Raw genomic sequence first — 72,089 nt, forward strand, 5'->3', positions numbered from 1 at the left:
ATAAAGCGGAAGACCAGTATCCGCATTAAGCTGCTCTGCAGTTTAATTTGTTGCTGGCTATCTTGCTCTTGCTTGTTGCTGGATCTCAACATTTTGAACTGAGAGAGAGAGAATTAGCTGTCGTACAAAGCTAAGACTCTGTAACACCATATTTGTATACATACTCCCTCAGACATTTGGGCTCATGGATTTTAAATGTCTGAGGGAGTGCTACTCGTCTGACAAGACCTTGCAATCATCATATATATATTATCTATATATTTTTACATATATAGTATACATATTGTACATATATATATTATTTATATATATATATATTATTCATATATATTATTTATATATATTTTATTTATAGATATTATTTATATATATTTTATTTATATATATTATATATATATTATTTATATATTTAGTTATATATGTTATGTAGCGGATGTCTGGGACCATCCGATACATAACGGTTAAAATAAACCCCCTTTAAGAAACTCGAAAGGAGGGCATCGAATATCGATTGTTCACCAGTACAAAGTGACAAAAATAATTATGGCGTAAACAGAAAAATACGACGACGATTTTTTTGTTTACAAAGTGAAGTGATTGTGGGGGAGATTGCATATTTTGCTGGAATGGGACATTCCTTTGCGAGAACAAAGAAAGATTGGAATGTCCTGGAAAAAAAAACAATTATTGTCAAGGCTGAAAACGTGTTGTGAAGGCACGTGCAATAAACAAAACAATAGTCGCTACAAAAAAATGGGTTACTGGAGATCTGGGTCAAATGCAAGCAATGCATTTGTAAACAAAACTAAAACTTGCCTGGGAATTGAAGAATCAATTAATGAATCAGTGGCAGTGGAGATCGTAATAGTGGAAACTACTGGAACAAAAAATCATGTCAATATAACGACGTGATTTTTGGAGTCAAGAAGAGAAGAAGCAGGTCTGAGGACCGCCGAAGTACGTGCGATTGTCGAAGTGAAATCACGTTCTCCCCCCTCCTATCTCTAAATGAAAGGAAAGCCAAGCCGCAGAGATGAACTATTTGATAACACTTTATGTACGGCTTTAGTTGAAAATACATTTTTATACGAAAAGCAATCGTGACTTACGTCTTTGATTTATGTTCTGAGTTACGCCTGATCGTTATGTGCATGTCAAAACTTTGTTTCAGATACCGACGTTGTTGTGACAAGCTGGACAATTGATCAGTCAGCGCGAGTGAAAAATGCCCGATCAAAGGGAAATAACCATGCTGTCTTAGCAGTTGTCATGACAACCGTTTAGCTCGAGTCGTAAACAAGTTAAACTAGCGGACGATCAATGAAATTAACGGCTACTGCGTTTTTGTTACAACCGGGGAAACCTACTAACTACTACCGTTCCCAACATGGGGTCCTGCGTAACGTAACATATATACATGTTGATTATTTATATATATACTATTTATGTATATATATAATATTTATATATACATATATTATTATATCTATATATATATTATTTATATATATTATTTATATATAGTTTATATATTTTATTTATATATATTATTTATATATATTATTTATATATAGTTTATATATTTTATTTATATATATTATTTATATATAGTTTATATATTTTATTTATATATATTATTTTAAGTAAAATCAAATATTAAATATCTTAATGTACTCAAACCTTCTTTAATTAACTTTTATATGAATTATTCATTTTCGTTTACCTTGAGAACAAGATCATCATTTTACTATATTTTGAAGAATAGAATAAGTTTCTTTGCCACTACAAATATGAAGAGATTTTAAAAATTAAGGTGATCGAAAAAGTTAATTTCGGACTTGTAAATGAATAAGTAGTCCAAATGTAGTAGAACAATTAATAACTTAAAAATAAATTTACATTCTATTCATTCATGAAAAAGGAGATAAATTAATATTTTGTAGAGTGTCTTAATACTTTATTTCGGTTAAAACATTCTCGAGTTTAAATTTAATTCTATATATGTCTAACGAGCAAAAGAAAGCGTTCAACATTTTTAAGACGATTAATTTCCAGGTGAAATGTTATAAACCTTCCATTTAAAAAGAAACGGTATTACTATTCCTAAGAAGAGACTGAAATTTTCTCCAACGATCTGATATAATATTGAAAAACTGGTTGCATTATTCGTTACAGACTTGCCTATTCATATTTCCATTTTTTATAATAAGATATATAATTTGTAATATTTACATTATTTGGAGTACTATTCTTACATTAAGTATGAAATCGTTTTTTAAGATATTGCCCATAAGCTTCATACGCATCTCCTAAAAACCTGGAATGTGTTCAGAATTTTAATCTGGAACTTTTAATTAACCTAAAAAAGTAGATCTTCCTCGTTTTGACACATGAGCAGGTAGAATATTTTTTTTATATATAATTCGTAATCTCACGATGCTAATAATACAATTACGAATTAGTAAACTAAAAACACCTGTTTTACAATTTCATACCGATTCCTTATTTCGGCACAGGGATTCTCGAGTTCGAAAAGATACCCTTTAAGATGATCGAAAGTTACATCGGCCGAAACGTTGTAACAATATCTCTTAAGATGAGAACAGTAGCACACATTTTCAGATGCAAAGTTTATCTCTGAGTAGCGTTTTCGATTGTCGACGACATCGAGAAACTTTCTCCCAGAAATTGGCTTTTATGATCACTTCAGTGACTCCAGGAAGTCTGAGAATGGCCAAGACTATGATACATATTTGTCATTGGTAACAAATAGCAACCACTTTCCAGTGGGTTTCTGCTCCATCATGCAACTAGATTTTAAATTTAGCAAGCTGATACTGAACGAAACGACGCAGTCCAAGTATGTATGTTTTGTGGTCATTTTGTGGTCATTTTGAGGTCATTTTGTGTTTTGTCATTTTTTTCTCAATGGAAGTTTTTTTATTTCTCATGTACAGTTTTTTCTTCCACTATCGCAACCGATATTTTCCAACCGACCTATATACGTCTGATACGTCTAATTGTGGAATATGGAATCCAAGCTCAATCTCCTTGTTTAATTTGGGATATCCAGCATCAGAAACTGTTTAAGGGGATCGCGGCGCAAATGGTCCGCGGACACAAAATAATATGCGAGGAATAGCGACTGCATACCCTCAACCTGTGTTCGCTGAATTTTAGCAGGCTGCATAGTTGAATCGCACACGACGTTAACATCATGCACTGCAAATTCACTGTACATCCTGATCTCTTCTTCACACGTGTTTTTGGAAACTGAACTCAAACGATTTCAATCGCCAACGGTTTCGTTTTGAGTTCGAGCGGTGTAACAGAGGTTACCAAGAATTCGTTCAAACCATGACTGGATGCATCGTGACCACTGATATTTTGGTGATTGCTTGGTAAATAAGAGCAATGGGTGCCATTTGACGAATGTTTGATATAAAACATCACAGAGAATGAATATATATATATATATATATATATATATATATATATATATATATATATTCTCCTGGGTCCTCAACGTGGGTAAGAATCCTGGCCTCTACACACTCCAGTGAAAGGTATATCATAGTCGATGTTTGTCGTATTATGCCAGCGATCATTTTTTTTTAAATTCTGAGAGAAGTATATCTTGCAAATATCGTAGAAGAACATGATTTTATTAGCAACGTTAACAATATATACATTGGGACGCTGACAACGTACACGGTAAAACAATACGTTTTATCGTCGCGTTGATTATTTATTTGTAACGCAAATTAAAAACAAAATATTTTCCGGGTTATTCATTTCTGTTAGTAGTGTAGAAGAGAATATACGGATGTTTTTTATAGAAAGGTGTATTAAAAAATGGAGACTAAATTTAAAAAAAAAGAAAGGCTATCGGCAAATGCTCTTATGGTTGCCAATGGGTTAAAGTAGATGTATTTGTAAGAAAATTGCGTCCAAAAAACTTAAACATGATACGGAAACGAATGATGTAAAACAATTCAGAAAGTATTAACACTTGTTTATTTGGAAGATTAAAACGCGTAAGAAAGCAAATGAGACGCTGAAAACGTACACTGTAAAATAATACGTATTATTTTGGCGTATATTATTTGTTATGTATGCATGAGCAATCGGAAGTTGTAAACCGGATGCTGGGTTACAACTCCCGTTACAAGGTCAGTTGAGTTGTATTGTATATATATATATATATATATATATATATATATATATATATATAATATATATATGGGACAACCCTATATATCTATCTATCGATCTATCTGTCTATCTATTTATCTATCATTCTATTTATCTATCTGTCTATATATATACATATATATGTATTCATTGGACAAACGTAAATATATATATATATATATATATATATATACATGGGACAAACATATATACATATATGTGTGTGTGTGTGTGTGTCTGTGTGTATTGGACAAATGTATATATATATTTATATATATATATGTCTCTATATCTGTATATGCTAAACATATATATGTTTATTTTAAGAAGTTAACTATCCAGAAGAATATTTAAAAAAACATACGAAACATTGATAGAGGTCTAACTTGGTAAGTTCTATTCTTATCTGTGTCATTCCCTAACTATTTCTCTTTCCCCCCTCTCTCTCTCTCTCTCTCTCTCTCTCTCTCTGTGTATATATATATATATATATATATATATATATATATATATATAATCTTATATAGCTATAATATAAAGCTGAATGTCTGTGCGTGTGTCTGGTCACGAATAGGCTCCTATCTGGTTGACTATTATAGAAAACTGATCACATATAATGAGAGAGGATGTATTGAGACACAGGAATGGGTATGTTTGATCTGGGATAATGATGATTCGGTTAAAATGTGAGGTATGCGTACGCGCCTGGTCCACAAAGTATGGAAATAAAAAAAATAAAAAATAAAAAAAACAGGTTACAAGTGTTTCTGATATAGATGTACATAATAATTATTTTATAAGTAGGTTTTAACTTAAATAGGGATGCTATGATAAAATTGTGGGGTCTGCGTTCCCGCCTGGCCTCCATAGAATGGAAATAGGCACACACTTTTATAAAGACTTTTCATATCTATTTGCGTACGTATACTTTAATAATTATGTTTCAGTTTGAAGAAATATAGTATAGTAAAATTATGGGATGTTCGTTCGCGCCTGACCTCCATAGAATGGAAATATGTCACAAAGTTTAACAAGTTTTTTTTTTTTTAATATAGATCCACAGAAGATTTTGATAAGTGTTTCAGTGTGAACAGGTATGGTATAATAAATTATGGTTCTTATCTATTTTATTTTTACTTTCATCATATTTTGCTTTTGTTTTGAGACCCCCCAAATTGGAAGCTATTTCTTTACACTCCTTCCTTTTCAAAACCTATCATACTTTCATAAATCAGAGTCCATTTTCTGTAGGCTGTTTTTGAACCCAGTCAACGACGGGTACTTTTCTAGTTATATATATATATATATATATATATATATATATATATAATTATATATATATAATTATATATATACTTATATATATAATTACATATATAATTATTTATATATAATTATTTATGTAAAATAATATATATATATATATAATTGTATATACCCCCCCACACACACACATATATATATATATATATGTATTCGTTTTCTTTTTAATCAAGAAAGCATGTTTAAATATCTTTCAATATCTGCACAAATCGCAAATTTACTTCCAGTATGTTTCTTAAATGTAACAATTGTAAAACATTGATTTTTGTATTGTTCTACGCAAGCATATTTCATGTTCGACTTACATATATAGGAATGGGAGCAGTCAGTTACATAAGAACACATCTCTTTGTTTGGAAAGGAGGCAAATGTAGGAACACAAATTTCAATTAAGAAACTAATTGCTACAAATGTATTTTATCTTGATTTTGATAATTATACGTATCGACAAATAATTCATCACCTTTAAAAATAATTCGTTGCGCAACAAATTTTTCCAGTGGGTGATATTATTCACGAAAATTATGAATACATTTAAAAACGAGGATATGTGTTAATTGTAGATAGTTCGCATGGCGTCGGTTTATATACATCTTAAAAGAATCTCAACTCTTGCGTAATACGCTATCTGCACAAGAGGCAAATAGATCCTATGATATAGTGTTGAAAAATCTCTGGAAATACTACTCAGAAAAAGGCTCTTCTACCTTTACAGTGCAAAACCGAGTTTATTAAAAACAAGATTCGCCCGTTATTTTCTAATAAAAGTTTATACTCATATGAATTCGTTTTTTGTTTGTGTGTACTGTTATTATATATATATATATATATATATATATATATATATATATATAGTGTAATGTTATTCATATTAAACACCCTCTTTTCTATTAGTATTTATTTGCTTTCCCGCCAAAGCACACTTTGACACGAGGTCGTTTTTAATGTGGGGATGAACCAGCTCCACGAAAAAAAGGAAAAAGGGGCACTCTGGTTAGGTCCAAAAATAATAATAGTCCCAGTCTGGAGGTTTTCTCCTCCGTTGACTAGGACAACTTACCTTAAGTGCAGCATCAATAGAATAGATACTACAATTTGATCCCGGCACGGAGGCCAAGAACAACAAAAACCGCAAGCCGCTGTTCTATTTATTTAAAAAGAAAATGCAATTTTTTTTTATATATGGGTTGTGGAATTGTATTCCCTAGCAAAAGATCTAGCTAATTTGCCTATTCTTTTAAACGTTCATTTTAATTAATTCCTTATTAGTTTCTTCGTTTTTCTAATGAGATAATCATCTTTAGTTAACTATTACGTGTAATAATATTCATACAGATATTCTACATAATTTATACTTGCATTACATTTGCGTAAAAGTTTACAGTAAACAAAAATTGGTTCCATATATATTCATGTATATATATATATATTTTGTTTAAAAAATGTTGCCTACCAAACTCCTCCTAGATTTTTTTGTCTACAGACATGAAACTTCATATAAACGGTATTTGAATCCACGCTAAACTTTATATTTGGGCTTTAACCCGGAAAAATCGTTGCAAAATCGTGAAAATTTTTAAAAAAAATGAAATTTGCCAGGTTAAGATCGAACGCCGGCATTACGAATACAGAACGTAGTAGATATTGGTTTATGTTTTAATTTTCAGCCTTGCAGCAAAAATGTATTCATAGGCCAGTCATTGCCAGCAGAAGCAAAATAAATCGTGACCTGAACGTTTTGGTTTCGATTCTCGGTAGTGGCGCATGCCTTTTTTATACTTTTTATTTCATTCACCCTGTGTGAACATAAATGTATTTAAAAAAAACCCAACTAATTCATCCTTTTTGACCACAGTATCGCGGGGTTTGTCTTTCATATTACAATAGCATGGTAATTTTAAGTATACTCTTTAAAAATGTAATTCTAAAATGTTGTTAATAATTGCAACATTGATATTTATAGTATTACTTACAGTTCTTTATATTCAAATGATTTACTTCTTTAAGTCGACTTAATTCGCAAGAACAAAAATCTCTATACGCACACGAAAGTACATGCATATATATATATATATATATATATATATATGTATATATATATGTATATAAGTTTGACACGACTAGGAAACCTACATCTAAAATGTGATGTGTTTTGACCCAAAATTGACGGAGCAGTTTCCTAGAGTCTGCAAAGATCAACCTTTTCAAGGTTGATCTCTTGCCAGCGAAACTTTCGCCTTAAAAGTAAGGAAAATGCTTGCTGCATATCTGAATACGCTTTACGTAAAATCTCAAATGTTTATACCATAAATTTGCTGAATAATTTGCTAGAGACCGTTAGGTCAAGGCTTATTTAACTTTACTAGAAAACTATTTTGGCCAAAAACCGATAAAATTTTGCCATATGTCTGAATAAACTTTAAGTAAAACTTCCAATGTTTAAATAAAAAATTGGGTTAAAAGTCCATTTTTTTAATTTTACCCGAATTTTGACGCCTTAACCTTTACTATTTTGTGTTCTAATCTATGTAAAGATTTGAGAAATGTCCGTGTAACCTACAACTAAAATTTGAAGGGTTTAGACTTAAAATTAGTGGACTAGTTTTGCAGAGTTTTCAGAGATCAACTCGTTGAAATTTAACCCCTGACAGACTAATTATTAAAAAACTAATTACAACGATATTACTAAATCTTAATATTCCTTATGTAAAATCTCGCGTCTCTAAATTGAGAATTGCCTGAGTAATTTGGTAAGCAAATGTACAAAGACAGTCAGAAACAGACAATTTTAGATTTTGAGGTATATAGATATATTGCCTATATATACTTTCATATATGTACATATAATGCAGGTATATGTACATACATTACACATAGATACGTATATATACACACACATATATATACGTATATATATATATGTAATATATATACATATATATATGTATATATACATACATACATATATATATATACATACAAACACACACACATATATACACACATACACTCACACACACACCTATATATATGTATATATATATATATATATATATAAATACGTGTGATGCAAACCTGTATTTATATTTCATTTGAAAAAAACAAGTTCATAAAATATTGTTTCTACCATCTACAGATAGTTTCATAAATGAGACAATATCGCCGATATTTGCACAAATCTTTATTAGTGTATAAAAACCACCGCCAAACTGACACTATAAAATTACACCCACCATTAATTTAACTTTATATATATATATATATATATATATATATATATATATATATATATATATAGTAATTTATAAAATATATATGGCGATTAAGCTACACTGAATATTCTGCGTTTCATCCAACTATAGGATTCGTCAGTCTTATGCGCGAATTCTGTCGTTGCTTCTTGTTTTTATATATGTTGAGGATTTCTAGTTGACCAATCAACTTTCTAGTCTCCACCGCGCCCCTTCCTATCAGCCAATGGGCATGCATTTTATCAAACAAAGGATCTGTTTTAGAACTAGGTTAGTGGTTTTAGGTGGCCGTTCTCCTTTTTTTTCTTTTTTTATACATATAAATATACCTATGTGTACACAATAACGCATATATATATTCATATATATACATATAGATATATATATATACATACATGTGTGTGATCGTGTATGTATATTCATGTTTATTTTATTTATTTATTTGTCTATTTTCTATTGTTATTGTTAGTTTTAAAGCTATTTTGTATCGCTATCCTAGAGTAAGTTTTATTTTGTGAACACAGTTGTTTACTATTTCCCGCCTACAGTTTAATAGATTTTGAGGTTCTTTAAAGTACAGGATAGAAAATTTTTCATGGAGGCATAATTTACATGGGTCGTCTAAATGTCTGCATGTGGTAGCTTGTCTCATTATTTTCCATTCGACTACCGGCGAATGTCCGCTTTCTTTGAGTTCCCAGTATTTATGCGCTAGTGTTGTTTTTATACGGTGTTTTTTTATTTTTGAATGTGCTTTTGTGGTCATAGTATCGGGGTTTTGAAATCTAAGGAAGTCATGCCTATGTAATATTTCTTGTTATTCGGGTGTTCTTTCGCAAATATTGTTGCTTGATAAACTACGCTTTTTGTTAGACATTTATTTTGGACTGGGCAAAGTGTGCGGTGTCTACAATTGCATTTATCTTGTTCGTTATTAGTATTTTTATTTATGGTATGGTTGTTCTTGTCCGGGGTTGGTTTGTTATTATTATTATTATTATTATTATATTATTATTATATAGAATGACCCTAACCATATAGATTATAGTATAGATAATCCAAATAATATAGACTATCAATCCTCATCTCAAAAATCTACTACTACATTTACAAGATGTTACTTAAAATGTAATGAGAAGAAATGACGAGATGTATCAACATTGAAATTTTGAAATTAATCCATAAACGAATTCAATAAAAATATTCTCATACTTCATAGATTATCCTCTACGTTCCAAAAACATTTTGATTAGCAGATGTCAGACTTTTCGAACTGAATAAACTATTATTGCTCCTGCTGATGAGCAAAAAATGTGAATGGACCCTATGATATAGCAAGTTTCAATTGAGGCGAATGGATCCTATGATAGTTTCAAAAGAGGCGAATGGATCCTATGATAGTTTCAAAAGAGGCACATGGATCCTATGATAGTTTCAAAAGAGGCACATGGATCCTATGATAGTTTCAAAAGAGGCACATGGATCCTATGATAGTTTCAAAAGTGGCGAATGGATCCTATGATAGTTTCAAAAGAGGCACATGGATCGTCTGATAGTTTCAAAAGAGGCGAATGGATCCTATTATAGTTTCAAAAGAGGCACATGGATCCTATGATAGTTTCAAAAGGCGAATGCTAGGATATAACAAGTTTCAAAATTATTTACCACGCAGTTCGTTTATAGATACGTAATTCATTGCGAACGTGATTTTATTTATTTATTTCAGGAAAAATGTAGGTAAACTATATATATATATATATATATATATATATATATATATATATATATATATATATATATATATAAAGAGAGAGAGACGCATGCGCTTATTTGAAAATTCAGAGTTTTTAGACTGGCAATAAATTTGGTCTATATTAAGTACACACTAATTAAAGTACCCTGAATTTCACTTTATTCTTTAAATGCCCCAAAAAACTTCAGATTAAATGCTTTGACATTTCCTGGAATAAAAAATATGGATTTTAGTTCAAATTTAAATTTCTCTCCAAGCTGCATAATTGATTAACATAATATGTTGCTAGCTTTGTAAAAGGTCATCATTGTGGTCGAAAATTGTACTCTTCAGGCATTAATTTACTCCTGCAGGGAAAAGTATTTTTCTAATTATACAGGTAATTAAAGTGATTGTTCTGTATATTTCAACAGAATACCACTTCAGCATAGATGAACATTATTGTACACTGTAATAAATACGGGGTCGATATCAGTATATACGTGGACTTGTAACGAATGTTATATTTTTAAGGAATTTCAATTTACATATCTCACATGTTTTTACAGAAATCTCAATTTACATATCTCAACAATTTTTTACAAACATATCTGAACAATTTTTTACAAACATATCTCAACATGTTTTACAAACATATCTCAACATTTTTTTAGAAACATATCTCAACATTTTTTACAAACATATCTCAACATTTTTTACAAACATATCTCAACATTTTTTACAAACATATCTACACCATGTTTTTACAAACATATCTCAACATTTTTTACAAACATATCTCAACATTTTTTACAAACATATCTCAACATTTTTTACAAACATATCTCAACATTTTTTACAAACATATCTCAAAATTTGTTTACAAACATATCTCAACAATCTTTTACAAACATATCTCAACATTTTTTAAATTAAGAAAAAAATATCAAAAAGATGCTAGGACATAAATATGCATTAAACTTGCCGCACGGACTATGCGGTGTCTGCGATACATTGGAGTTATTTTAGGCTTTATTATTATGCGTTTTTGTGGTTTAAAACTTGTGCAGAAAACACAGTAAAATTAAAGACGTGAAATCAATTATCTGTATTATTTTTTCAATCAAAAGCATACGTCATCAGCCATGCTTATTTATATTAGTAGATGATTATTTTACAAGTGTCTAATTTTACCAGACATTTATATTGGATTAATAATCTGTAAAATTAATTGGGGCTTATTATTTTTACTTACATAGTAAAGGTAATTTGTTTGTGTCTGAATGTGATTGGTGATATTGTTCAATATAGACCCAAAATCATTGGGCGGAATTTAAAAAAAAATCACAAATATACATCATATGTCTGAAAGCTTCCTTAAATGGATATTCTATCGAGGGGGTACATGGTCTTATAGTTCGTATTTTTTTAAAGGATACTGATGCTTGTTTGTGAACATGGTATAGCTCAGCATTCGGTTGGTTTGGGCAGGAATATGATATCAATAGGCAGATTATGCCGAGCAATAGCTCGGGTGTAGCTGCTGCCTTACGTAAGATGCCGATCAGCTAATCACAACGCTGTGTGCTGAATTAAAATGAGGCAGCGATGTACGTGCGCCTAACAAACGCCATTCAGGTAAATATTGGAAGAAGAAACATTCACATCGAGGACAGTATCAACATAATAAATCTTTAAAACTTTCTCTTCCAATTAAAAAAACAAAACAAATAAGAAATTGTTTTTTACAAAAATACTTAACGATACAGTGAAAAAAATGTTTATAGTTTTTCCTGACAAAAAAAACCCCTTTCAACATATAAATAATTGCAAAATTTATTTGCAACAAAAATACGTACTTGAACATTTTTTAAACATTTCTATAAAAATTATTTGATTAATTTTGCTTCTTCGAACAGTTTCTGGATGGTAGGTGTTTTTTTTTTTTTACATATATTCATTTTGCTATTTTTTTTTACGCAGTGTTGTTATAGTTTTATCTGTGATGCTCGGCATAATCCCATTGTTTGCGTCCTATTCCGACCAAAGCCAAGCAAACGTGCCGCTATTTAGAGGCTTTCACTAATTATTTTTCCTCCTCATATATATATATATCTATATATATATATATATATATATATATATATATATAAACACACGCATACACATACATATATATATACGTATATATACATACAGATATATGTACATACACTATATATATATATATATATATATATATATATATATATATATATATATATATTAGCAATATCCTGGCTTTACTAGGAACTTATATACTATTCATAACTTGCCCTACGGATGAATACACTCTATATAAGATTTCAAATATGAGACTAAATTTGTCTGAGTAAGTCCCTACAGGTAATTTTTAAAAACTTTGACACCAATTCTGACCCCGTCCCATTTCTTATTTTGATCCCAAATCAAAAATAGAAAGTTTTACCCATGTCCAAGTTACCTGCAAAGGTCAACTCTTTCAACTTTGCATTTTGCAGCTATATTTTCACCCTAAAACTTAGTAAAATGCTTGCACCTGTATGAATACCCGTTATATATTATTTCAAATGTTTAGACCTAAATTTGGTTTAGTATTTTGCTAGACACCACAAAGGTCTGATTTTTTTTAACTTTGGCCTCTTGGCAGCTCTAATTTCCGATCAAAACTGATTAAAAGGCTTGCCCTCTATTTGAATAACCTTTATGTAAAATTTCAAATGTTCCGACAAAAAATCGGTTGAGTAATATGTTTAAGACAACAGAGATCAGTGTTTGTTAAATTTTACCAAAATTTTGACCCCTAAAATGTATTTTTCTGCTCAAATCGAATCATAATTTTGATCCATGTCCAAATATCCTACATTTGAATTTTCAAGATCTTAGACGCAAAATTGGCAGAAGAGTTTGGTAGAGATTTCCAAGGTTAAATCGTTAAAGCTTGACCCCTGGACAACAAATTATTGGCCGAAGACAGTTTTACAAGATTTTACCAAATCTCAATACAGTTTATCTCAAATCTCGAGGCTGTAGACCGAAAATTGACAGAGTTATTTCATAGGGAAATGTACACAGACACAAACACAGACATTTCACTTATATATATATATATATATATATATATATATATATATATATATATATATATATATATATATATATATATATATATATATTTGAATATAAAACATATATAAATAAATAAATAAATATTTGTGTGTTGGGTTCCTTTTCAGAGACATTTTGTTGGATATGGTTTTCACTCAATTCAGATTTCACGTTAAATATTAAAATATTTTACGATAACACGTTTTTAAACATTTCAAATGTGTTTTATATTAGTTTCCATGTGGAATTATAAAAAACAATAATTGACGAATCAATATCTTCGGAAAATTATGTTTCATATTTTTCTTACATTTAAAACGGTTTTAGGGCGCTTCAGAATGTGCGCGATTTGTAATAAAAAGATTACGATTTCAAATACGAAATGTTTTAAATTATTAAAAACATTTAGAATTAAATAAGGAATTGATAAAATATTCTTATTGATTTAATTCCTGCCAGACATGATGAACAGATGGGACTAGAAAAATAAAACTGCCGCCTTTAGTGTTTCGTTTTACATGTTGACAAAGTTCATATGATTACAGGGGGCATTCATTTAGTTATTATTACCCCTAGGGATTGTGTTCCGATGAACCTATTGCATTTGCACTCAATCTAGGTAAATACTGTTGATTTCTCTGACTAAAAACAAAACGACACCTGTTTCACTATAAACGTTAAAACATACTGGAATATTCTATATTCTAATAGTATATTTTTTTCAAATGCTCGACTTCTGAATTCTCTTGTAGTTACCTGTTTCTATAACCGATGAAAATGCGTCAGTTGCCCCCCGATGCACAAATATAAACATATTTTTCCTTTTAAACAGGTTCCACACTATCAACCAACTCCAACCTCCGTCCCATCGCCGCGGTTTTGCACATCTGTGTCAGTTTCTCAAGTATTCTAATGCAATATACGGTGATTAACTCATAGCAGGTTCTCTCCTTCAAATACTTTTGACTAAATCGATAAACAGCAAAAAAACCTGCATTCTTGAAGTGTATATTTAACGGACACTTCTCTAACGAATGCTTTCCCAAGGACTGCTGAACTTGAAAATTCTAGTATTCTAAGCGGAAATGTTCCATTTTTATACAGAGACATTATGTTAAAAAACATAGAACTTGTTGCAGCAGTCCAGATCGATCGGTTGCTGATTGACTGCACAACTTCAAATTCCGCAGAAGAAAGGACAACTGCAGATAAACGGTTGTAAATGCAACATTGTATTTATTTTGCCATAAACCGCAAGGAAAATGCAGAAGTACCGGGGAAAGTTTATCGATAAAGACTCTAGAAGCTGACGTCTTAGAACAGAAAACATAGAACCTGGATAGCAGGAAGGGCTAGATGGACAAAAAAAAAAAGGCAAGAAACTGGATGGTTTGAGATGTGGAAACTGGACCTTGGTCACCATGACATGGAAATCTTTGAGATGATAGAGGTTTCAAGTAAGTCCAGATATGGCTGAAGACTTGATCGATAGGAACAGTTGTTGCAGGAATGGAAATGAGGAAGCTGGATCGTAGACAGAATGAAATGAGTCCACACGGGGATTGATGTGGATGTAAAATACAAGTTGTTAAAACCTAATTATTTTTAATCCGTCTTATTAATCTGAAAATTTATATGATTATGTTCTTTTCCTGCACACTTGAACTAACTATTAGCTTTATATATTAGGTGGGTTAAATAAAGAATCAAGATTATAGCTTAAAAGAGTTTAGCCGTTTCCTTCTTTCAATTGTATATCTTATTTTAGAAACAGAGAATCCGCCTTTGCTCAGAATTATTATTTTTCAAAGAAAAACGCTCAAAGTAAGACAGGGACCATTTTATGTTAAGAGATAGAGTATAACGTACCACTTTGATGTATCAATATACTACTTCAAGGTAAAACATCAAAGCACTACATGAAGGTAAAAAAATAGCTAATAAATATGGATAGATTTTACTACAATAGACAGGAATTCATCCCCTAAACTGAAAACCGCACCTCATGGAATGTGAGGAAGAAAATATAAAAATGCGAACATTACTAGACGGCTGAAAGTAAACGTTAGGTCAACGTAAGGATCTCTATATTTTTAACATGACAAAATAAATAAACATTTAATTTTCTCGTTTGATGATCTGTTTTTGTATCAGTTCATACTTTAACGTTCACCTCTTTGCTATTGTCAGCTGAAGGCTCATCGGTAAAAAAAATAGCCGCTGCCACAAAATTTTATTGACCTTTCTGAAATCGCAAGCGCCCTTAATCAATGCAATGAGAACACCGTCGCTGTCTCGTGAATAGATGCTTTCGATATCAGGATTAGTTGATGTTGATCTTGGCTGACAAAAAGTTAAAAATATTATAAAAGTAAATCAGAATAAACATTTGTACTAGATAAACAATTAAAACAGAATAAAGGCCGCTACCATGAAAAGAAGCCATTCAGAATATGTAGAACAAAAACAGTAACATCATAACTATACTTATTGATGGTTGCAATATACGCAGACACAACATCGAGAATAAACTGTATTTTAACAAACTTGGAATAGAAACCAGTTACGCTTTAAGATGTACAACGATGAACAAAACGAGAAAATTAACGGACATATTTCATTCTTATTGTATCTTTATAAATGCAGCCAATGAGACAGATGCGTCATTTATGCGAAGATATGTTTGAACAACCGCAAATGTTCTCTGCAAATGTCTTAAATTTGAGCTAAGACAAGTAAGAAAAACACAGTCGATGACATAGAAATATTTTCCTGTATTTATATCATAATGATGGATATTATTACATATACACAGAAATATATGTATACGCATATATATATATATATATGTATAAAAATAGATATGTATATGTATATATAAATAAATATATATGTATATATAAATATATATATGAAAATATATATGCATAAAAAATATTTATATATATATATATATATATATATATATATATGAAATAAGAATTACAGTTAAGTTCACCAAAATAGTCCAAAATGGCAAAACTAAAGTATATTATACATATTGAAGAGTTAATATTTATAAAGTAATCTCATCAGAGGAGAAGGAAAATATTTTCTCGAAACTCCGCGGGTTAAGGACTATCCATTTACTTTGTGCTTCCTTTTTTAAAATTAAATACGTTTTTAACTCTTTTTCAAAGTGTTTTAACATGTTTTTTAACTACTGTTTCTTATATATATATATATATATATATATATATATATATATATATATATATACATGATATATGTGTGTGTTATTTTAATTATTTTGCTTATTTTAATTACGGCACACGTTTTTAACGACATAAATTGTTTTTTTACAATTTTTCAGGTCGCATATTGAACATGATTGTCAAATCTTTATATGTAGGATCCATATGCGTTATCATCGATTATTGGTGATTACATTTGATTATTTCGCGTCAAGTGGCGTATGTTGTTTGTTCATATAGCCTTACTTCGTCCGCTTTGGAGATATAAGCTGAATGATAAGCCGGTCACGTACTAATCGCATATCTACTTATAAATTATAATATACGAGTCTAAAGTTTACGTTTAATGGGATGGTGATGAGGAATAAAGCCCTTGCCGAAAAAAAAGTATTCGCAGAACGTGCGATTTGTCAAGTCAAAAGTATGATTTAAATTATACAGGTGTGTGATGAGTACGTTTGTACGATTGTTGTATATAAAGTCACGTTTATGTTATATTTATTGCAAATTCACCGTTCAAAAACATCAACTATGATGCATTTTTTTTGTAATTATCAGCCAAGGAAAACTATCTTTAATAACGAGGGTCAGTCTTGAATAAATCTTTATTGTTTTACATTTACTGATTCAATTTTTCTTATTTCAGTTGTGTTTGTATGGAATTAATGATAAGAACTATATGGCATAAATAATGCCAGTATTATTTTGAGACAACATATTTTATCAATAATTTAGTGCCTGTTTTTTATTGTGGATATAAAATGCTTTGCTTTTAGTGTTGTGCATGCCAATTTTAGTATAACTTTGTTAAAGTGGTCTATATCAGCTTCTTCATTGCAAAGTAAAACGTGTTTACAAGGTATAAGAATTTTCGGAATGGGTCTGTTATCATTTCAGAATTTATTTTGTTGTATTTTTAATGTTTTTATTAAGCTATCGTATTGTAATGACAAATAGCACCCTACCCGAGAATTCTACCTTCACACTCCTTAGCTTTACATTTGCGGGCAATATGAAGTGGAACAAATTCATAGAAAACATTGCGAAAGCAGCTGCAAAAAACGTGGGTTCCCTCTATCGAGCTAGAAGACTACTCACGGCTGAGAGTATCCTGTACCTTTGCAAGGCCTCCATTCGCCCATGCATGGAGGAGTGTTGCCACATCTGGGCTAGTGCATCGAGTACTAAGCTCTCCCTCTTAGATAGTTCAAAAATTAATTATCGATTTAATCGGTCCCACTTTATCAACTAAGCTCTAGTCTCTGTCTCACCGCCGCAATGTTGCATCACTGTACCTGTTTTACAAATATTTCAATGGGGTGTGTTCTATGAAATCGTTTCACTTATACCCCATCGACGTAAATATCCCTTACACACCCGATTATAAATAAGATCTCACCCCTTCACTGTTGGTGTCGCTAAATGCTAGAAAGATTTCTATTCTGATAGGTTATTCTCTCGAACAGCTAGACTTTGGAATTCCCTTCTTTTTGTCTGCTTCCCTTGCTGTACTGATATGCAGAAATTTAAATATAACATGAACAAATATCTTGTTAATCTTTCCTAGATACGTTGTAAGGGGTTAAGATGTGTAATAAAATGTTTAAACAATATCAAAAGAAATCTTATTGAACGACATAGACACGTGAATTAAAATGCATAAGTGATAGAACGTTTCTAATAAGATTCTCACAAGGGAAAGACGGGCTTGCCCAAAACAAGGGAACCCAGGTAAGCGTTACTAATTAAGCATAAGATGTTTTCATTATAGATGCCGACGAATACAGTTAAACAAGCTTATGATACATTATGAAAAAAATATACATTGAGTGTTTACTAGATTTACAATGTTTATTTCATTGTTATATATTCAGATAAAGTAGCCTGCATGCTATTATACCAGATCGGCATGCAACACGCAGACATTTGTATTCTTAGGATTATATTAAATATTTCCTATTGAGAAAAAGTATCCGTCAACAATGAAAAAAAAATGAATTTCCATATCATCTACGCGACTAACAAGTTTAACGATACACTGGGCATGCACAAAATGGAATATACTGATATAAAACTACTGAACCACCAGAGTCCGTCGGTGGCATCACTGTCAAAGATGAGGCGTTATAACACTTGTCTTCCAAATTCTCTCAAGAAACGAATGAAAAAAACAACTTGTATGCAAAATTAGATGATAGAAAAAGAAACACAATACATTTCCTGACAGTTGTTCGTTATTATCGTAATGTCATGAAATGTGTATATTGATCAAATAATAATAATAATAATAATAATAATAATAATAATAATAATAACAAAAATAATAAAAATAATAATACATAAATATATATATATATATCCATATATGTTTATTTAAAACAGTTTAGAGTGTAAGAAAAACATTGGTGCCGTCGGTTTCCAGCCTAACATAAGAAAGGGTCTCTAATGTAAATAATGATAGCCTTTTTTCAGCCATATTGTTTTCTGTCCCTATTGAGGGTACCAGTGTTTTTCTGACCTTCTGTACAGTTTGAAATGAATAGATATTAAGCATTTATATTGATTTTTTTTTTCTTTTTAATCCAGCTCTTTGATGGAATTCTTTCCCACAAAAGTGAAAAAGTATATATATATATATATATATATATATATATATATATATATATATATATATATATATATATATATATGAATAAATAAATAAATATATATATATATGCATATTTATATACATATATATATATACATATATATATATATATATATACGCTTGGGATATTCTAACCTTAAAAACTATTAAAATATTACTTCATTTTCATACATTTAATCATCCGTAAAAAATATTATGTCCTTGATCATGTAATCACCTGATATCAATTCATCAACTTGCTCTCAAATTTACGATTATCCTAATGTTTATTCAAGGATTCAGCAGTTTCTTTTTACCATAAAACATAGTTACTAGAATTTAGGAACGAGACAGTATATTAAATCATAGCTCCCCAGCAGTGTTGATAAAACACCACCCTTGAATTACAAAAGCAAAAATTGTTTAAGATATTAAATCATGTTACCTACTCTTTATTTATTTAGCTAACTTATTCATGTTATGAAAATGTCTTCCTTACCTGTGAGATATACTTGTAAAAATCTACCAATGTTGTATTTATAAGATGAAAATTAATCAAGTTTACTACGTATCACACCTTACTATGATAAGTACTTTATATATTTGCATTTTCTATATTTATTGAAATATATAAAAAGTTTAAAATATTTATATATATATACATACTTATATACATATTTATATATATACATATATATACATACATGCATATACATACGTATATATACGTATATATACAAACATATATATACACATATATACATACATATATATGATGATTGCAACGTCTTCTCAGACGAGTACCACCCCCTCAGACATTTAAAATCCATAAGCCCAAATGCCCGAGGGAGTATCTATACAAATATGATGTTACAGAGTCTTAGCTTTGTACGACAACTAAATCCCTCTCTCTCTCTCTCTCTCTCTCTCTCTCTCTCTCTCTCTCTCTCTGTTCAAAATGTTGAGATCCAGCAACAAGCAAGAGCAAGATAGCCAGCAACAAATTAAACTGCAGACCAGCTTAATGCGGGTAATGGTCTTCCGCTTTATGGTTTTTTAAATCTGAGATTTGCTTCTCCTAGAAAGGTTGCCTTTACCACGGCTTACGGGAGCCCTCTCCACCCCAATACACATATACACACACACACACACAAGTATACACTGTTCTAGTTGGCCGTTGACCCAGGAAAAAAGTTTATTCGCCCTTTGGAAGATCTTGTTGTTTTTAATCCTTCAGGGAGACTAGCCGCCTTCCTCACCAAACAAGTCTGGTGGGGGAACCAGTTTAGTCGCCGGTGACCCGACCATGAATCAGGTAGTACTGGGTTACATGGTACCAGTAGCACATGACATGACCTGAGATATATATATACATATATATATATATATATATATACATATATATATATATATATATAATATAATATAATATAATGCTGAATGTATGTGGGTGCGTGTATGTGTGTCTGGTCACGAATAGGCTCCTATATGGTTGATTAGGTTGACTATTTTAAAAAACTGATAACATATAATGATAGAAGATGTATCGAGACACAGGAATGGGTATGTGTGATACTGCAGAACGGTGGTTCATTAAAATTTGTGGGGTATGCGTTCGCGCCTGGTCCACAAAGTATGGAAATAAAAAATTTAAAAATTAAAAACAACGTTTACAAGTGTTTTTTATATAGTTGTACATAAGAATACGTTGATAAGTATGTTTTAACTAAAATAGTTATGATATAATAAAATCGTGTGGTCTGCGTTCGCGCCTGACCTCCATAGAATGGAAATAAGCACACACCTTTATAAAGACTTTTCATATCTATCTTCGTAAGTAAACTTTGATAATTATGTTTCAGTTTCAAGAAATATCATATAATATAATTATGGGGTGTTCGTTCGCGCCTGACCTCCATAGAATGGAAATATTTCGCAAAGTTTAACAAGGGTTTTAAATATAGATCCACGGAATATTGTGATAAGTATTTCAGTGTGAACCGGCATTGTATAATAAAGTATGGGGCTTATCTATTTAATTTTTACTTTCATCATATTTTGCTTTGGTTTTGATACCCCTAAATTCGAAGCTATCTATTTACAACGATTCCCTTTCATAACCTATGCTACTTTCATAAATCAGAGTCCATATTCTGTAGGCTGTTTTTGAACCAAGTCAACGACGGGTACTTTGGATTTCCTTTATTAGCATATTTTGGTCGATTATATACGATTCAAACACATCACGATAAAAAAAGAAATGCTTTATTAAACTGTTTAAATATTTTATTTGTATCGCAACCTTATTTAATCATCCTTATTACAAAGCTAAATCTGGGGGCACTATATCTATCAATTTTAACGTAACGCGAGCTATTCTAAAATGGAAAAAAAAACTGGTTCCATAAAATATAACAAAGGCAGGTACTACCATTTTTGCTGCAAAAGGGGAAGGAGTTTCTTTTATCAAATATATCATAAAGTAAAATTCTATCCTCAATTTTAAATACTAAATCCAGAAATATAGCTTGTTTTCCTCCATGTTCACGATGCAATTGTAACTGATTTGGATGTATAAGATCTTTATATTTTTCAAATTGATCATTATCGTGTATACATATAAGGTCATCTATAAATCACCTACACAAATTAAAATTATGTTTTGGATATATTTTCTTTATTTTTGATGACACACACACCCACACACACACATATATATATATATATATATATATATATATATATAGGTAAATATGTATGCATATATATATGTATATATATATATGTATATATACATATATATATATACATACATACATATGTATATATATGTAGATATACATACATATATACATACATATGTATATATATATATATGTATATATATATATATATATAGTAATTTATAAAATATATATGGCGATTAAGCTACATTGAGTATTCCGCGTTTCATCCTCTCTAGGACTCTTCAGGCTTATGCGAGGATTCCGCGGTTGTTTATTGTTTGTATATGCTCCTCTTCTATTGAGATTTTAGTTAGCCAATCAGCTTTCTATTATCTAGAGACTAGTAAGTTCATTGATTAACTAAAATCTCAATAAAAGATGATCATATAAAAACGATAAACAACCACAGAATTCGCGCATAAGCCTGAAGTGTCCTAGAGTGGATGAAACGCGGAATATACATTATGGCCTATAATTTTAATGTCATGAAATGTGTATATTGATCAAATAATAATAATAATAATAATAATAATAATAATATATAAATAAATATATCCATATATGTTTATTTTAAACAGTTTAGAGTGTCAGCAAAACATTGGTGCCGTCGGTTTCCAGCCTAACATAAGAAAGGGTCGCTAATGTAAATAATGATAGCCTTTTTTCAGCCATATTGTTTTCTGTCCCTATTGAGGGTACCAGTGTTTTTCTGACCTTCTATACAGTTTGAAATAAATAGATATTAAGCATTTATATTGATTTTTTTTCTTTTTAATCTAGCTCTTTGATGGAATGCTTTCCCACAAAAGTGAAAAAGTATATATATATACATATATATATATATATATATATATATATATATGAATAAATAAATATATATATATATATATGCATATTTATATACATATATATATATACATATACATATATATATATATATATATATATATATATATATATATATATACGTTTGGGATATGTTGACCTTAAAAACAATTAATATATTACTTCATTTTCATACATTTCCTCATCCGTAAAAAAATATTATGTCCTTAATCATTCAATCACCTGATATCAATTCATCAACTTGCTCTCAAATTTACGATAATCCTAATGTTTATTCAAAGAATCAGCAGTATTTTTTTACTATAAAACATAATTACTAGAATTTAGGAACGAGACAGTATATTAAATCATAGCTCCCCAGCAGTGTTGATAAAACACCACCCTTGAATTACAAAAGCAAAAATTGTTTAAGATATTAAATCATGTTACCTACTCTTTATTTATTTAGCTAACTTATTCATGTTATGAAAATGTCTTCCTTACCTGTGAGATATACTTGTTAAAATTTACCAATGTTGTATTTATAAGATGAAAATTAATCAAGTTTACTACGTATCACACCTTACTATGATAAGTAATTTATATATTTACATTTTCTATATTTATTGAAATATATAAAAAGTTTAAAATATTTATATATATATACATACTTATATACATATATATATACATATATATACATACATATACATGCGTATATATACGTATATATACATACATATATATACACATATATACTTACATATATATGATGATTGCAACGTCTTGTCAGACGAGTACCACTCCCTCAGACATTTAAAATCCATAAGCCCAAATGCCCGAGGGAGTATCTATACAAATATGATGTTACAGATTATTAGCTTTGTACGACAGCTAAATCTCTCTCTCTCTCTCTCTCTCTCTCTCTGTTCAAAATGTTGAGATCCAGCAACAAGCAAGAGCAAGATAGCCAGCAACAAATTAAACTGCAGACCAAAAAAACTGATAACATATAATGATAGAAGATGTATCGAGACACAGGAATGGGTATGTGTGATACTGCAGAACGGTGGTTCATTAAAATTTGTGGGGTATGCGTTCGCGCCTGGTCCACAAAGTATGGAAATAAAAAAATAAAAAATTAAAAACAAAGTTTACAAGTGTTTTTTATATAGATGTACATAAGAATACGTTGATAAGTATGTTTTAACTAAAATAGTTATGGTATAATAAAATTGTGAGGTCTGCGTTCGCGCCTGCCCTCCATAGAATGGAAATAAGCACACACCTTTATAAAGACTCTTCATATCTATTTTCGTAAGTAAACTTTGATAATTATGTTTCAGTTTGAAGAAATATCATATAATATAATTATGGGGTGTTTGTTCGCGCCTGACCTCCATAGAATGGAAATATTTCGCAAAGTTTAACAAGGGTTTTAAATATAGATCCACGGAATATTGTGATAAGTGTTTCAGTGTGAACCGGCATTGTATAATAAAGTATGGGGCTTATCTATTTAATTTTTACTTTCATCATATTTTGCTTTGGTTTTGATACCCCTAAATTCGAAGCTATCTATTTACAACGATTCCCTTTCATAACCTATGCTACTTTCATAAATCAGAGTCCATATTCTGTAGGCTGTTTTTGAACCCAGTCAACGACGGGTTCTTTTGCTAGTATATATATATATATATATATATATATATATATATATATATATATATATATATATATATATATACATATATATATATATATTATTTTTACATGTTATACATTACTGATATACTTTTGGATTTTCTTTTATTAATTTATAAATTTACAAAAATCCTAATGTTTATTCAAAGAATCAGCAGTATTTTTTACCATAAAACATAGTTACTGGAATTTAGGAGCGATACAGTATATTAAATCATAGCTCCCCAGCAGTGTTGATCAAACACCACCCTTGAATTACAAGAGCAAAAATTGTTTAAGATATTAAATCATGTTACGTACTCTTTATTTATTTTGCTAACTTTTTCATGTTATGAAAATGTCTTCCTTACCTGTGAGATATACTTGTTAAAATTTACCAATGTTGTATTTATAAGATGAAAATTAATCAAGTTTACTACGTATCACACCTTACTATGATAAGTAATTAATATATTTACATTTTCTATATTTATTAAAATATATAAAAAGTTTAAAATATTTATATATATATACATACTTATATACATATATATATATACATATATATACATACATACATATACATACGTATACATACGTATATATACATACATATATATACACATATATACTTACATATATATGATGATTGCAACGTCTTGTCAGACGAGTACCACTCCCTCAGACATTTAAAATCCATAAGCCCAAATGCCCGAGGGAGTATCTATACAAATATGATGTTACAGATTATTAGCTTTGTACGACAGCTAAATCTCTCTCTCTGTTCAAAATGTTGAGATCAAGCAACAAGCAAGAGCAAGATAGCCAGCAACAAATTAAACTGCAGACCAGCTTAATGCGGGTAATGGTCTTCCGCTTTATGGTTTTTTAAATCTGAGATTTGCTTCTCCTAGAAAGGTTGCCTTTACCACGGCTTACGGGAGCCCACTCCATCCCAATACACATATATACACACACACACACACACACACACACAAGTATACACGGTGCTAGTTGGCCGTTGACCCAGGAAAAAAGTTTATTCGCCCTTTGGAAGGTCTTGTTGTTTTTAATCCTTCAGGGAGACTAGCCGCCCTCCTCACCAAACAAGTCTGGTGGGGGAACCAGTTTAGTCGCCGGTGACCCGACCATGAAGCAGGTAGTACTGGGTTACATGGTACCAGTAGCACATGACATGACCTGACACATATATATATATATATACATATATATATATACATACATATATATATATAATATAATATAATGCTGAATGTATGTGGGTGCGTGTATGTGTGTCTGGTCACGAATAGGCTCCTATATGGTTGACTAGGTTGACTATTTTAAAAAAAACTGATAACATATAATGATAGAAGATGTATCGAGACACAGGAATGGGTATGTGTGATACTGCAGAACGGTGGTTCATTAAAATTTGTGGGGTATGCGTTCGCGCCTGGTCCACAAAGTATGGAAATAAAAAATTTAAAAATTAAAAACAACGTTTACAAGTGTTTTTTTATATAGATGTACATAAGAATACGTTGATAAGTATGTTTAAATAAAATAGTTATGATATAATAAAATTGTGAGGTCTGCGTTCGCGCCTGACCTCCATAGAATGGAAATAAGCACACACCTTTATAAAGACTTTTCATATCTATCTTCGTAAGTAAACTTTGATAATTAGGTTTCAGTTTCAAGAAATATCATATAATATAATTATGGGGTGTTCGTTCGCGCCTGACCTCCATAGAATGGAAATATTTCGCAAAGTTTAACAAGGGTTTTTAATATAGATCCACGGAATATTGTGATAAGTGTTTCAGTGTGAACCGGCATTGTATAATAAATTATGGGGCTTATCTATTTAATTTTTACTTTCATCATATTTTGCTTTGGTTTTGATACCCCTAAATTCGAAGCTATCTATTTACAATTATTCCCTTTCATAACCTATGCTACTTTCATAAATCAGAGTCCATATTCTGTAGGCTGTTTTTGAACCCAGTCAACGACGGGTACTTTTGCTAGTATATATATATATATATATATATATATATATATATACACATATATATATATATATATTTTATTTTTACATGTAATACATTACTAATATAGTTTTGGATTTCCTTTATTAGCATATTCTGGTTGATTATATACGATTCAAACACATAACGATAAAAAAACAAATGCTTTATTGAACTGTTTAAATATTTTATTTGTATCGCAACCTTATTTAATCATCCTTATTACAAAGCTAAATCTGGGGGCATTATATCTATCAATTTTAACGTAACGCGAGCTATTCTAAAATGAAAAAAAAAGGCAGGGTCTACCATTTTTGCTGCAAAATGGGAAGGAGTTTCGTTTATCAAATATATCATAAAGTAAAATTCTATCCTATATTTTAATATCTAAATCCAGAAATGTAGCTTGTTTTCCTCCATGTTCACTATGCAAATGTAACTGATTTGGATGTATAAGATCTTTATATTTTTCATATTTATCATTATCGTTTATACATATAAGGTCATCTATAAATCACCTACAAATATTAAAATTATGTTTTGGATATATTTTCTTTATTTTTGATGACACACACACACATATATATATATATAGGTAAATATGTATGCATATATATGTATATATATGTATATATACACATATATATATACATACATATGTATATATATGTATATATATACATATATATATATACATACATATGTATATATATATATATATATATATATATATATATATATATATAGTAATTTATAAGATATAAAATGGCGATTAAGCTACATTGAATATTCCGCGTTTAATCCACTCTAGGACTCTTCAGCCTTATGCAGGGATTCTGTGGTTGTTTATTGTTTGTATATGCTCCTCTTCTATTGAGATTTTAGTTAGCCAATCAGCTTTCTAGTATCTAGAAACTAGTAAGTTGATTGATTAACTAAAATCTCAATAAAAGATGATCATATAAAAACGATCAACAACCACAGAATTCGCGCATAAGCCTGAAGAGTCCTAGAGTGGATGAAACGCGGAATATTCATTATAGCTTAATCGCCATATATATTTTATAAATTACTAACTAGATCTACCTTTTAATTGAGCACTTTTGAAGTAAATACTTAAAGTTCACGCATAAATCTATACGTTCGTATATTACTTTTATGTGAGTAAATTAAGTAGTTATATGTATATATATATATATATACATACATAAATATATATATATATATATATATATATGTATATGCTCGAATCTATATAAATACAGATTTGCCCAAAATGGTGCAGAAGCTATTCCCATTGAGATACCTATAATTTCAAGTAATATCTTATTCACAATTGATTTATTATATAAGTATGCATTTTAAAACATTGCGTGTTCTTGCCTTAGGTAGATAGGAACAATATCTAGGTGAGATTACTGATGATGAAAAATAATAGTATACAAGATTTATTTCTTTTGTAATTTCGTTACAATGACTTTGCTAGAGTTAAATTATTTCTATCTTAAGTTACAGTCATCTATATTCATTGTTATGACTTTACAATATCTCATCTATTTCTTTACTATGCAAATAATCTCGTAATTTCAAATAAGTTCGCCGTCAGTAACTCGAAAACTTGCGGGAAACAGACAGAAATATACAAGATATATCACAAATATACATGAATAATAAAATGAGGAAGAATCTCACATGGGATAGATAACCGAATTTGCCATAGAAACCAAAAGTATCCTGTTGAATTATCGACAACTGACATAGTTTAATAAAATAACCACAATCTTTTAATGTTAAAATGAACAACATTTTTATTAATATTATATTAAAAATTTTATCTAAGCTAAAATTATTATGCAATTTTTATCAATCTATGTAATTATAAATTATATATATATATATATATATATATATATATATATATATAATGACCTTGTAACGATGTATTTAACACACTTTCCGGTTTACGACATACGGTTGCGCATGCGCGCATGATCTGAATGAACACAGATATTAAAGTTATTATTTCGAAATTATTATTTAACATGGGAAGATTGGGGGTTAAAATAACTTAAACGTAATACACAAATGAACGATGTAAAAAAAAAAGCAGACAGTGTTAAGAATTTTTTATTGAAACGCAAAAAAAAAAGAATAATTGCGACGCTGAAATATTAACGTTATTCTTTCGAAATTATTATTTTACATGGGAAGAATGGGGTTTAAAATAACTTAAACGTAATACAGAAAAGAACGATGTAAAAAAGCAGATATATCAAAATTTGAATTTAATTATAATAAGTATTATAGTATCTTTTCATTGCACATTTACCTATAAGTATGGCCAACCACTTATAATTCAGTAACTGTATTTTGTTTTTAAAATAATCCATTATAATAAACAGAACGACTCATAGAAATCTATATTCTTTTTTCATTTTAATATACTTTCATAGAAATGTTTCTGTTCTGTCAAAAATAAAAAAACACTCTTTTCTTTACGTCACAAGTGTCACGCTCATACATGAATTCCATAGCTAATATAACATACTGGCCCAACGGGTCACGAGTAGTCTAGTGTCATATAACGACGCAGGTTTTATACCAATACTTCGGATGAATAGCATTTTAAGGAATTTCTTTCTCTTTCAAGTAATATGTTTCGGTTAAATGCGAAGAATTAGAGAAACCAGTTTGAAGTTATAAATAAATATGGATGACAAAAAACAATCAGAGGGGTAAAGATATTTAGAAAAGCAAGGTTTTTAGAAGAAGTACTGATATAAGTTATGTAGAAATAGAAGGAGAAGGGATATAGAAATAAGGATAGAAGATATATAGAAATCCCACTAGAAAGGTTGGTTCGTTCGTTCGTTGTTTTAGTTTAAACAGCATACTAACCTTTTCCAGATTATTGCATTTTCATAGAATATATTTTTTTTTTCCAATTCGGTTTCTATTTAAACAATAGGTACTATCAGTCCGGGTCAGAGTGGACATAAGAGCAATGCCAATTAAAGGGTCGCTGCCTACTACCCAAAACATGCAAGCTGTGGACTCACCATCGGATATAGTTTAGTGCAATATCCAGGACCGAACTAGAAAGGATAGAAATAGAAATAGCGGTGTGATATATAGAAAGAGAGATAGAAAATGTATAAAAGATAAAGGAGAGATATAGCAATATCGGTAGAAAAATATAAACATAAGATAGAATAGATGTTAGAGAGATAGAATCGTTTTGAAAGAGAGATACTAAATATATACATAGAAAGATAGAAAAGAGATAGAGACATAGAAAATATGCAGAAAGAGAAATAGAAGTGATATACGAAGAGAGATAGAACATACAAAATGATTCAAAAATATATAGAAATGAAAATAGAAACAACAGATAGATAAGATATACATAGAAAGATACATTAGATATAGAAAGAGAATAGATTTAGAGACGACACAATATATATGGATAGATGAAAAAAATAGATAGAAGAAATATCAACCAAGAGATTGAAAAGATATAAAAGGAGAGGATACTAGCATTTCAGCCCGGCGTTGCCCGGGTTTTTGTAGTCATATGCTGAGTAAAAAAAACAAAACAAAAAAAACGGTCATTTTTTTTTAAAGTTTGCTCCCTATTATGACCCCTTAACATTTGTTGTTTTGGGCTCAAATCACGTTATTAAGTTAGATCCATGTCAAAGGAAACTATATCTAAAATTTAAAGTGTTTACACCCAAAATTGTTGGAGGAGTTTGGTAGAGTTCTCAAAGGTGAAATCGTTGAACTTTGATCCCTTAACAGCTAAATTTCTGGCCGAAAATAGATCACATCGATTTTCCTAAATCTCAGTACTCTGTATATCAAATTTTGAGTCTGTAGACTAAAAATTGACAGAGTTATTTCGTAGAGAAATGTACAAACACACAGACAGAATGACACCTTCACTTTTATAGATATGTAGATTTCTGAATTTTTGTGATGAGGATTGGTTATTCGTATTATTTGGATTCATCGATCTACTGTCCTCACTATTAGTGTGATTTAGACAACGTCTCTATCGATGTAACCTCCGATCTTCTTCAAGTGTATCTTGTAAGACGCAGGAATGTTTTTATCGAACTCGGTAATCAAGACGGAATTTCGAAGGGAACCCTTTATTTACTTCACGCGTATAGCACGCTCTTGTTCCGCTAACAAAGACTGGATAGAGATGCTAATAAAGTATATTTACAAAGAAAGTGTACTTAAGCCCTCTATTCAGACGAAACGTGAAGTAAATAAAAGGGTTCATTCGAACTTTCGTTCAAATTATTTGGTTTGACAGTAACATTCCCGAGTTAGACAAAATACACCTGAAATAGGTCGAGCATTACATCGACCGAACCATTGTGAAAATCACACTCACGATGAGCACAGTAGTGAGATAAATCCACGTCATACGAAAAATAGAGAGAGGGAAGTTATTTAAACATATAGAAAAGGAGATGGAATAGATAGGTAGATATGTAGGTAAATATATAGCGATGGAATGAGAGATGAAGGAACATTTCGACTGAGAAAAAAGATTGTATGAGAAAAATTATCAAAACGAAAAAAGTGATATATCGAAAACGGGTTTTAAAAATAGAGCGAGAGCAAAAAAGTTAAGTAAAAGAAAAAAAGACAAGAGAGAGAGAGAGAGGAGGGGGAGAAACAAAGAGGGCAGAGGGAGACATGGAAAAAACGATCCTTAACTATGTATGCGGCCGACAAAAGGATAAAAGATTACGGTTATTAAATGTATTAAACAAACTGTAATATCAGATGACGAAAAAAAAAGTTGATAAAGAGAGAAAGTATGAAATACTGATAGAATCATTAAAAGGGATGAAAATGGCAAGATGCAGAAAGAACGAGTATGGATTTTAAACCAACGTTACACAGTAATACAATACTGTCATGAAATTCTGCCGAATTAAAAATGAATGGAATATTAATATAATAAATGATGCCCGCTTAAAATGGCAGATTACAATTATTTGAAGATACTAGATTTAATATTATAGTCGCCTTGCTTTATTAGATTTAACATATTGATATTGTTCTCTTAGTAATTGCTTTTTATCCTGGTTTTACAATAGAATATATTTCAAACAAAACGGTTCTCTTCGAAAAAACAAAAAAAAAAAACTTTCCATAATCATCAAAACGTGAAACAAGAAAATACCAAACCTGTTATCTCTTAATTCATATGAGGTATAATGACGTCTTATGTGGAGGCCATACACAAACGCCTGCGGAAGTATTGTTGAGATTTGTATAAATGCATTGCGTAAAAGACGTCATTGAAACTCTTGTAATGACAATGCTGTCCAGTAAAGATGAAATGCCGATTTACTGTTCATCGTTGTATTCGAGCTGCACGCCGTTACCATCTGTCTACCATATACAATTGAAAAGTTTATTCGTGCATAACGCTGGAAAAAGGAAACAGCACGAACACCTACCGTTTAACAAAAGGATAATTCATCTAAGCTTTGATTACAATAATCATTGTTTTGTTTCACAGTATATCAATGATTTATAAATAATTTAATGTAAAATCTATCGTCGCAAATATAATTGTATAGGTAGTTTTGAGGGGATATATTTTGTCATAACATCAAGTGATGAGACGAATCCTTTATTTTTTTTTCGATTCCGCTACAACTACTGATTACGTACTAAATTGCTGTTTCCAATGCAATTACCTATCCTCATTCCTTAAAAAACCTCTGATTACTTAACTACAGTATTTTTGTTTATTCTGATTACTGTAAAAACAAAATGTTAAATGTGCAGATATTTTCTCCAACCATAAAAGCACACTGGTGGGTGACGGTTTATAGATTTTAGTTTGTAGGACAGCTTTACGGCTGAATTCGAATATTCGTAACCAGCAACCAGCAGTAATTAACCATTTATGCCCTGATTATTGTGGAAGCATGAAGCATTACAGTCTGCATGTAAAAACAATCGTCCATTTTTTGTAATTATATATATATATATATATATATATACATATATATATATATTGATACACACACATATATTTATATATAGAGAGAGAAAGACAGAGAGTGTGTGTTTGAGAGAGAGAGAAAGAGAGAGAGAGAGAACTGGAGAAAGAGACGGTCTAAAAATACCATTACTAAGACTGTTAAAATTAATTCTTCTAAATAAAGAGTTTTACAACTTTTACATACACTTATAGGCATGAAAGTAAAAATATATTAATACTAAATCTCACCCCTAAATCTAATATTGCCATTTAATTAACATATTTTGAATCTATAAAATAATCCAAAATTGGCATAATAAAGAATACATTCAGGATATTTTGTTTTCTTCTGTCCAATATGAATAAAATCCAATGCAGTATTTAATTTTTTTAATGAAAAGTTTTGAACTTATTCCACTTGAAACAGAATTTAAGTATTATTCAATACTTGAAAATATTCAATTAGTAAAAAGTCCACTTGTGTCCGTCTGCGATATTATTTTGAAATACCCGAAATATGCGTTAGCTAACGGGATATCCCGGCCAGGGTTATTAATTTCATGATAGAAGCGCTGGTTAAATTAAACCCCGAACTATGAGTAAAAAAACAAATATTTTTTTTATTTTTCATAATATTGTGTTGTAGTTTGTAGATTTGTAACGTATTACATTCGTATTCTGTGTAAAAAATCATTCTATGCATTTATCACAGAATAAACAACACTTACTATAACTTGAGAATTATTTATTACTTTATGTCATAACACGATTTTAGTATAATGTCTTCAAAATTACTAAACATTTTATCAACGATGCGTAAACATAATTTTAGTATTAGTTAATTCTTTATTCAAAAACTCCAAAACACAATTGAGTTCTATTTTTTACTTTATATATATATATATATATATATATATATATATATATATATATAAAGAACACTTTGTGGACTGTCTGGGCGTTGTTGCCTGCGTGAATCTTGTAATAAATTAGTTTACATAAATTTCTCCAGAAGTTTTATTTCGGTTTCGCTTCTTTTTGATTACGCTTAAATTATATCTTTATATATATATATATATATATATATATATATATATATATATATATATATATATATATATATATATAAAATATAACACAGAAATTACATAATTGTCGATGCAATAATTTATTTCAACCTTATGGTATTTTCAAGCATCTAAATCAGACAATTACATTTTTGATACTGAAAAAAAGAAAAGAAAAATCGGGCGTCGACCCTCAAAAAACCAGAGGCGGTGGTAGTAGCAATCCACTTAATACATTTAATAGAGAGGGTGGTAGGGATTTAAAAATTAAAAATTAAAAATAACAAATAAAAATATTAGATTAGACACTTATAAGCGGCAGCTCGATGTAACCATAGATACACACACACACACACACACACACACACGCAACACATACACATACACCTACACCCACATACACACACACGCCTCTAAGATGTACGTTCTGACATGTAAATGCCTTGACACGCGTTTACTAAGCTAGGAAGAAAGGGGCGAAAGTATACGGATATATAATGAAAGAAATAGAACAGCGCGTAATGGAAAAAAGAAGAAAAAAAGAGGAAGAAAAAAAGAGGAGACAGTGATCAAATGTTAACTGTCATATTAGTCTAGAAACTCTGAGAAAGATAAGGGAAATAAACTGGATGTTGTACACGCGTCGTATAGTTAATTTAGTCATGGAAAGTAGGTCTATTAAAAGATAAATAAAAATAATAAAAGTAAGAAAATAAAAATAAAAAGAATATTATATACAAAGTTTTAAAACTATCTGTATGTTATTTTGTAAAAATTAGTTAGAAATAAATATTATCTTATAATTCATTTAAATATTGTATTTGTAATATAATACTATGAATTTAAAAAAATTAAGTCTTATGTATTTAATATTTTATATATTTTCATGTAAATAATTTTATTGGTGATCATAGCGGTCGTTGTAATAAATATTTAAATTCTTAATTGATTAAGAAGTGGAAAATTGTAATATTGGCCGCCCCCAATTCGGTAGGACGTATCTAGTTTCGGTTAATATATACTTTTATTCACTCCGTACAACAAAATTATTCTCATGCACGCATAAAGAAATAAGTAAAATAATTATATTTTTGTGTTGATTTGTATCAAATCTAATAATATCTAGTTTTAGTATTTGGTCTTTTTGACTTAACTCAGTTTAATTACTAATGTATTATCTGCAGAGAAAACTCATTTTCTTAAGACTACCTCATGTATTTATAAGTAATTTGGATAAACCAGGTACTTCGGGAAAAAAAATATATGCCCAACTTAGATTTCGGACAACAAATCGTAAAGTAGTTATTATCGAGTATATACCGGACAACACTATAATTGCCAGTGGGGTGGGGTGGGATGGTTTATCGTAACTAATCTAGTGGTGTTAGATTCGGTGTCTTTACCATTATAGAATTCTCTGTTCGTCGGATCTAGAGTTATTGGTTATTTTAAATTTACATTTATGTCTACATCTGGCCATCAGTTCATCTCGTTTGTTTAGGAGATTATTGTGTTGGTACTTCAGGAGATATATATATATATATATATATATATATATATATATATATATATATATATATATATATATATATATATATATATATATATATATATATATATATATATATATATATATATAGGCTAAATACAGAGCCATCAACTTGATGATTTAAAAAATATAAAAAAATTAAAATAAAGGTTAGCTAACCAGGTTTCGTTCCTCGCTCACCAGAGCTAAATCGAGGAAAATACGATCAAAAACAAAACGTCATGAATACGGTGGGGGAGAAAAAAAAAAGCGAAAAATAAACGGGAGAAAATTACATAGAAACCAAATAAAATCCTTAATAATGTAATTTTTCCCCCGTTTATTTTTTGCTTTTTTCTCCCCCGCCATATTCATGACTTTTTAATCGTATTTTCCTCAATGTAGCTCTGTTGAACGAGGAACGAAACCTGATTAGCTAACCTTTATTTTCATTTTTTTATTTTTTAAATCATCAATTGATTGGTCTGTATTTAGCCATTATAAAAATATGTAGCCCCCCCCCCGAAATATGTTCATATATATATATATATATATATATATATATATATATATATATATATATATATATATATGTATGTATATATATACACTATTTTGAAAATTACTACTCCATATAGGCTACAATCTAATATATAATAATTTACATAATTTAATCTGATAATAATATGTATGAAATGTGTATAAAATGAAATATTATATTTAAATGTATATTGCGACCAGGAAATGACGGATGGCTCAGCTAGTATATATATATATACATTTACTTTCTATCGGATATTTGCGATTCTCTTCAGTAACCTGTCAAATACACCTAGTGATTTTTCCTCAGAGACTCAAAAGTTTGAGGGTATATAATTTACAAAAAAAGAAAAAAAAAAGAAGCCTTCTTTCCACCTGAAGTGTATTTAAAGAATTGCATCAAGTATAACGTCTGATGAAAATCGAGGACAAATACAAGACAAATTTAACAGTTTAGTTGTATAATTACCAGCTTGGCAGAATAACTGTAAAGGAACTATCGTATTTACATGAAATGAAGAGACATCAAGGCACCACAGGTTAAAAAAAAGGAGAAGTTACTGTAAAGCCATAAAAAGCCATGTTGCAAAATTTCAAGTTGAACAGAACAAGAATGCGTTCTTTATTGAATCTAATGTAGCTAAAACAAGAATGCGCATGACTTAAGAAAAAAGGATAAACCCACGCAAACGATTGCATATATATATATATATATATATATATATATATATATATATATATATATATATATATATATATAACTACTTCATTTACTTACATAAATTTAATATACGGAAGTATAGATTTATGCGTAAACTTTAAGTATTTACTTCAAAAGAGCTCAATACGTAGGTAGAGCTAGTTAGTAATTTATAAAATATATGGCGATTAAGCTACACTGAATATTCTACGTTTCATTCACTGTAGGATTCGTCAGGCTCTATGCCTGACGAATCCTACAGTGAATGAAACGCAGAATATTCAGTGTAGCTTAATCGCCATATATTTTATAAATTACTATATATATATATATATATATATATATATATATATATAGTTATATATGCACACACACATATATGCTATTATATAAAGGAACTTTGTATGTATGAGTGCATGTTTATGTGTGAGTTCGTTCCATTTGGGCTGGGTAATGACTGAGCCGATTGATTTGTAATTTCACAGAAAAGTACCCGATATGTCTGGGATTGTTCTTACGAAGGTTTTCTATCGCGGCGCTTCTGATATGTATCAAAAATCGATAATCGAAACAATCCAATTATAGAAAGAAGTTAAATTTGGACCAAAGTTCACGCCTATATATAAGCTAACATCAACAGTACATTATAGAAGTTTCATCACAGCACAAGCAAGAAAGCCCTGCATGTAAAAGTTACTTTATTTGCTTTTATTTCATAAGTGCGCGTTCGAAATCAATGTTCAAAATTGAATCATGATACTTGGTTTTTGATACTGTTTTTAAGTTCACTGTAAACAACTTTATGTTGCTTGATCCTCGTAAATAATAACATTTTGCACAATCCTTAACAAATAATAATTTTCCGTTGTTTTCTAACTAGAACTTAGCACTTTTTTTTAGCTTTATCCTTTAAGGCCTTACGGAGATAGTGACTACATAGTAAGTTCAAATTAATTATAATAAAAACTCACGTAGAGTCATTACAAAACAGGATACAAATAAACATACCCAACTGCTAAAAATACCAAAGCATTTTTACTGCTATATCCATAGTGAAAATTGTACTATTGTGCTATGCTAAAACTAAAAACCGGCTTTCAATATAAGGGACGCTTGGTAAATCCGAAAATTGCAGAGTTAACAGTCAATGTGTTTCAGTAAGATATATAAAATACACATGACTATCCAACTATATCCTGCTTAAAACAAAGAAAAACGGATTTTATGTTTACATCCAGAAATAGAACTCTTCAGATATAAGCGTATCTAAGTTTTAATATCAGAATGTTTATTAAAATCATGACCCTCTCGCAGTATTCTTCTGAAAACCTCTCCCCCATAACCAAAGATTATAACGAATAAGTTATTATTTCATGTAGGACTATAAGACATTCACACCTTTAGGCAGAAAGAAAAAACCGAAAAAAAAACGCCATAAATGGCGAGAATAAAATGTTATGATATGCAATAACTAGATTTGCATATATTTAATATATAAAATATATTTTAGTCATCGACATACAGACCTGTTTCGTTGTTTCACAACTCATCAGTGCCGCTAGACTAACACCTCTCCCAAGCCGAGGATCGAACCTAGAACCGTCGTGATGACAGTCGGCAGTCCTACCCCCTGACTACGGAATCGGTGGCCGAAATTAAACTGTCGGAATGCGTATTTAAATAGACATCCGTCCGCTACTCGTAGAGGGCTCAAACGTTTTGTTTGTAAACAAATTGCGAGCTTCGCATTATTTCAGCTAAATTAAGTAGCGAGTAAGATAATTTACGAGAGTGCTCTACCAAAGAGGGGAGCTTTATAAAATATATTTTAGTCATCGACATACAGACCTGTTTCGTTGTTTCACAACTCATCAGTGCCGCTAGACTAACACCTCTCCCAAGCCGAGGATCGAACCTAGAACCGTCGTGATGACAGTCGGCAGTCCTACCCCCTGAATATTATTTGTATATTAATTGAAAGCTTCAATTTTTATTTTCGTAGCGTAATGTGATTCTCTTCCATGGAATAGAATTGTCCTCTCTGGGAGGATTTCGATATCACGCTTTCTACAAATCACTCAACCACTTTGGTTTTCTGACAGAATTGTAAGATAGTTTTTCCTTAAGCTTCCGCTCTTTTGTCTTGATATGATTCGTAGGGATCCCAGTGATTAAAAAAAGAGAGTATCCTTTTAAATCATATATTGGAAGAAAAATATTAGAGTTCATACTTCTTCCTTTTTCAGAAATAAAAACCAACATGTGAAAAGTAACTAAAACATCATAATCACAATCACATTAGGTTACCATAACCTATTCAATATAAACATCTTACAAATATCTAACAAAATAAATTGATGTTTAGACATGAATTTAGCACACTGAAAAAAGAAAGAAATATTTTTGGGCTTTTTCTTAAAATAACTAAGTCTATAAGATGCGGCTCGACACAGAGTATTTATTATAACAAAAACAAAAGAAAAGTGGTTCAATCAGCACCTACCAAATACAATGAAGGTAACTGACACACATACACACATGCGCGCACACACATGTGTGTGTGTGTGTTTGTGTGTATGTGTGTGTGTGGTGTATATTTAATAATATAAAACTCGTTTAGAAAAAGCACCAATAAAATCTTTCAAAGCTTTTTTTCCACGTTTATTTAGTTGGAAAACTGTCACACTTTTAATTTACATACCCTAAAAAACAACATTTTATATTATTCTTGGAAAACAGCAATTATAAAAGCTGAGAATTATTTATCCATTCACTTAAAAAAAATAAACAACAGCTATTCGAATTTGTTTGTGAAGAAGTATATACTCGGCCAACATTTACACCTATCTTCCAACAGTTTAATAAATTCTACATTAACAAGTTAATATAAGCTAACAGCTGCAGTTGCTTGAAGAAATTGCCACTGGCAGATCGTACGCGTGCAGAGCCGGCGGCATTGAAGAGGGCTATTCAATCTTTATTGGGATCAGCGGTTCCTGAATTCAATGAGAAAATCGTAGCATAGACAAATCAATTGGAAGCCATGATTTCATTGGGCATTGAACATTTGAGTGCGGAGAAATTATAGAATATCAGTTTCGTTTTAATCATACTGCCATATAAAAGGCTGTTCCATTTATATTAAGCGTTTTTTTTTTCGACGTGGGTAAGTTTTATTTATCTAACTACTAACACGAAGACCCAAAACTGCATGCGATGGAATATTATCTCTGCAATATGCTAGTTTATGTTATATACAACATATAATTTGTACTATTTTATTTCTTAATATCATTGATACTCGCATATACGTATCTGAAGATTTAAGGATGTTATTTCTCAACGTCCACTGGAGTGACTTTGTCAGCAATGTTGAGGTCATCGAACGGACGGAAAGCACCTGCATCGAGGTTATGCTGCTGAAGTCAGAGCTACGCTGGGTCGGGCATGTCTCCAGAATGGAGGATCATCGCCTGCTCAAAATAGTCTCATATGGCGAACTATCTAATGGTGTCATGACAGAGGGCACCGAAGAAAAGATATAAAGGCTCTCTGAAGAAGTATATATATATATATATATATATATATATATATATATATATATATATATATATATAGTCTTGGAAGTTTTTAACCTTTAAAACTATAAAAAAACATTTTCTCTCATTCGTTAGAAAACTAGGAAACTATTTAATCATTAAGTGATTTAATCAACTGCAATCACTGCATCAACTAGCTCTCTCGAATTAACTATAGTACCAATAATAATTTATTTTTTAAGACATCATCAGTTGTTTAGCATGAAACACTGTTTCGGCGATTTAAAAACAAAACAATATATAACATCATGGCTCCCCAATAGTGTTGATCAAACACCACCATCCTTAATCTTAGGAAGAATACATGTTACAAATATTAGATCTAGTTTCCTACAGGGTGGCTACCAAAAACCGGGCCCCGTTTCTTAGTGTTCTGTCCGAATGAAATGAAAATTTGGCATAACTAATTTATTATATTCAAAACATCACATCAAAACACTGGAGTCTTTTGCCTTTGTTCTCCGTTCTACAACATATGTTCTAGATTGCCTCCATTTAGCTCCGTGCTTTTCTTGAGGCGGAGCACGCAGTTGTCCATGCCATTCTTACTGACCGAATTGGTAATGCCTCTCATCTTCTCCTTGATGGCTTCCTTGAATTCCGTGATGGTTCTAGGTTTCCCTGTGTAGACTTTGTCCTTAAGATAACCCCAGAGAAAAAAATCTGGGGTGCTTAGGTCCGGGCTATGGGGTTCCCACTTAAAATAACTCTTGAAACTGATCACTCGGCCTCCGAATTTCTCCTTCAGCCAATCTCGGGACAGGTTTGAGAGGTGAGAACTTTCTCCGTTCTGCTGGAACCAGAACTTGCTCTTGAGCGACGGGTGGATTGTCTGGAGCTCACTCTTGAAGGTTTTGAGGACTTCCACATACCGCTCCTTGGTGACTGTCACTGCTGCGCAAGATTCTTCGATGAAGAGTGGTCCGATGATGCCTCTGGCCGAGATTGCAGACCACACTGTGCACTTAGGAGAGTGAAAGGGCTTGGTGGCTACTTCATCGGGCCTGGAAGACCCCCAGCAAACATTTGTCTTGGAGTTCGCCTTTCCATCAAGATGGAAGTGGGCTTCATCTGAGGTCCAAAGGAGGTTAAGAAAATTTAGTGTCCTCTCGATCTTATCGAGCATCTCGACTGCCATAGTCCTCCTCTGCTTCTTGCCTGAGGCTGTAAGGGTCTGCAGCGTCTGTATTCTGTATAAGTAAGCCCTGATATCGTTCACCAGCATTCTCCTGCAAGTCTCACGGAACATACAGAGGAACTGACTTAGAGCGTTTCGGACTCTTCTGGAGAGACTCTCTCACTCTTTCGACCATATCGGCTGGGACGTTCCGAGTAGCTTGAACGGTTCTCTCTGGCAGCGTTGAGGTTCTCCACGGTCCCATACTTCTTGAAGTGGGCCACCCAGTTCTGAATTCTGCTTTTGGATGGAGCATTTTCACATTCGAACTGACGTATAAAACTGTCCTGGGTTTTCTTAAACAAGCCTGGCTTGTAGTAAAATTTAATGCAGTGCATTTTTTTGTCCCAGCTCCCACTGGGATCTTGGTGTACACACGGCCGTTGATTCTGCCATTTCCTGTAAAATAAAGGCAATCGGTAAATAAATTATGGAGATATCACATAAGGTCTACACGGGGCCCGTTTTTTTTATCACCCTGTATTCTTAATTACTTTATCGGTTCTATTCACGCCATAGAAATGAATTTCTTACCTGCGAGATAATCTTTTTCCAGATTCAAAATTGATATATTTTTTTAATTTACCAGTCTTGTATTTTCAAGATTAGGATTAATCCATTTGACAACTTATCACCCCCTACTATGATTAGTATTTTGTATATTTACATTCTTATTTATTGAAAATGAAATATATATAACGGTTAAACACATTTATAAATATATACATTTTTTTTCTAAATGCATTTTATACATTACTAATATAGTTTTGGATTTCCTTTATTAATATATTCTGGTTAAGGTATATATATATATATAATTATATATATATGTATATATATGTATATATATATATATATGTGTGTGTGTGTGTGTGTGTGTGTGTGTGGATGTGTGCGTGTGTGTGTGTGCAATAAAATTTAAGGCTAAATTCAAGCTTAAAAATTAGATAATCCAAGATTCTAAGATGGTGATAATTTACTAAATTTTAAACTACACATCTTATTAACACCTCCTCATAAATTTAAACACTATCCTGTAACATATATGTAATTGTGATACCTAAGTTTATACCATCATCCTTGCTGATAATACAAACATTCTACAACACGGAAAAATTTTTAATGTTTAAAATTCTCGAAGTATCTTGCATTACATAACATTTGGTCTGGTGCATCTGCTACTAGTCTCACACTCCTGGACAGGATTCAAAAGAGAGTCGCTTACTTGATATGTTCTGAACTGTAATCTAGACTTCAACTAATGCTCCGCCGACGAAATATTGCACCACTCTGCCTATTTTACAACTATTTTAGTAGAGAATGATCCGACGAACTACTACCCTTTGTACCCATTCTGCAACTTCGACAATCATCAAGGTCCCACACTTACACTGCAGAGATCCTTAGATGTAAGAAAGTCTTCTATTCTAATAGTTTCTTCCCTTTAACTGTTAGATTTCGGAATTCTCTTCCGGGTTTCTGCTTCTCCAACTGTTCTAACATGCAGAAGTTCAAGTGTAATGTGAACAGCTACAATGCTGCTCAACTCTCTACATATTACCCCTGCCATTTATATCCCTGCCCCTTGTTTGGGTTGAAAATGTAATTAAAAAACTGAACATACATAAGCCTACTATAAATAACATCGCATTCAACAAGAGCAACAATGTGTCAAAATATATGGCGTAAACTGTGCCAATCTAGTTCCATGAACGTGTTGGTTTTAATATCTATATTTTTAATCCACTAAGATTTTGATCAGCTTTTAACGAACTTTATTACATACTTTTAGTCTTTCAGCACGTGATACATTTATTTCATATTTTACCGTTTACTTATCTACTTTTCATTTTCGCTCCAACTAACTTTCACCTCATCAACACTTAAAGATGATATCACTCATAGCCAAAGCGCTCGCGATTAATCTGGAACTTTCAGCAATATTTATGATTTCGATATAGAAACGATTATAAGGAAAATAAAGAAAATAAAAAAACAGTCATATATCAAATATCTCTGTTGTATTTTTAATGCATATTTGAATGAAAAAACGCTGCCTTAATATACCGATATATATATATATATATATATATATATATATATATATATATATATATATATATATATATATATATATAGAGAGAGAGAGAGAGAGAGAGAATGTGTAATATATAAGCATATATTTGTATGTATAGTGTGAATAACTTTTGAAAATAGTGTCCATACGGACACCTGAAATAGAAGGAAATCCTTTCCGTTATGGAGGCGGCCTGCCGTGGTCATGTTGGAAATTACGCTATTATGTTATTTTCATTCATGTTATATTATGTTATTTTAATTCATGCCCATTTCGTATTTATTATTATCGAACTAATTCCCTGTTGGTTATTATATTGTATCTATTATACTGTAGTGATTACAAAAAATTAAAAATATGAGGTGAATTCCACTCTGGCTTCCTTAGCTAATCTATTCGGCTACCGTTAACCGTGAGAAATACAGTTGAAATTGAAAAATGTATTTTTTATTTTTTTAACGCCTGTCAGAGTGATCTAATCATTATATGATGATTTACGCATATAAGCTAAATTGACCGACTTTTATTTTTACTAAAATTGCACAACGATAGGAAACGAATTGTATATATAATAAAAAGGGTTACAGATTTCTTCTTGAAATTAAATGAAAGAAAATGTCGAACCTGAATTGTATAAACCCCCTTTTCTTCTATTCTTGGCAGAGGTTTTTGATTAAACAAAGTGACAGCGAAGTTATTCAGCTTGTCCAAGTGACTAGAAGAATGATAAATACATTTGTTAGATGGCGTAACAGCCAACCACACATAGCTTTCTACATATTTAATGTCAAGTCGATAGAATGACAAAGCATGTCGCATAGAGAGCCGTGCCTGTTTTGGCATACAAATGCAAGGTAACCTTGAACCTATCCACTGTCATTGTCTTCCTCGTCACACCTTTGTACACAACAGCACGCACATATTAAGGCACGAACACACCAAGACCCGCACACGCACACACATCCGCAGAAACATACGGATATCCACATACGTTGACACACACGCAAACCTACACATATACATTAATGAACAATCCAGCATTACTTGTGATGTAATAAGTGATATTAGTTTTTTTTTGGTTTTTTACATTATGCGCATTACACAATGATATCGTTTTTATTCTTAGTCTTTATAGTTTATATATTACAAGCAGGGATAACCGGCGTAGCCCGGTATTGAATTCTAATTAACGAATGTTTCACGCTCCCGTTTTCATTGTCATCGAAATCTGTGAAATCGCTCATTTTTTTATCAAAATTGGGGACCGATTACAGAGTACCGGGAGGAAACTTCACATGCCCCCCCCCAGTAAATTATTCCACAATACATTGTAGTCTGCATTTCACAGTAGATAAGCTATTGTTTATTTTATAAATTTATTTTATATATAACTAGCATTCATTTTAGCTTTGACCCCTATTATGGCAGCTTAACATTTATTGTGTTGGACTCAAATCAAGTTATTAAGTTAGATCCATGTCCAATGAAGCTATATCTAAAGTTTCAAGTGTTTAGATCCAAAATTGTCGGAGGAGTTTAGTAGATTTCTCAAAGGTTAAATGGTTGAATGTTGATCCCTTAACAACACAATATCTGGGCGAAACGAATTACAAAGATTTTCCCAAATCTTAGAACCTTGCATACCAAATTTCAAGTCTGTAGACTAAAAATTGAAAGAGTTATTGCGTAGGGAAATGTACACAGGCACACACAGCCACCTTTACTGTTATAGATACGTAGATTGCTTAAATTAAAGTTTATAATGCAAAAGTCATGTATCATAGTTCCAGTCTGCTCTAAACATAAACATTTATTTAGAATGTGCCCCTGAAATATTAAGGAACGTATTGTTTATTTTATATGCCTGCCCTTTCTGCTTATGTTTTAATAACATTTTTTAAACGTATTTGTGATGTTTCGTCCACATTGCTTATTCCTTCTTTCATCAAATTTAGTCGATTACCGATTCTTATCGAAGACATTCTGATACAAAATATATATAATAACAGTGTCAGATATATAAAACTCACTTGCCCCTAATTTCATAAAAAAATCGGCCCAGGTATTTCGAATCCATAGTGACCGAATTCAAACACACACACACACACACACACACACACACACACACACACACACACACACACACACAAAAGAAAAAGTTTATTTCATATAATATTAGAGATATTCATGAGTATGAGTTTTGGCATGGTTATTATAAAAAAAGTTAACTTTGGAGCAGGTAAACACCAAGTGGCAAAAATTCGTAAAACATATTTTGGTATATAGCTCTCTGATTGGTCAGTGATAACTCGTTTGCACTAGTGGAACATGAAACGTAAATTATTTTAGAAAAGGCAATATATTTAAGTGTATCTAATACTTTTGCGTTTGTTAATTCATATTTAATGAAAATGGAACGTGGTTCATTTATCGTCCACCTTAGGAAAAAAAACACAATCTATTCTTATCTTGAATAGATTTCAAATAAAAGGCCTTACGCATATCGCATAAAAGAGCGTAATTGTTTTTATTCTGAAGGCTAGAAATAGGTCAAATAGTTGAGCTGTTAAATTGACACCAGACTTGTAGAGTTGAATGTAATAATCAAAGCGGAAAGCGCCCCCGTGTATGTCGTGCGGTCATACAACTTACCTTCGGATGGGATTTGAGAGAAAGAGAAATTAAAGATGGTAGTCATGGATTTTGTACCTTTTCTCCACGTTAAAAAACGACCCTGGTGTCTAACTCTGTCCCAATGGGGAGGCATAGTAAATAGGTACAATTGATATTTATAACGGCAGCCTGGTTTCACTAGTTTCTCGTATTTTGTCCTTTAGTTCTCACATTCCACGAGCAATATTTCTGATAAAGAGAAAAGAATTGCTATTTTATAGGTCAGAATCTATTATATCTAACACTTAGCGTTGATAAATGTTAAACTGCGCCGTATTAGTTTTACGCTTTACATTAAGCGGTTTCATGTCTTGTCTGGAGTGATTTCCATAAAAAAGAACATTTGTACAACTTCTCTATAAAGATTTTGCATTGAAATTGTTAGACCGATGGAATTTTACAGAAATATGATTAACACACATAAGCAATCATTGACGTATTATCATGATACAGAAATCTCGATCAAATTCTCATGGAAAATAATGTTTCATATTTTTAATTCAGATCAATCTATTCTGGTAAGTTATAAAATTCCATTGCAAAGATCGTAACAAAGGAAATTAATCAGATTACTGTAATTAAAGCATGACAAGATTCGCTATCTTAACGTAATTTGCTATACATTTGCAAAGAAAAAAAATACAAAATGAACAATACGCACAAGTTGGCCGTTAAATATCTTATTATAATGCAATTTATAATGACGAGGTAAAAACTAATGACATATCAACCAAATCCTCTATACCTTGAATGTTCTCTAAAACTTCAGCATTACATATTACTTGACCCAATCTGCATTAAATAGAGATACATTAAATCTTATATATAAGATGTATCTATTAATATGGTGATTATATATTTCTTAGCAGGATTACTTATAGTGATAATAAATTAACACCGATCAATATTACATCCACAACTGGACTAAAATGACTGAGTGTGAAAAATCCGTTGGCTATCATTCAATCCCGAGCAACACCATCTCTCCCTGCACGTAATAATATACAACTGAACTCTGAATATAACTTAATATAGCAACTTCGATTTGAGTAAGAGTATTAAAAAAGGAACATACGACTGTGAGCCTTGCACTTGATTTTGTCTGTGATTTTAAGAGAAATACCATTGTCGGAGCCATGGCAAAATAATGTTGATGAGTAGTGGATCTCTCAGGATTATTTAGAACCTGAAGTATTATACATTAAATCACGTAAAACTAAGAGTCAAATATTACCGGCAGAATAAAAAAATTACCCCTGACCGCATGCACAAGGCAGAGCATAGGTAGTTCAATCGGTCTTCTCTTCTAATGCACACACATGCGCCGTGCACTTATTTTAAATTTAGTAAATTAAACTGTTCTCTTATTTAAACTTATTTAATAGGAACGGCCCAGTTGGCTTTCATTCATTGTTGGCATTGTTGAGAATTGTCGCCTGGAACGTTTTTGTTTGGCGAGAATGTTGGCTCACATCATCAACATGGGAGTGACGTTTCGGCAAATGAAAAACTTAATTTAAAAATTGTTCAAGAACGCATGAACACTCTAGGCTACATCAATCATTCCTGGCATGCGTCTTGTCAAAAAAACAGGAAATGTTTTGTGCGATCAAAACTGAAGATGTCAGTAGAATATTAATCCATTCATAATAATACCGTTACGAAACCGTATTTGAAAAAGACTAATCACTTTTGTAATGGCTAGTGAATTTCACCTTAATGGATTTGTGAATGGTTTGGTTTGTCAAGTTTTTAATATAACTGTAGGATGCTGCTGCTGTCTCTTAAATTATCAGGCTTCAACTTTGGCATGCGCTAACAATTCTAATTTACGGACTTTATGGACGAGTATAAATAACAGAAGTTTTTGAATTTCTAATTAACTGGGAAAGGAGGTACACACACACCCACACACGCACACGCACACACACACGCACACACCTACCCACATGCACACACACACACGCACATACATACACATTATATATATATATATATATATATATATATATATATATATATATAAATATCATATTTATATATAACATAAAATATTAATTCCCCAAGTTCCAAATTTCAAGTTTCCACAGTTGGGCATTCATACTTTTTAAAATGTATCAATTAGAGTACTGTTTCGTATTTCAATTAACACATCTACAAAATTATGTTATTGCTGCATATTAAGCCAGGAACTCTTCCGACATTTGCCTTATAAGAAACTTATGGAAACACCATTTTGGACATATAACCGGCATACTATGCTGTTCCTTCTGAGTTATGAAGAATGATTATACTACACTATATATGCTCTAGAACCAATAAAAATGCATTCTGTGAGTTTGGGCTAAAAATTTACAAAATTTATATGAAACAAGATTTTTTCTACAAAATAGTCTCCACTTTTCAAGGTCCGGATGTCACTCGAGGATAAGGGTTAATGGGTGCACTTTTACTGTAGTCAATGAGAAAATGTTGTAGTCATCGTTAGTAGTGTGAATTTAGAAAATTAGATCACTTAAAGGGATGGCTCCTCAACAATTTGTTCGCATTAGACTTGAAGACAATCATATTGTAGACAGTTGGAAAACAGGAAAACGGAACAGAGTTCCACAGGCGTTCAGTTCTAAGGAAGAAGCTTTGTGCATGGAATGTACATTTAGGTTTATGCATAAATAAAGAGTGGTTTCAATTAGACGAGTGTTTCTCGTGAATGTCAGGACAGAGGGGATCATAGATTAACGTTCAGACGAGCACTTGCCATGAAAATAACGATAAAGCGGAGACAGACTCCCAAAGTCTCTTTTGTAGAAAAGAGGTTGTAAGGGCATCCCTTATTAGGCTAAGGAATCTGTTTTGAACTCTGTCAAGGCAGAATAAACTGCTCGTAATAGCTCCTTCCCAGATGTAGCAACAGTATTCAATCTTTGGGCGTACTTGGCTGTTATACAGGTAGGGAATTGCATCAGTAGTGAAACGGCTACTGGTGCGATAAAACGATGCAACAATTTACACTTTTTCCCATTAAAAATACTTTATTCGTGAGAATGATTTTTACACCCATAACGATTGGTATATACAAACTAAGTACGTTTCAAGTAAATGATAAACCTCTGCATACAATGGCATAAGTACTTATATTTTTATGTAAATATTTTCAATATATATATATATATATATATATATATATATATATATATATATATGCTACTGGCATAAAGATTCCACGTTTACTACTTCCGTGCTTTTCCAAGACAAATTAGAAGCGGGATTTTGTTTGTAACACCATGAGTAGTAAATTGTTTTACACACCCATTTAAATCGAATGTGGTTGCACATTAAAATGCCTTTCATCTAGATGGATTTTCTCCGCCACAGCGGAGACCTTTATTCATCTAAATATTCAAGTGTGTGTGTATATATATATATATATATATATAATTATTTGTTTTTTTTACTATAATAATTAAATACCTACAGACACTAGTGTTTCATCCTTTCGGGATTCTTCAGTGCAGGGTGTCACGATTACTACCAGTCGAACGATTCGAACCCCGCGACACGAGACATCTCTGGCTCGATTAGCGGAGGCCGTATCCATTCGGCTACCATTAATCATGTGAAATAGCGTTGAATTTTAAACATTTTAATTTAAATGTTCATTACGTCAGACAGACAGTGATCAAATCGTTATACGATGATCTACGCATAAGAGCTAAATTGACCGACTTTTTAATTCAACAGAAAGTGCTCAACGATAAGAAACGTATTTCTTAAAGGGGCTGTCATAATTATTATTATTTTTTTTTTTTTTTACTATAATAATTAAATACCTACAGACACTAGTGTTTCATCCTTTCGGGATTCTTCAGTGCAGGGTGTCACGATTACTACCAGTCGAACGATTCGAAAAAAAAAAGATATATATATATATATGTGTGTGTATATACACACTCATTAATCATTTTTAATTATACAAACACATTACATTCGTTTTATTTTAGCAAATAACAAAAATAATATAAAAGTATTAATATTTAAATGAATTTTTACTGGCTGTGCATAAATATACTTCCGACTACGGAATCAAACATGCCCATTTTAGAGTATAAAATTATAGAAGATCATCTAAATATTCGTGCAAGGACTGTGGATGATAGAGTGGATACGGTACGTATTCACGACCTTCACGTTGACCATTTACTGATGTATTGATTGGTTTGCAACATATAAAAGCTACTTTGATTATTTAATGCCGAAATCCTTTTGATGCAGGTTCTTTTTAGTATTATGTTTGCGGTTTCTCTTATGTTTAAATACGTTTCTGATAAAACGCGCTTTATACAAGGCATAATGCCGTTTAATAATAAGAGCTAATCATAGTAAGTCTTCAAAGTAAAAAACTAGTCAAGCATTAGTGTTAAGTAGATATAGTTCGAACCATAAAATATCAATGTTTTACTTTATCAAAAATATCACGCATAGAATGTAAGGAATAAAAGGAGAGCATAAGGGATCCGTGGAAAGGATATACGAGACTACCTTCTACTCTACTTGATTAGGTGTTATTTTGCACACACATTATTTGTAAACTATATTATTAATTATTAGGGCTAAGATAAGAGCATATTATTTTCGTTATTTTGACTCGCGAGTATATATCAGTTAATATCTTATATATTTTAAATAGAGTGAGAATTTTGTGTTTTTTACATAGGCATCACAACTTATCAAGGCCCAGAGGCAACTCAAGGATAAGGGTTAAGGGTGCACAGTAGTCAATTTGACAATATAGTAATTGTTAGTAATGGAAATTTGGTAATTTTGTTAACTTAAGTGGGACGGCTCATCCAGAACTTGTTTATGTTGGGCTTGAAGACAATCAGATTTTAGTCAGTTGGAAAGCAGGAAAACGGAAGACAGTTCCACAGGTGTGCACTCCTAAGAAAGAAGCTTTCTTCATGGAATCTACGTTTAGGTTTAGGCACGGATAAAGAGTTAGGGGAATTGTTGATAGTGTTATAAGCTAGACAAGTGTGTCTTGTGCACGTTTGGCGAAGGGTGAACATAGATTAAAGCCCAGTCGATCACTTGCCATGAAAATAAAGATAAAGCAGAGACAAACTCGCAACATCTCCTTTCTATTGATTAACGCTGTCTAACTATACCAAGTATTTATTCGAGAATCAAACCAATGAAAAGAATATTATCTTGTCATAGTCCTATATCTTTATAGTTTATGAATAAAGAGTAGACTGTTAGAATTAATCAGCGTTTTCTAAATTTATATGGCTTCAAGGATTACATTATTAGGTATAACCACAGTTTTCCAATGTGGCACAATGAGTTCCACCTTACATCCATCAAACATTTCCTTTATAGAAACAGGCTTGTGGTATTTTTACTGCTTTATATTTAGTGTCTAATGATATGGAGTGAATTTATCGGATCTGCGATTTTTACGGGAAAACTGATATAGGAAACGTAATGAGAAAATAAAGTAAACATAGCGATTGACATGATTTTGTTTTTACCTAGCGTAACAATTGGCCCAACTAGTACATATACAATGGAATTACGTGGGCAGTTCGACACGTATTGAGCATATAGTGTTTTAAGCTCTGCATATTTTATTCATTATAATTGTTGGCTCCAACAATCATTGACATATTCTTACGCCGCCGCAATCTTTCGAAGTTTTCTTTTAACTAAACATGATGGTACTGTCGGTTGTTGTTTCATTGAATCAGCGATTGAGTTTTATAGACAGAAAAAAAAAAATAACAACAAAAGAAAAATGACGTCCTTTTCTTATGTAGACGACGAGAGAATATTCCATCACAAGGAATTGTGTTTGAGTGGATCTGTTTTATATCTACAATAGCCGAAGCATACGTCCAACCAAGATGAGTGAATATAAATAGCTAAGATGATAAAATGAAGTGAATCGCTGTTTTCTATAGAATTACACCCACGCACTAAGGTTATATGAATTGCATTATTCGGCCTACTGTTCTTGTTTTGGGTGTTTTTTTAAAACACTTTCAGATAAAGTAAGTTTGGAATTTCTGATGCGTAAAGTCGAACTAAAGTAATTTTACAGGATTCAGAACGGAACTGTTTCTTGAATGCACGGGGTGATTCTGTTCTCTTTCTCGCAGCCAGTATCGATTAGATGCTTTAAATGAATACTTATTATAGTAGCGGGACACGCGGAAATTCCACAGGGAACTGATTCATATGTGATATATTGATGCTAGCATTCTGTAAATATACAGCGTAGATTCAGGCACTCTGATATCAGTGTAGCTCTTTTGTTAAAACTTCAAAAATATTTATCTAAGCTACTAGGGGCAATAAATGCGCTTAATTATGATATTTTAATTCTTCCAAATTTTGTATATATTATTAGAGATAATCTTCTATCGATTTTAAAAAAATTATAAAGTTGCGATTTTAAGAATTAAAAAATATCTCTGTATGACTTGTGTTCATCAGCTTGAATCGAAACGCAATCCCAAACTTATGAATATATATATGCACACACATATATATATATACATATATATGCATATATACATATATATGCATATATACATATATATACACACATATATATATATACATATATGAAAACAAATATTAATAAAACATGTTAAAAACACTTTGAAAAAGAATTAAAAACACTATTTAATCTGGAAATGAAACACTTAATAAGTGGATAGTCCTTAGTCCGCGGAGTTTCGAAGAAATACTTTCCTTCTCATCAGAGGGTGGGAATTAGCTAAATGCGGGATCGGATTTTGCATACAAAAGTATTTGATGAAACTGCAAGTAAGATCTTACTTGATAACAAAAAGTGAAGCAGAGGGAACATGGTGAAGAAAAAGGTGATTTCAGGTGGATGGACAGCCAGATGAAAGGAAAAGCATCCAATGACGGTAAAATTATAAAAGATTAAGTCCAAGAATGTTAATTTAATTTGCCATTCAAACAAGTAAAATCCAAGGGAAACGCGTAATTGGAAGATGGTCCAAATGAATCCAAGAGGCCGAAATCCGTGGAATAATTCATAAATATGTACAAGGAAAATGGGGAAAAAAGTCCGATAATATTAATAAAAGAGAAATAAGATATGCTTTCTACACGGCTGCCAAGAACAAGTGTAATTAAAGAAAACCAGTAAAGTAGAATAGAGAGAGAGAGAGAGAGAGAGGGAAATTAAATGGTGATAGAATTATATATATATATATATATATATATATATATATATATATAACTTGAGTTTCGTTCAGCTATAGTCACAACCTAAACCAAAACTGATGACTAATTCTTTATAAAATTATTTTTTTTTAATATAGATAACTAAGGTACCATCAGCTAAACTCGAAACCGTAATCATAACTTGTGAAGAATTCTTGAAAAATTACTTACCAAATAATATATTATTGGAATGCCCTTAGCTATAATCGAAATTGAAACCAAAACTTATGAGGGATTCTCGTTAAAATTATTTTTAAAAATTGGATGTCTTAAGTGCTATCAGCTATAATCGAAACTGAAACCAAAAATAAACGAAAGTGCATAAAAATTAAACGATCTGGATGTAAGCGTGACACAGAAAATAAGATACACGCTGTCGTATTAATATATAGATTCTAATAAATGTAAGAATATGTTCACAAATGTTTTTAAAATGTGTATAGTATTAATTCGTACATTTAAAACAAAAAAAAATCTCCTAAAATGCATACTAGAATTGTTCAGTTGAGCTTTTAAAGCGACATATCATATTATCAATATAAGTCACTTTTAATTTTTTCTTATATTATACTACTTATAATTATACTATATAATTCAGAATTATATTATTCATTTACTAATTCAATGGCATTATCAATATAGTTTACCAAGATCAAAAAATCACCCAAGATAAAAAAATTAATTGAGTGACTTTATCATCATGATTGCTAATCAGTGTTTGGTCAGAATTCCATAACTTAAGTGTATGTCTCAGCAATAATTTGTTTATATTAGACTTGAAATCGACTATGGTATCGTCCGTTTGAAAGCATTCCTGAACATTGGGGGCAACTTGCGGTTATTACTAGGAAAGAAAATATACTCATATGAGTTCCATGTAGTTTTATGTAAATAGAGAAAGAGAAACTATTAACAACGGTTTTAGATAGACGAGTTTAAAATCCAATAAGTATAATGACACGAATATTCAAAATAATTAAAATTATCAATCTACAGCTTGTGCCAAATTTTAGTAGTACATGTCTACCACGTTTGAACATGTCAGTTTATTTAGATAGAAAATATATTTATATTTATATCGATGACATACGTCCTACTCTCTCTTGAGAAAATTAGTTAATAAATGATTCAATTTGTGTTAATTTTGAACCATTTAAAAATGCGAAATGTAGCTAAATATGAATACATAGGCTACTAGTACAGTCTTTCAGTAGTAACTTCTGAGACGGGCAAAAGATAACGAACTTCAAGGAAATTACTTAATGTATTTTTATCATTAATATTTTTTTAACTTTCATTTGAAATAAAGCGCATTCAACAGAATCCATGTATTTCGGTGTGTGTAAGTGCATTCTTTAATTGCGTTTCATTACTTTTAACAAAATATATACCTAATTGGATTGATTTAAATTAACTATAACCTAACCTTAAAGAAACCGCTTAGCAAATTAAGATATATAGCGAAAATTGAACCGGACATTTTAAAAAGCCCTGAGAGTATTCCGTAATCTTTTGTAAAAATCATATTCAGCAAAGAATCAGAAGATGGCTTATCTTTCGGTCGTCTCCGAAACTGCGTCACAATTGTAAATCTAGTGATACCTATTCTTAAAACGTAATCAGTTTCTTTTTCGAATTAGTGTTTTCTCAGCACTAAATCAGCGCTAAAAGTAATCGATTTTCAACGATCAAATTTGGTAAAAAAACTTCGACGACTCTTCCTGTTTGCCAAGCGAGATATATTTTATGTATATCCCTGACATAAATCCATCGATTATATGCAATAAGATATGAATACACGTTTGCCCGTAACAATAATAATTTAGGAAGCCTTGTCAATGCTGTAGAGTCAGTTTTTTAAATCCATTTTTTAGGTTGATAATATTTAACATAATTTCTTCAATCTTGTTTCTAGTCAGAAAACGTGCATTAGCAATGTCATTATTTCATTAAATTACGGCGAGAACGCGTGTTAGGGGCCAGATTAAATTCAAAGCATGTTGCAAGATCGCATAGAAATATAATAATGTTCATTATAAATAATTGATATGAAACAGTGCGAACAAAACAATGTAATGAAAGATTGCTAGCACGATGTCCCAGCGTTGGACAGGAAATAATAAGCAACAATATGACGTTTTCATAAATGATTTCCTAGCATAATAAAACTATTTTCCCCTCAAAATACATATCTTACAAAAATGATTAAAATTTACTTAAAGTTTTATATATTTGTAAATAGTTCACGTTTGCTATTACTAAAGACGAATAACTGATCAACTTCCTATGGCTACTGAAAAATAAAGCGTAACACTTTATTCATAATTATTCAGTTAGTGAATAAGACAAATAACACATTCTAAATTGCTCCAATATACAAAGTAATCTCCTATAACATAAATCTCACCTCTCTGTTTAAATGTGTGTATGTATATGTGTATGCACGTGTGTATGTATGTCTACATAAAATTCACGAGGAGGGCGACGAATTTTAACAAAATCAAGATCATTTTGACGCGCGACAGTTGGGACGAAAATACCGATAACTTGGTTAAAAATTCATTCCTTAACCCTCAACTGGTCATTTGTCTACAGGGAGGGATCGTTTTTTTCGCTGATATTTTAGAAAGTCATCCCATCTTTACAATTACTTGATTTAAACCTTCGCCACTTCCACCTGGCGATGAACGAAAGAATTAAGACGTCACGCTTTTTTTTTCATGTTCTTCCATTCTTCGCGATACGGGTCTGGGCCTGCATTCCTACTGCCTCCAAACAGACGGGGAACGCCGAGCTACGCTGCTAGATAGATTTAAGACACATTTTTTGAATTAAAAATATCATATATATATATATATATATATATATATATATATATATATATATATATATATATAGTAAGTTATAAAATATATATGGCGATTAAGCTTCACTGAATATTCGGCATTTCATCCACTCTAAAACTCTGCAGGCTTTAGAAGATTCCTAGAGTGGACGAAACGCGGAATATTCAGTGTAGGTTAATTTTCCCCACTCTTAATCTGTGCCAAAACCAAAACGTAGATTCCATGAACAAAGCTTCTTTCTTAGAAGTGCACGCCTGTGGAATTCTGTTCCGTCTGCCTGTTTCCCACCTGACTACAACTTGGTTGTCTTCAAGTCCAACATAAACAAATTCGTGATGAACGTCCCCCTTAAGTAGACACCGTATCAAATCTCAATATTAACGTACTTTACACGCAATAACCCATGCCCCGAGTGGCTTCCGGGCCTTGATAAGTGGTGACCACCTTGGAAAAAAAACGCCTAAATACCTTACCGCTCACCCATCTCACTGGACTGTCTGGATATATCACGATTTATTTAGATGTTGTTTGTTTTTGATTTAGCGATATGTTTTGAATTTATTCTATTATTTACGAAAGTGCTTTTTTACCTAAATGCAAGATTGGAATAATTTCCCCTTTAACCAATTTGGTACCCCCGCATGGGGAGTTGTATATATATATATATATATATATATATATATATATATATATATATATATATATATATATATTATTATTATTATTATTATTATTATTATTGTTATTATTATTATTATAATATAGGCTCATTACCGTGGCGTCCCGATTTAGAATCTCGCTATATTCAGCCACTCTTATGAGTCGTAGACGACGGAAGATGTATCAGTGGATAATTATATATTCAACACAATTTATTTACCGCTCCCCGTGTGGGGGGTAGCAAATTGGTTAAAGGGAAAAAGTTTCCCAACTCCCATTTAGGAGAAATGCACTTTCGTAAATAATTGAACCCATTAAAAACATATCGCTGAAACAAAAACAAAGAACATCTCTCTCTTTCTCCCTCTCTCTCTCTCTCTCTCTCTCTCTCTCTCTATATATATATATATATATATATATATATATATATATATATTTAAATGAAATGCCATAATCATATTAAGCGGCGTTCTTTGTGCAAACAAATCGAGCTTAGGTAGTTCGGACGATGTAAAAACATCGTTAATTCATTACCCACTCAGTATCAGCCGTATAGCGTAATGATTAGACTGTCATTTGAGCGGTCGGGTTTCGATCCTGGCTTGAGGCAGTTGCCTGTCAAGCCGCACTGATGAGCTGTTATACAGCGAAACAGTACTGCATATTGATGACTATATATATATGCGTGATAGTGTGTGTTTGTCCTATATATCTATATAATTATAAAAATTATATTACCTTGTAACGACTGTTGCAATCCAACATCCGGTTTATGACTACCGGTTGCGTACACAAATATAAACCCATAACAGCGTAAATAAATAATCAACTCGGCAATAAAATGTATTGTTTTACTCTGTACGTTTTTAGCGTCCCAATTGTTTTTTGTTGTTGTTGTTTTACATTATTCTAATAAACAATTGTTAATACTTTCTGCTTTCTTTTAATCGTTCATTTCCGCTTCGTCTTAATTATTTCTATTAACCTTATTATTAACATATAAATTAAATATTTCTCTCAAGGGGTCATGAATGTTTGTTTAAAATAAATTAAAAAGTTAAATTTTATTTTCATTTTCTATTTTAAAAGCCATTTTAACATGGGAAGAGTGTTTTAAACTATTTTGTACTTTCAACTAACAATTTCATTTAAAAAAGATATATCATAATATGAATTTAACTTTTAGTATTATGGTTTCTATTCAGTGCACATGCACCTATAAGTATGGCAAACTACTGATAATTCAATGGCTGTAAGTTATTTTTGTTTTAAAAAATAATCAATTATAAACAGAACGACTCATAGAAATCTATCTAGATTCTTTTTTTCATTTTAATATACTTTCATGGAAATGTTTCTGTTATGTAACAAAACACTATTTTCTTTACGCCACAAGTGTCTCGCTCATACATTAATTCCATAGCTAATATAACATACTTAGTCAACAGGTCACGGATAATCTAATATATATATATATATATATATATATATATATATATATATATATATATATATATATAATATATGCAAAATATCATAAGACAGTAATAAAGAATGCAAGACAGGTGTATGCTCAGTCCGTAAAGTCCAGCGACTTGGTTCCCACCAGTTTTGGAAAATAGCAAACAGAATCCTGAACAGAAGCGTGTGTTCTATCCCAACTATCATCAATGGACCTGAGGTAATCTCGTCACAATCAGACAAAGCCAAACTCTTTGCCAAGAACTTTGCAGCTAATTTTACCCTTTGCAACCAAGGCCGCCAACCTCCAATAGTTCATTAAGTATCAGAAACACGCTATGTAATATACATATAGCTCTACGTAGTGTTGCCAAGCTTATCAAAAACCTTGATTCCAGTAAAGCAACAGGCCTTGACTGTATTCCAATTATAGTACTCAAAAACTTCAACCAGAAGTAGCGCCCATACTTACAAATGTGTTTAAACGTTGTCTTAAGGAAAATAGCTTCCCATCGCCCTGGAAAATCTCATCGGTATGCCATGTATTTAAGAATTCAGGTGATCGCTCATCCCCCTCTCAGTACAGGACAATAAGTCTGTCATGAGTAAGTTGCTGGAATATGTGTTACATACAGAAGTAATCAACTATCTAAACAAAAATAACCTTCTTAGTGACACTCAATATGGTTTTCATTCTGCTAGATCTACACAGATGTGCTTACAGTTATATCTCATAGGATTAGCAAATCTCCCAATGGAGGCAAGATTTCTAGGACAATTACTCTTGACATATCAAAGGCCTTTTATAGGGTATGGCATAAAAGTATACTTCACAAGATCTCTTGCTAAGGTATAGCTGGAAATGTCTTCTCAATTATTAAATCATTTCTTTCTGATAGGTTCATAAGAGTAGGAGTTGAGGGGCAAAAATCAGAAGCTCACAGTATTTATGCTGGAGTCCCTCAGATGTCTATCCTGGGCCCAACTCTATTCCTGATCTACATTAATGATCTTCCAACTCACATCCTTTTATCATTTGTAGACATTTATGCTGATGATATTACCATTTATGGTAGCTCATCTAAGACATTAAACGACCAAGTTCTCTCCGATTCTCTCTCCTCTGATCTTCAGCACGTGGTACAATGGGGAAAGGAGTGGTTGGTTACTTTTAATGCATCTAAAACCAAGCTTCTCTCTTTACATCATCAACACTCTGATCCACATCTGGCATCAATTGAAATGAATGACTCTCGTTTTCAGGAGGCATCAAGTTTTGACAAGCTTCTGGGCTTGACCGTTACCCCGGATCTTAAATGGAACACGTACATCAAATCTATTGCAAAGGCCGCTGGAAAAATGGTGGGATCTTTCTATCGATCCAGTAGATATCTCACTGCTGATGCAATTCTCTATCTATATAAGAGCCATGCACGTCCAAGAATGGAATGCTGTTGCCACATCTGGGCAGGAGCTGCTAGAAAGTACTTGTCCTGCCTTGACAGAGTTTAAAATAGACTTCGTAGCCTCGTAGGAGATGTCCTTTTCTCTTCCCTTCAACCTCTATCTCACAGAAGCGATGTTGCGAGTTTTTCTCTGATGTATCGTTACTTTTATGAAAAGTGTTAGACTTAGCTTCAGTCTATGGTCCCCCCTCGACAAACTTTCACAAGAAACACTCGTCTAGCTGAAAACACTATCAATAATTCCCCTACTCTTTATCTGTGCTTAAACCTAAACGTAGATTCCATGAACAAAACTTCTTTCTTAGAACTCCACGCCTGTGGAATTGTCTTCCGTTTTCCTGCTTTCCGGCTGACTACAATATGGTTGTCTTCAACTCTAACGTAAACAAGTTCTTGGTGAGCTATTCCATATAAGTAAACAAATTTACCGAATTGAATACTATATTGCCCAAGTTCTACTGTACACTTTTAACCCTTATCCTTGAGTGGCCTCTTGGCCTTAATAATGTGGTGATGCCTGTGTATAAAAACATATATGTATATATACACCCATCATATATACCTGTACATACATATATATATATATATATATATATATATATATATATATTATACATTATATATTATATTTCCGTACATATCATACGAGGTGTCTTAAATAAGTTTACAGCCATTTTTACAGATATTTACAATTGTCGTAGACACTTGGAAATTTTGTATGTTATTGCTATATATCTTATGTGATGCCGTACCAAGTTTATGGTTTCAGGTTAAATTGATAGCTACAGAACGAATTAGAATACACCCTACTGAAGCCGGATTGTCACAGCTTATGAATTTCAAAAATGCTATCTGGACATGAGGTGAATTTAGGAGAACAATAAAGCGTCACTTTTGGAGTAGCAGAGGAGATTAAAAAAAGATCAATGCATATATACCTGATAATCAAAACAATGTAAAAAAAATGCTGTTGTCATAACCCTGATGATAACTAAGCACAAAGAGGATAGCGCATTTGCTCACAACTGATAGTGTCAAATATACGTCGATGATTTATTGCGTAGTGTTCATCTAATTTCTAAGTTGCAAGCGGTGTTCAGTTGTTTATGGCATATCGTCCATCCATGGGTTATTTAATAGTGAATAAAGTTGTCAAATATAAGTCAATTGAAACATTCGACACATTGCTATAATGAAAAAAAAAATGACTCCTAAAAATCTTAAATATTAGGAAGGTATTTTATGATAATAGTAGGAATGCATCGCAAGCATTAACCCCAGAAAAATGACCCCTAGAAAACTGTACCCCTTTGAATGGAAATTTACAGTAAGTTGGAGAAATATATCTATCGGAAAATACTGCACAGCACGTCAACCACCAAAGAGTTTTAGAAAACATAGCTTCTAGAAACTATTAACCTATAATAAGAAAACCGTAACATTGAGAGAGGAACGCTACTCTTGCGAAATCTAGCGTTTTAGTAGTGATACACTTTCCTTAATAAAAACACGATTTACCACCAGCCAAATCCCTCTAGTATTTAATCGTGAGGGAGGGTGAATGGAATTAAGAATAATATTTTACTTGGGGACGAACTTAAGAATATTATGGCATGACATTACCAGTTGATTGATATGATCGATTCTTTTCGGCCATTAGTTTAGACGTTAAGCTGCAGTGGATTGTTGAAAGTTACCAGGCGACAGATCCATTCAGCTACCAGGACCACGTCCGACATCATAAGGGCACGCCATCCACCACATTTATGTGGCTCTGTTTCGAAGAATGGAAGTGCCTATCTGCACGGGGTGGCAGTCGGCAAATTCGTTGCCCCGCTAATAAGGAAGGCAGCAAATAAGGGATCGTGCATCACTTTATGACAATAGATAACGCGTTGTTTGCTTTCTTTGTGTCTCACGTTCTTAATATTTTAACAGAGAGATATATTAAAGCCCATAAATGTATATGTTCGATCATCGTAACAGTGCAGTCAGAATCTGATCAATTAAGGCGGAATAAGGACGAGGGCACTACTTTTAGAATGATATTCGCTTTGTATGAAATGTTGCGTACTTTGGGAACCATCTCATCTTTGTAGCTTGTATCCATTTTGTTCACGACTCACACGCGAACGGAAATATTAAATATTCGACGTTTCGTTGATATGACATTATTATTAGGCTGAAGCAATATAACCAACCATCTGAAAATTAAACAATATTTGACCCTGTATCGATTCATGGCGAATATATTTGTCCGATTTCTCACCTTTTCTATTTGCCTGAATATTAAAAAAAAAAAAAACCCGTGAAGAATTTATTAAAACGAATGCAGATTCAATAATCTTTGCAAATTTGTTGACAATGATAAATTACCAGGATCTTCCCGCGGCTAATTTGGAATATTGTCATCCTTGAGGCGACAATTTCGAAACCGACATCCCATTGTCCACGAGTTTCATTCGTCATTGTTGAAAATTCTAAATTAATGTTTCTCTTCCTTGCTGCTGAAACGAACCTTAATTCAAACTCAAACAGAATTATTATGCCTATTTGTAGAAAAAGAGCTTATTCACTGAACAGAATAATTAATTTGTGTCGACATCTTCTTTTGAATGGAAATGAAAATAGGGTTTCGAGGAGATTGATTAACGCACGTGAGGGAAACATTTATAGACAAATATTCAGCTAATATACAAACTATTACAATTGAATACACTGTGCACAACAACCTCAATAAACCAGACATATCAAATAGAAACATACTTTATAGTATTTATTTAGAAAAGTTTAAATTATAGCAATAAAAAATCACCATATAAAAAGATAATCTTCTTGAAATCTTTATTATTTTATCATTATTATTTTATTATTAAAATTATTATTAGTATGCTCAATCTGTTAAGTCCAAAGTAGCTGAGCAGCGGCTTGGTTCCCACCAGTTTTGGCAAATAGCAAACAGAATCCTGAACAGAAGCGTGTGCTCCATCCCAACTATTATCAATGGATCTGAGGTAATCTCGTCAGCATCAGACAAAGCCAAACTCTTTGTCAAGAACTTTGCAGCTAATTCTACCCTTTGCGACCAAGACCGCCAACCCCCAATATTTCCTCTTGTATCAGAAAACACGCTATGTGATATACGTATATCTGTACGTGATGTTGCCAAACTAATCAAAAACCTTGATTCCAGTAAAGCAACTGGCCCTGATGGTATTCCAATCATAGTACTCAAAAAACTTCAACCTGAACTAGCGCCCATACTTACAAAACTGTTTAAACGTTGTCTTAAGGAGAATAGTTTCCCATCTCCCTGGAAAATCTCATCAGTATGCCCTGTATTTAAGAATTCAGGTGATCGCTCATCCCCCTCTCAGTACAGGCCAATAAGTCTCCTGTGCGTCATGAGTAAGTTGCTAGAATCTGTATTAAATACAGAAGTAATCAAACATCTCAACAAAAATAACCTTCTTAGTGACACTCAATATGGTTTCCGTTCTGCTAGATCTACAGCAGATGTCCTTACAGTTATATCGCATAGGATTAGCAAATCTCTCGACGGTGGCAATCTTTCTAGGGCAATTGCTCTTGACATATCTAAAGCCTTTGATAGGGTATGGCATAAAGGTTTACTTCATAAGATCGCTAGCTATGGTATAGCTGGAAAAGTCTTCTCAATTATTAAATCATTTCTTTCTGATAGATTCATAAGAGTAGTAGTTGAGGGGCAAAAATCAGAAGCTCACAATATTAATGCCGGTGTCCCTCAGGGATCCATCCTGGGCCCAACTCTTTTCCTGATCTACATTAATGATCTTCCAAATCATATCCTTACATCATTTGTAGACATTTATGCTGACGACACTACCATTTATGGTACCACATCTAAGACAGTAAACGAGCAAGTTCTCTCCAATTCTCTCTCCTCTGATCTTGAGCACGTAGTACAATGGGGAAAGGAGTGGCTGGTTACTTTTAATGCATCTAAAACCAAGCTTCTCTCTTTACATCATCAACATTCTAATCCACATTTGTCATCAATTGAAATGAATGGCTCTCGTCTTCAGGAGGCCTCAAGTTTTGACAAGCTTCTGTGCTTGACCATTATTCCTGATCTGAAATGGAACACGTATATCAAATCTGTTGCCAAGGCCGCTGGAAAAATGGTGGGATCTTTCTATCGATCCAGTAGATATCTCACTGCTGATGCTATTCTCTATCTATATAAGAGCCAGGTACGTCCAAGGATGGAATACTGTTGCCACATCTGGGCAGGAGCTGCTAGAAAGAACTTGTCCTGCCTTGATAGAGTTCAAAATAGACTTCGTAGCCTCGTAGGAGATGTCCTTTTCTCCTCCTTGCAACCTCTATCTCACAGAAGAGATGTTGCGAGTTTGTCTCTGATGTATCGTTATTTTCATGGAAAGTGTTCAACTGAGCTTCAATCTATGGTCCCCCCTCGCCAAACTTTCACAAGAAACACTCGTCTAGCTGTAAACACTATCAATAATTTCCCCCACTCTTTATCTGTGCCTAAACCTAAACGTAGATTCCATGAACAAAGCTTCTTTCTTAGAACTGCACGCCTGTGGAATTGTCTTCCGTTTTCCTGCTTTCCGGCTGACTACAATATGGTTTTGTTCAAGTCTAAAGTAAATAAGTTCTTGATGAGCCGTTCCATATAAGTTATTTAATTTACCAAATTTTCATTACTAATGATTACTATATTGACCAACTTCTACTGTACACTCTTTAACCCTTATCCTTGAGTGGCCTCTGGGCCTTGATAATGTGGTGATGCCTTTGTAAAAAAAAAAAAAAAAAAAAAAAAAATTATTACCATCATTATTATTTTATTTCGTTAATATTATATAACATAATGATTCATGATACTATTTTTCTGTTACAAACATTCAATTTTCAGCTAAATATATATATATATATATATATATATATATATATATATATATATATATATATATATATATATATACTCATTCAGAGACAACTTTCAACAACATTCCAAGAATTGGATGGACTGAAATAATAACAAAGTTTAAAAACGGGTGGAGAAAGGAATATCTGTTTTAATACAAAAATACTTGTTTATTTTGGTGTCTTACCCCCCACACACACGTTAATGAGGAGACTTTGTTTGAAGTCAAACGTATTATTATATAAACATATAGACATACGTATATACGCATAAATATATGAATATCAGTATACGCAGATATACATACATATATTTACATGCGCGTATATATTTACATAGTTACATACACACACATATATATGTATATACATATATATAACCCCACACTGATGAAGCTCGGCTAGGACCTCTATTTGTCTGGAAAACCGGCTCGGATAGTCTGATTCCTCTCTGAGGGGTGTTACATTGAACCCTGTATGCTGAAAGCCAATATCGAGGCCGCAGGCAGAAAGAAAAACAGACACGTGAATTCTATTCTACAGAATGAATTCACAAACTTATGTACAATTGTACAATGATTTTACAAATATCGTTCAGTTCCTAGTAAGTTTTTCAAAGTTTCAATCTCTCTTCACAGACAGCGTCAGACGGGCTGAGGAGGGGGAGCGTCTTCAGGCAACGGCGGTTTACTTTGAGTATCGCGCACAAACTCCTTCGGAAACTGCTTCGAAACTGATTAATTTTTGCGCGACATTATTATTGATAGTAGGGTATGGGAACGCGGTGGAAGTTTCCCCAGCCAATCAGATCACGCCACGAAATCAGGAAAAATACCCACACCGCGGGCGTGCGATTCAGCCCCGATCTGAGATTCAAGTCAATATAAAAATCCCATGACCCCTAAGGTCACACTGTCTATCCGACATCTGGATTTGAGTTCAGCAAGGCCAGACCCTATTATGCTCCACGTTTCCTGTCATCAATTTTAACTGTAAAATATATTCTCTGATTTCAAACAATTTCTTTTTTGACAATGAAATGAAATATATATTTATATTTTCTATTTCAACTCCTTGGACATCTGCAGCTACCCAAGATCGATTAAAATGGTCTAAGCATAGTTATTCGGCCCTCTTCAGCTCCCCAATGAGGGCAAATTGCTCCCTCACATATATATATAGAGTCCCACAGGCGTGCACTTCTAAGAAAGAAGCGTTGTTCATGGAATCTACGTTTTGATTTAGGCACAGAAAAACGGTGGGGAAAATTAGTGACAGTGATTTCAGCTAGACGGGTGTTTTTCGTAAAAGATTGGCGAGGGGGAGCCAGAGATTGGAGCTCAGAGAAGCACTTCCCATGGAAATAACGATAAAAATACGACAGGCTCGCAACTTTCCTTCTGTGGGAGAGAGGTTTCAGGGAAGAGAAAAGGACATCCCCCACTAGGCTGCGAAGTCTATTTTGTGCTCTGTTAAGGCAGGGTATATCATATATATATATATATATATATATATATATATATATATATATATATATATATATATAAAGAATAGTTAGCTCTATATGTTACTTAATTGTTGTACGTATATATATAGGCCAGAAGTTGAGAGGTAGAACCTATTGAATTAGCGGGCAATCTTCAAAACTTTTCACATTGTAAAAAGGTTAGAACAATTTTACCCGAAGTATACTCATTTTTGATTCGTAGTGAAATGCTGTCCAGTTTTTTCTAAAAGGGGGACGCACTAGTAACTTTTTATTAATTTCTGAATGACAAAAGTTATAGAGCAATATTTAAGACTGTTCGAAGTGTCTGTGGTCAGAAAATAACATGTCTTGTGTCCCCAAAATATCACTCACAAACAGATCTCAGATCTCGTCAATGTGATGTGACAGTATTTTCCGACAGGCTTTATAATTACATTGACATCTAGACAGGACACGTTATGGTTTCTTTTTCTTTGTCATATGTCTTTATGCTGCTTAGTCTCCGGCGTTTGGATTCTTCTATTCTCTACAATATTTTCTCTATATTTCATATAATTATATCAACAGACATATATAAATATACGTATATATGTAGGTATATGCATATATATATATATATATATATATATATATATATATGTATATATATATATATATATATATAGTAATTTATAAAATATATATGGCGATTAAGCTACACTGAATATTCTGCGTATCATTCACTGTAGGATTCTTCAGGCTTATGCGCGAATTTTGTGGTTGCTTCTTGTTTTTATATATGTTGAGGATTTCTAGTTAGCCAATCATCTTTCTAGTATCCACCTCGCCCCCTCCTATCAGCCAATGGGCATGTATTTTATCGAACAAAGGATCTGTTTTAGAACTAGGTTAGTGGTTTAAGGTAGATCTAAATCGCCATATATATTTTATAAATTACTAACCAGCTCTACCTACGTATTGAGCAGTTTTGAAGTAAATACTTAAAGTTTACGCATAAATCTATACTTTCGTATATTAAATTTGTGTGAGTAAACGAAGTAATTATATATATATATATATATATATATTCCTATGTAAATATATATATGCATGTATTTGTGATTCCGATATATATATATATATATATATATATATATATATATATATATATATATATATATATATATATATAAAATATAACACGGAAATTACATAATTGTCGATGCAATAATTTATTTCAACCCTGTGGTATTTTCAAGCATCTAAACTAGACAATTACATTTTTGATACTTTTGAGTATGAAAAATGTAATTGTCTACTTTAGATGCTTGAAAATACCACAAGGTTGAAATAAATTATTGCATCGACAATTATGTAATTTCCGTGTTATATTTTTATGTTATTGCTCTGTTTACCACATTGAGCTCTCATACCCGGATTTCCTCCTGGAATTATTCCCGTATAACACTATATATATATATATATATATATATATATATATATATATATATATATATATATATATATATATATATATATGAGTCCAATTTTGATGAGTGAGACGAAACATGTCAATTGACTCGTTTTGATTTTTTTCTATTTCCCTACTTTTAAGTATTTTTTAGTCGCTATCCATTTTCCTTTTCTCATCGGTCTTTTTTTTTTTAATATGAAAGGAATTCCGAAGGCATACCTCTTCCCTTCATAATTGCCTTAATATATGTATGTGTACATATAAAAGTTAAATATATATATATATATATATATATATATATATATATATATATATATATATATATATATATATATATGGCATAATCACGTGGGACACACCGTATCCCGTCAGATCATCGAAGATAAGCAACGTTGAGCCTGGTCATTACTAAAATGAGTGACCAATTTGGGAAGTCTAGTTGCTGTATGTAGGAAGACGTCGACACCTCCCTGCAAAAAGTTGCAAACACCTAACGTCGCCATCTCCCATAACGGGGATATACATGCGACTGAGGACCGTTTGTCAATTTCATACTCCCATGAAACCTTCCTCCGAAGGAGGAAGATGGTTAAACCCTGATTAGGGTTGATACTGTCTGAACACACACACACACACACACGCACACACACACATATATATATAATGTATATATATATATATATATGTATAATGTGTGTATATATATAATGTGTGTATATATATACATATATATATATATATATATATATGCTTGTTTAGAGTAAAAGTTATTATCCTATATACATCTATACATATATATATACACATAAATATATAAAAATGGCAAATTAAATACGGAAGGTTCAAACGCAAAGTAGGACAAATAAAAAAAGGTTAAACTATAACGCAACTCGACTTATGTGTCTTTTTTTTTCTTTTCCTATAATATAGATCTTCCTCGTTTGTTTTTCTTATAAAGAACATATATATATATATGTATATATATATATATATATATAATGTGTATATATGCATATATATATGTATATATAGTGTGTGTATACACACACACACACACACACCCATATATATATGTATATTCTTTATAAGTAACAGAAAACACGGAAGAGCTTCTATATTATATGAAATTGTTTTTTATTTTTGCTTTTGAACTTTTCGTATTTAATTAGCCATGCATTGTTTTTATTTTATAATTTGGAGTTTAAGTCCGGACATTTATTGCAATATTTACGAAATTTCGTTAGAGGCTGAATTGTTTCTTTTTTTTTAAGATAAACAGTGTTGATTTCGCATTTAAAAAAAATGTTTCTATTTTTATTAATTGTAAAATATTTTACTAATTAACATGTTGTATTTTATATATTTTCACATATGTTTTTTAGCCTTTATTGTTTTCTCTGTTTATAATCCATTTTATAACTATCATGTAACTCTCTATGAAGTCTTTTCAAAATCAAATATAAAAAACGTTTCCACTTTTAATCTGACTATTATCAAATTCAGTGTTGCCTTTTTATTTTACATTTATATAATGCTGATTTGTTCTCCTTTTCTGACGAGAAGCATTTAGCTTCGAAATGACACTGATAGAATTGACTAATTTATTATCCCCTTTTCTAAAACTCTTATTTACTTAATAATGTAATAAAATTCCTAGGTAGCTTTACTCTTTATTTTCTAAACGTGTTCTAGGACACTCTACTATTATATAAAGTCAAGTTGTGTGTCTGAGTTCCTGCCTCATGGTTCCGAAACCGCTGAGTCTATATTTTTTTTTTTTTTTTGCAAATTTCACATAAAGGTAATTTATGTAAGGCAGTGTTCTGATATATGTCTTGTACAGAAATCCCCCCACTTACTATAGAACATCTAAAAAAAAGCCGATCCTGAAAATAGTTTTTATTTATCTCATAGATAAAAATACATATCCTTAAAGGAGAATATTTTATGTTGCACCAGCCGGTGTAAAATAAAATAGTCCCCTTTAATAATTCTTCTTTTCCATATATAAGTGAGAATGAGTTAAATATAGTCTGGCTCAATTATACTCTGACGTGATAGTGTAAACATATACTAGCAGAATTTTATTAACTAGATTGTTATTATTATTATTTTTTAAAATATTTCTTGTTAATTAGTTAGCGGACAAATTATTCCTAGTAATATACATTATTAAATATAGGATAGATTCTATATTATTTCATTAGAAAATTGCATAAATAAAAATATCATGTTTAAGTGTATTGCCTGACCAGGCAACGCCAGGCGACTTACTAGTGTATCATACACACATATATATATATATATATATATATATATATATATATATATATATATATATATATATATATGTAGTAAGTTATAAAAATATTAATGGCAATTGAGCTACAGGGAATATTCTACGTTTTATTCTCGTGAGGATTCGTCAGGCTTATGCGAAAAATTATGGTTATTGTGCGTTTCTATATAAGCACATGCTATTGAATTTTCTCGTTTATCAATCAGCTTCCTGGTTGCTATCGCGCCCATCGTAATCAGCTAATGGGCGGGCACTTAAAGGACAAAGTCACTGTGCAGACGGATTGCCATATATATTTTTATAACTTTCTACCTAGCTCTTCCTGTGTAATGTGCATCGTTGAAGCAAATACTGAACGTTTACGCATAGAATTATATCTTCGTATATTAATTTATGTGATTGAATGAAGTAATCGTATATATATATATATATATATATATATATATATATATATATATATGCATATATAAAAAGGTGAACATGTCTGTGTATCTGAGTGTCTGTGTTTTTTTTTGTTTTTTTTTTGTGTGTGTGTGTGTACATTTCCCTACGTAATAACTTTGCCAATTTAAAGTCAAAAGACTCGAAATTTGATATACATTTGGGAAAATCTATGTGATCGTTTTCGGCCAGAAATTTGGGTCAAAGGTCAACGATTTGACTTTTGAGAACTCTACCAAACTCCTCCAACAATTTTGGGTCTAAACACTTGAAATTTTAGATAGAGGTTCCTTGAACATGGACCTAACTTAATAACATTATTTGAGCCTAACACAATAAATGTTAAGGTGTCATAATAGGGGTCAAATTAAAAATTTGACCTCTGCGGTCTCTACCAAATTACTCAGATATTTTTTGGTCTAAACATTTATAATTTTACATAAAGGATAGTCAGAAATAAGGCAAGCTTTTTCATCGTTTAGGTCGAAAATTTTCAGTTACTAATATATAAATGTATGTATGTATGTATGTTTGCATATGTGCCTAAAACCTCCGACAACGGCGATAGATTTACCCAAGATCAGAATCCTTTCGAAGTACGACCTTTCATACGACAAATATCGAAAAAATTGGCTAAAAACATAAATATCTTCACCTTAAACTAGGCACTTTTTTACAGGGATGTCGCTTTTTTTTCTCCGCTATTTTTGAAAGTTATCCTCTCCTTTCGATTGTCTAGCCTTAATTTAAACATGAGTTACCTCAGGATTGGCGGTGGTCGTAACCGCAAAGGCGTCATGTCCCCCCCCCCGTTCTTTTCCTATTTCGCGGTACGGGTTCGAGCCTGCCTTCCTACTACCACTTTTTTTTTGCTCAACATACACATCCAAACAACCGGGCAACACCGGGCTGAAATGCTAGTATATATATATATATATATATATATATATATATATATATATATATTCCTTGTACTAATACTAACATGTCACTCGTCGTTGCTACCTCTAAACTTCTACTAATTATGTTATGTTTGTTTATGCAGCTTCCGAAATTATATAATAATAGCATGGGTACCCGGCGCTGACCGAGTCGACAAAAAGTTCCGTTTTGGACACACCTTCTATGCTAAGAATATCAATTAGTTTCATCGTGGGTAACGTCGATCGCTTGCCCACACACATCAATTCAAAAAATGAAAGGACATATAAAAACATGTAAATGTAATCGCCCCCCCCCCCAAAAAAAAAAGAAGTACGTGATACTTTCTTTAGCAGGTGTGAGTTTAACAATAGTAAACATCATTTCTTATGGGCGTCCGAAACGGCTACCCTTAAAAATAGGCGATGGGAATGCTGTATTATATCGGAGCACACTTACATATTTCCTTTGCCTTATCTCATCCCTGTTTGCCGTCGATGGCCGTTCAACAGTCGAACGAATAAAAGATTCCTAAGTAATGAACCGCCGTAAAATAAAATAAAAGAAAATAAAAATGTTTAGTTTTCTTGAAAAAAAAACCCTAATTTTTTTCCTGTACTTTCATCGGTAAATGTTACCTTACGCTACAACAGAACACCGACCCCTCTGATTTGGGTGTTTAGGGGTATTCGAGGTCGCGGACAACGAATCTGATACTCAAAC

This window comes from Euprymna scolopes, chromosome 28 (assembly GCF_053919585.1).
Source record: "Euprymna scolopes isolate OS-2025 chromosome 28, ASM5391958v1, whole genome shotgun sequence".
In the NCBI taxonomy this organism is placed as follows: Eukaryota; Metazoa; Mollusca; class Cephalopoda; order Sepiida; family Sepiolidae; genus Euprymna; species Euprymna scolopes.